At 35.8% G+C, this 72,089-nt stretch overlaps 2 protein-coding genes across 3 annotated transcripts; one reads left to right on the top strand and one right to left on the bottom strand.

Moving 5' to 3' along the window:
- The first annotated feature begins 44,342 nt into the window (after positions 1-44,342).
- On the top strand, positions 44,343-47,227 carry LOC131151909 (cytochrome P450 82A3-like). The gene is made up of 2 exons (XM_058103396.1): positions 44,343-45,564; positions 46,536-47,227. The coding sequence occupies exons 1-2, from the start codon at positions 44,503-44,505 to the stop codon at positions 47,157-47,159; spliced, it is 1,686 nt and encodes a 561-aa protein (XP_057959379.1). The 5' UTR covers positions 44,343-44,502; the 3' UTR covers positions 47,160-47,227.
- Positions 47,180-63,240, bottom strand: LOC131151900 (extra-large guanine nucleotide-binding protein 1). Of its 2 annotated transcripts, XM_058103376.1 has the most exons (9): positions 62,896-63,199; positions 61,365-62,752; positions 61,133-61,270; positions 60,937-61,041; positions 60,648-60,833; positions 59,451-59,619; positions 58,301-58,542; positions 50,885-51,048; positions 47,180-48,140 (listed from the first exon to the last, which is right to left on the bottom strand). In XM_058103376.1, the coding sequence occupies exons 2-9, from the start codon at positions 62,685-62,687 to the stop codon at positions 47,549-47,551; spliced, it is 2,919 nt and encodes a 972-aa protein (XP_057959359.1). In that variant the 5' UTR covers positions 62,688-62,752; positions 62,896-63,199; the 3' UTR covers positions 47,180-47,548. The 2 variants fall into 2 exon arrangements, with proteins under 2 accessions (XP_057959359.1, XP_057959368.1); XM_058103385.1 differs by having other exon boundaries at positions 61,365-63,240.
- Between the last annotated feature and the right edge of the window lie 8,849 nt (positions 63,241-72,089).

Genomic DNA, 72,089 nt, shown 5'->3' with positions numbered 1-72,089 from the left:
TACGTAGAACAACCCCTCGGTTTTGAGAATCATAAATATCCCGATCATGTTTACCGGTTGTCTAAAGCCTTGTATGGATTGAAACAAGCTCCTAGACCTTGGTATGAGAGGCTTAGTGGTTTTCTACTAGAAAATGGGTTTACCCGTGGCAAGATTGACACTACACTCTCCATCAAATCCAAACATGATGATATGCTCCTTGTTCAAATTTATGTGGATGATATCATTTTTGGAGCAACTAATGATGAGTTATGTAATGAGTTTGCCAAATGCATGCAAAGTGAGTTTGAAATGAGCATGATGGGTGAACTTTGTTTCTTCTCAGGTCTACAAATTAAGCAAGCTAATCATGGAACTTTCATATGCCAATCTAAATATATTAGGGACTTGCTAAAGAAATTTAATATGGAAGACTGTAAAATTCTTGGCACACCTATGAACTCTTCCATAAAGCTTGATAAAGATGAGCAAGGAATCCCTGTTGATGTAAAACTATATCGTGGCATGATTGGAAGTCTCCTATATCTCACTGCTAGTAAGCCCAATATTATGTTTAGTGTATGAATGTGTGCTAGGTTTCAGGCTGCTCCTAAGGAATCTCATCTAAAAGCTGTTAAACGAATCCTTAGGTATCTAGTTGGGACTATTGAATTAGGATTGTGGTATCCTAAGCATACTACCTTTGAGATTGTTAGTTACACTGATGCTGACTTTTCCGGTAGTAAGGTTGATAGGAAAAGCACTAACGGCACTTGTCATTACTTAGGACAATCTCTTGTCTCTTGATTCTCCAAGAAACAAAATTCAATTGCCTTATCCATAGCCGAAGCTGAATATATTGCGGCTGAAAGTTGTTGTGCCCAAACTCTTTACATGAAACAACAACTTGTGGATTTTGAATTGCACTATGAAACAATATCGATTAAATGTGATAATACTAGTGCAATCAACATCTCTAAAAATCCTATCTCACATTCATAAACTAAACACATTGAGATTAGACATCATTTCCTTCGTGATTATGTGCAAAAAGGAGATGTGGCACTTGAGTTTATATGCACAAATGAACAGTGGGCCGATATATTCACTAAGCCACTACCTGAAGATAGATTCATACAAATTTGACGTAAGTTAGGCTTAATGCATAGTAGAGAAGCTTCCTAAACTTAAATGTCTCATACCTTGCATAATTTTAGGGGGAGCTCTCTCATGGGAACTTTTCAAGTCTTAACAACCAATTTTGTTGCTGACTTATCTTCTTGCTTGAGACTTTGTGAAAAGTTAGTTGTTGATTGTGTGCATATGTTATACATATCTCTATTGCATGATTATATTGAATACATATATGTTGCACAACTTGTCCAATTCATGATCACGTTGATAATTTATTTGTTGTATTCGACCATACTAAACTGTTTGAGTAGTTGTGGATAAACTGCTAGGAATTTTAAACTCAAACAGGTTTACTTTTGGAAAGTCCGATTTACAAACGGCACTCCGCCAAAATTTTTCAAAAATTCTTTCCAAAATTATTCTTGTATAAATGTACTAAACACCCATTGCCTAGGATTTTAATTTAAATAACCCTTTTTGCTGTTGCCAAACGGGGGAGATGGAAAGAGGCAAAATAATGGGTAAAAGAACTTATGTTTTAAACACACACATTGGATGCATACTCTGAGGGGGAGCCTTCTTTGGCTTAAGGCTTAACCATATATCTTTTGCCTGTTGTATTTGTCATCATCAAAAAGGGGGAGAATGTTGACCCTATGGGTCATGCCTAGTTTTGATTATGACAAATACTCATTATATATCGAATGGGTGTTTGAGAATATGTGCAGGAATCAAAACTGCCAAAATCATAATACACATGCACATGGACAAAATGAAGAACTGCAGACAAATCTTTTATTAAGTGTTGTAATATATATATTCCTCTTGCACATTTGGTCTATAATAGTAAATTAGGTTATTTGGTTTGTAATAAGCACACACAACACATACATGGTTTAATCTATAAGCTCAAACCAAATAGTGACCTAGAAATGACCTTAGGGCTTTCCCTTCGGTCGACCGACACCAGACTTTTTCGGTGTCTCTATTTTGGACCCAAGTGACCCTAGGACACACACATGTACACATATGATTGTTAGGCACTTAAATAGGGCTTGATTGTGTCAAGACGGTACCGAAATGCACACTTGGTGCACTTTCGGTCGACCAGCCAAATCAGTTCATTTTTGGCCTAGTCGACTGAACCAGACCCAGGTCAACTGTTGACCAAGGTCCCGGTCGACCGAACCAACTCTGTTCAAATAGCCCCAGTCGACCAAAACCCTCCCTAGTCAACATTTTGACCATCTGGTCGACCGAGAACTTTTGTTCTCCAACTACCTGGTCGATCGGAGGGTCCTCAAGAGAAATCCCAGCGGTCTGGTCGACCGAACCAGGCAGTTCAAAATGGCCCGATCGATCGAAGCTCGAAAATTTGGGAAATCGCCCTCTCCTGGTCGACCGAGCCCTCAATTCAAAAACCCCCTAGTCTACCGAACCTTATAAGTCCTGGTCGACCGAAACATTTATGGTCAACCAGACCTCTCGGGTTGCCCTGATTTTTACCACAGTTAAATCATTTTTAAATAGGGTTAAATTGATTTAAATTTCATTAAACTTTTCCAATAATCCCTAATAGGTCCCCAACGGTCAAAATTTTTGGTATCTCTATGTATACTCCTTCATTTTGGAGAATTAAGTGTGGATTAGCAAAAACCAAAATCAAAATTTCTCTCTCAAGCTAAATATTTCCCATAGCCTATACTCTTTCAAAATCCACTCAAACTTACCTACTTCATCTCAGTATCATTTGTAAGTGTATTTGAAAGATATTGGTTTGAGGTTTTGCTCTCTCATTCTTTGATTGCTTGAATCGATTTTCTTGAGAGCATTACCTAAGTATTCTTAGGAGGCTTTTCTCATAAGCCTATCCTAAGAACACTTTGCTGAACTTCCGAGTGTTGCATTCTCATTGCAATTACTTAGGAAGGTTGTATTTGTTTTGGCTTGCAAAAATATTTTCAAACGTACTCAAATATCTTGTGGTATTCATATTGATATATTTTTTGAAAAGATATTTGTGTGTGTTATATTAATCTTTGTGGCAATATCCATTCAAGTCTATATCATTTGCTGAAATACAAAGATTACATATATCTTGCAATTCAAGCATATACATATTCATGTGATTGAGACATTCTATTGATTGATATTCTTAAGGCTTGTTTGATATTCTATGTGAACACGTTTGATTGAATATTTTGAAGTACACAGATTATTATTGATACTCTCACGTACTCACTACACTGATAGAAAACATTTTTGAGAGTTAAACTACTTAGACCACACAGAGCTTACATTATTAAATCATCTGTGGTGTATGTGATATTGTGCATTTGTGGTACAAATTTTCTTTACGTGAAAGCACCCATACATTGTACCTTTTGGTGGTATATCTGAGAGATTCCAAGCGTGGCCTGAGGGGGCGGTAATCCAACCCGGTAAGGAATGGTGTAAAGGTTGAGGTCAGCCCTGTGATAATTTGACCTGGTTTGTATAGGTGCCGCTCCACCCGTTTAAGTGGGCAAGATATTGTGATAATCCTTGTGCTGGTTAGCCAAGGCAGGGACATAGGCAATTGGCCGAACCTCGATAACATATCTGCGTGTCATCCTCTCTTTACTGCTTTCTGGTGCTTGTGTGATTGTTTAAACTGCTTTATTTAATTTCTAGTATATTTACATTATTTGCACTAGATTGACCATAGGCTTGTGAACATACTGCTGTTAGGAGCAATACCTAGGAGATAAATTTTAAAAATACCAATTCACCCCCCCTCTTGGGATCACAGTAAAGCTAACATGGAAGATGTTCTTCCACCTCTTGAAGATGTTGGAAATGATGAAATTCCTAATGATGTTGAATATGAAAATGAGGGGGAGCAACAAGTTCAAGAGCAAGATCAATTGAGAAGGTCTTCAAGAGAGTCAAGACCTTCATCTAAATATCCATCAAGTGACTATGTTACTCTAACGGATCAAGGGGAACCCGAAAGCTATCAAGAAGCCATGAACCATAAAAATAAAGTTGAATGGATGGAGGCTATGCAAGAGGAAATGAATTCCATAGTTGACAATCACACTTATGATTTGGTTAAACTTCCTCCTGGAAAGAAAGCTTTGAAAAATAAATGAGTGTTTAGGCTGAAAAATGATGGAAAGAATTTTCGGTACAAGGCTAGGCTTGTGGTAAAAGGCTTTGGTCATAAAAAGGGAGTTGACTTTGATGAAATATTCTCACCAGTTGTAAAGATGTCATCTATTCGGGTTGTTCTTGGCATGGCAGCATACTTGAATTTTGAAGTTGAGCAACTAGATGTGAAAACTGCTTTCTTACATGGTGACTTGGAAAATGAAATTTACATGGAACAACCAGAAGGCTTCGAACAAAAAGGAAAAGACAATTTAATGTGCAAATTAAAGAAAAGTTTGTATGGGTTGAAGCAAGCACCACGGAGATGGTACAAGAAATTTGATTCTTTTATGATTGATCATGGTTCCTCAAAAACCTCTTCGGATGATTGTGTGTTTGTGAAAAAATTTTTGGATGGTACTTATATTATTCTCTTACTTTATGTTGATGATATGCTCATTGTAAGGTAGGACTTCTCCAAGATTGACAAATTGAAGTTGGAGTTGAGCAAGTCTTTTGCTATGAAAGACTTGGGACCAGCAAAACAAATTCTTGGCATGAGAATTGTTCGTGATCGTGAAAAATGGCAAATTTGGTTGTTTCAAGAAAGTTACATTGAAAAAGTGCTTGAGAAGTTCAATATGGATAAAGCAAAACCCGTTGGTTGCCTACTTGCTAGTCACTTCAAGCTTAGTTCAAAACAAAGTCCTACAAGTGAGAAAGATAAGGAAGAGATGAAGAAAATTCCTTATGCTTCGGCTGTTGGTTCCTTAATGTATGCAAAGGTTTGCACAAGACCGGATTTAGCTTATGATGTTGGAGTTGTTAGTCGGTTTCTCTCTAATCCAAGAAAGGAGCATTGGTTAGCGGTAAAATGGATTCTCTAATACCTTAGAGGCACTTCAAAGGCATGCTTGTGCTTTGGAAATGGTAAATCTACACTCCATGGATTCACGGATGCCGACATGGCCGGTGATGTTGATTCTAGAAAATCCACTTTGGGTTATTTGATGACTTTTGTAGGGGGAGCTGTGGCATGGCAATCTAAATTATAGAAATGTGTTGCTCTATCTACTACGGAATTCGAGTTTATTGCCATTACGGAAGCTTGCAAAGAATTACTTTGGTTGAAGAGATTCTTAAAAGAGTTGGGCATGAAACAAGAAAGGTATGTTCTTTATTGTGATAGCCAAAGTGCAATTCATTTGAGTAAGAATTCTATCTTCCACTCAAAGTCAAAACATATTGATGTTAGATATCATTGGATTTGGGATGTGTTGGATAAGAAATTATTGCAGCTTGGCAAAATTCACATTGATGATAATGGTTCGGATATGATGACAAAAGCATTGTCTAGGGACAAACATGTGAAGTGTAGAGTTTTGGCTAGATTGGTGGAGTCGTCCCCATAAGTCGGGAGGGGGAAATTTGTTGGGTTTCCCTCCTTGTGGGGCCCAACAAATTGGAAAATTGGTTTATTTAATGTTGTTGGCCTCCCAGAAAGGAAAATAGTGCAGCATGCTTTTTTGTTTTGGGCTCCAAGGCCTCACGCGTAGTTACATCAGCCCCTTCATCTCCTTTTTACTTTTTGGCTCCATTTTTCCAGCAAGCTACCGGCTCTCCCATTTTTTATTCATTCTGTTTCACTCACTTAAAAAAAAAACCTTACCCAACTCCCAGCGCTTGCAGCTACCAGCGCCTGCAGCCAGCACCTGCAGCACGCCCACGCACCAGCGCTAGTCATCTTCTTCATTGCAGCAAGCTATTGCTGCTTCTTCTTCATGTGTCTCCAGATGCATATTATTTACAGCATATTGGGATTTCTTTTATTGTGGCCTTTTGGTTGGTTCTTTGGAGCTTTGTTCAGAATATTTGGTGAGGCCTTTCCATCTTGCTACATTTGTTTATACACTCTTGTGTATTTGTAAGGCATATGCCTTTTGTATCCACTTTGTACAACATATTTGGTGATAGTGGATTTGGACCGCCGTGTCCCGTGGATGTACCTCAACATTTGAGGGAACTACGTTAAATTTCTTGTGTCTCAATTTTTTTATTGTTTGCATTAGTCCATTGATTTACTTGTGGGAATTAGTTCATATATAATATTTTCCCAACAGTTAGAGACATATAAAGCTTCTTGAACTTGACTGCAATATAGTGGAATGCAAGCAGTCCCAGTGAAGGGCTGTGATTAATGTTGCTGTTGTTGCTGCTGGAGCGATGATGAATAATTACCGGATGGAAGTCATCAAACCATTCACACAGACTGAGAAGAACCTGTTCTATATTTTCCTTAAAATTATCAAATTTGTTCAGGATGAGAAGGAAATCCATCTGATAAAAAGTAGGATGATTAACGATGCTTTCAAAGAACTTCCTGCTTAGCAGTATCTTGTTAACCAAAGTGTCATTCCCATCAACAAAGAACTGATCATAGTCACTCAAGGCAACACAAAAAATGACGATTCTAACATCTTCAAACATCTCCAACCACTTGCAGTTTTCCTGTTAAAATACATTTTGTTATTAGTTGTTGTTAGTTACTGAAGTAGTTCTTCACATGCTGCAATTAACCATTTCTTGTTTGTATTTAGTTATTCAGTTGTTTAGTTTTCTTTTCTATTTTTCAATTATTCTGTTTCGTGTATATATATACCCTTCTGGGAACAATGAGAATAATAAGAAAGAAGAAGAAGAATTCTCGTAGCTCTCTATATGTTTTAACAGTTTCAGCAGTCTCTTCTTCATTTCCAGCTTTCACTGCAATACTTTGCCTTTTGTAAAATGGTATCAGAGCAAACTTGATTGCAAATTATTGTATTCTTTTCCCTAAAGAAAGACACATTCAGCATTCCATTTTTTCCTTGTTTTTCATCATGACTTTTCCTATTTCATCCTCTGAAATTGATCCATCTAATTCATATTTCATGCATCATGGTGAAAGTCCTGGTTCACTTCTAGTATCTCAGCAATTGACTGGACCTAATGATTATCCCAGTTGGAGGGGTGTGATAATTTTAGCTTTATCGGCCAAAAACAAATCTGGTTTCATAAATGGCACAATAGCTAAACCAAAGGATGAAGATCCTCTATTTGTAGCTTGGTCAAAATGCAATACAATGATCCTTTCTTGGCTCTTGAATGCTGTTTCTAGAGACATAGCATCAAGTGTATTGTATCATGAATTTGCAAAAGATTTTTGGGACGATCTTGCTGTCCGATTTCAACAATCAAATGGACTACGTCTCTATCAGTTAAAGAAGGATATCTTCAACCTGATGCAAGAAAACTTAACTGTAATAGCATATTTTACTAGGCTCAAAGGTTTGTCGGATGAATTGTCCAATTACATAGCCACTGAGAAATGTGTTTGTGGTCAAGGATGTGCATGTGGAAAGTCATCTCATGAGGATTATGTGCTGCAATTTCTTATGAGGTTGAATGACACATATTCACAAATTCATGGACAAATATTGTTGAGTGATCCTCTGCCTTCAATCAACAAAGTGTATGCACTGATTGTTCAGGAAGAACGCCAAAGAGATGCTACAGGGCATGTGCCTTCTATTGAATCTGTAGCAATGATTAGTAAGAATTACTCCTCAAATGCACACCAGTAAAGACATTACAAAAATAACAAGCAAAAGGGGTCATATTCTCATTGTGGTTATGAGAATCACACAGCAGATAATGTTATAAACTACATGGTTATCCTCCTGGGTACAAATTTACCAAAAATAAGTCAGCATCAAGATACACCACTTCTGCTAATCAAGTCGTTGTAGGTAAAGATTCAGTAAATGTAGCAAGTTCTTGCCCTTTTACTCCAGAACAATGTGAGCAGCTTTTGAGCCTCCTCAAGACTTCTAATTCAACATCTTTGTCATCGCACAACACTTTCCATGTCAAATAGATCTTTTCCTAGTATTTTTTCTATGTTTCAATCTAATAAAATCGACCCTTGGATCTTTGATACGGGGGCTACTGATCATATCATACATTCGGCATCAGTATTTCATTCCTATTCTCGTATTACATCTAAAGTTCAATTGCCAAATGGACAAAAAGTTGAATCCACCCTTATTGGTACAGTTAAGCTTTCGAATGATTTATGCTTAACTGATGTGTTGTGTGTCCCTGCATTTAATTTCAATCTTCTTTTAGTTAGCAAGTTAACTTCCAACTCACACTTACAGTTGTATTTTACTTCTTCACATTGTTATATACAGGACCTTGTGAGCAAGAAGATAATTGGAGTGGGTAAAGAAACTAAAGGACTTTATTACTTGCTATTATCTGGATTTGAGGATCTTCCAGAATCAGTTGCTGCCGTAACTGCTTCTTTACCACCATATTCAGTTCATTGTATGAATTTTAATTTGTCTAAAAAAGATCTTTGGCATTGTCGTTTGGGACACCCTTCTAGTTCAAAACTATCTTTTTACATACTAATATTCCAAGAATAAATAAAAGGAGTCTTCATATCTATCACATATGCCCATTGGCAAAACAACACAAGTTGCCACTCAAAGCAAGTTCAATCCATACAACAAAACCTTTTGAAATGATACACTGTGATATTTGGGGTCCTTTCTCCACATGTGCAATGGATGGTTCTGGATATTTTTTGACTATTGTAGATGATTACAGTCGAAGTACATGGACATTCCTTATGGCACAAAAATCTCAGACTCGATCCATTTTTCTGAACTTCGTTCATTTAATTTCCACTCAGTTTGAAACCACAATCAAAATATTAAGATCAGATAATGGTCCTGAGTCTAATATGAAAGAATTTTTCAATCAAAAGGAATTATTCATCATTTAAGTTGTGTGGAAACACCTTAGCAAAATGTTGTTGTTGAACGAAAACACCAGCACTTATTAAATGTAGCTCGAGCCTTAATGTTTCAAGCATCTTTACCTTTAAAATTTTGGGGGGATTGTATACTTACAGCCACATATTTGATTAATAGAACACCATCTTCAGTTTTGAAAGACATGTAACACCCCACCCCGAGGGGCTGGGATATTAACTTTTTACTACTAATTTACAGCGGAAGCAAAATAAACTCAATTTTTATTACACCAAAGCGCTAATTATCCATATTACAATCATTTATTTCAAAAGAAGAAAAATTACACAAGCATAAATATCTGACAACATACTAATATTTCTAAACAAATCTTTATTTTTCTATCCCCACCCGTGTGCTTGTTAAGCCTGATTTCCAACATACTCTTCAGAGTTATCTGAAATAAAAATATGATTGGAGTGAGACGACACTCAGTAAGTAAATAAGATTATTATTAGTGTGTGGCCAAAATGAGTTTTTTAAAAATTTCGTAAAACAATATTTAATACTATAACTTCAAATTTTCTTTTAGAATAAATATAAATTTAAAAATTTCTGCATAAAACTTTTGTCACCAATTACAACAGTAAAATTTTATAATTATATACTATAACTGTTGAATTAAACTTTTAACTTTAAAATTGTAAAAATATTTAATGATAAATATACATATACTTTTCCTTATACGTTTTCCTTATATCATCATTTAAGCATCAAAATGATCATTTTCACGTAAACTTACATTTTTCCTTCAAATCATCAGTAACTTTGTACACGTAATTAAATATGTATAAATATATATTATAAAAACCACCCTTAGGTCTGTTTGTCATAAGTCATGTTTACCCCCATGACTGGGTTGTGCGGTCCGAAGACTGGACTTAGCTGGCTGGCCGACCAAACTAAATCAACGTACATAAACTTTAAGTGAGATTTTCCTTATTAAGTCCTGATCCGGAACCAGGTGTGCACTCACGAGAAATCCACTAACATAAATAACCACTCTGTAAACAGTGTGGGTGCACTCTGATCCGTATAAACTTTAAGCTGCGGTACCGAGCATCCGTAACTATGAACTTTCGTTGCCATAAGGGGTTTTAAAATCATCTTATTATAATTTACACAATTTAAAATAATATCGTGAAAATCTCATCTTTACTCATATTTTCATAAAAAATGTAACGTAAAAATAAACTCATGCCACACAATTTTTGTGTTAAAAATATATATAATTTTATTTTTGAATAGAAATAAATGCTGAAAATTTACCCGAGAGGATTAGAACATTTCTTAACCCAAAAATATATGCAAATATATTAAAGATAGAACTGGTATAATTAAATACACGTAAAAATAAACTCATGGAAATTTTGTGGAACTAATTAACATAATTGAAATTTACTTATAAAATAAACTCGAGTATGAATTTTAAATTAAAAAAAAAAACTAACATAATCAAAATTTACTTACCTTTTTCTTTACGAACACTGTAACTATCTCTAAGAAATGAGATCGGAAAGAGTGGGTGATTGAGAACTTACTCAAAAATTCTCTCTCCACCACAATTTCTTTCACTCACTAATTCTTCTCTTCCTTGGAAAATTGTTGTGAAAAATGAAGGTTGAGAGCTCCCTATTTATAGGAAAATTTTGGGGAAGAAATAAAATTTACAAAAGTGTGGGGAGATAGGTGAAATTATAATTTTTAAAAATTAAAGAATGGGCAAGGGATGGGTAAGGTATGGGTTGAGTATGGGATGGGGATGGAGGCCATGTGGGAGTGCTTGCCACCATTCCCATTAAATAAATTTTTAATTAATCACTTACCTAATTAATTAATCAATTAGTTAATTAATTATTTTATTATTTTATTATTTTTCTTAATCATTATTATCATTATTATTAATTTTGAACCATTTTTAGTATTTATTTATTTTATTATTTATTTTTGAATAAGAATTATATTTGAATTTTAAAAACTCATGTGAGCCCCACATGGTCTTGTGGGCCCCATACCACTTCGAGACCCAAACGGATCCTACGTAACTCAAATAACTCTCATATGATTTTATGCATCCTACATAACTTTGAGACTCGTGTAAACCTCCATATGGCTTCGGGACTCATGTGGGCCCCACACAGTCTTGTGGGCCCCATATATGATACCTATATTATTATCATCTTATTATGTATTTCTACAAATTATGTCTGTCAAAACACTATTTTATGCATATATACTTATTTACGTGTACAAACAGTATCTATCCTGTTTATCTTATGAAATTCCATTTTGACTAGGCCAACCTCTAGGGAGCGACTGAGCCGCAATGGTCTCTGAGCACTCGCTTAGACAAGGTCTTTCTTAGACATCAAACATGGAATCAAGGATCCTACAGAAAAAAAATACTTCTGTATTGATATTAATTTAATGACCATTTTTATTATTTTATTATTATTGTGTTTTAATCGTATATATATTTTTGGGTCATCACAAGACAAGTCATCATATGAGATGTTATTTGGAAAGCCACCCTTATATGATCACCTACGCATTCTTGGATGCCTTTGTTATGCATCAACACTCTATAACAACAGATCAAAATTTGATCCTCGAGCCAAACCATGCATGTTTCTTGGATATCCTCATGGCATTAAGGGTTACAAGTTATATGATTTGCATTCAAAGACAATATTTGTATCTCGTAATGTGATTTTTCACGAAAACATTTTTCCCTTTGCATCAAATAAACAACAACTTCACACAGATACATCTCCTAATCCAATAATCCCAAATCCTATACCTGATTTTGAATGTCATGATAATATTTTTAATAGTCGAAATTCATAGAATCATCCACATGCACATTCCAGTCCTCTTCCTATTGATGCTCCATCTTCAATATTTCCTATCTCAGATACACTTCCAGTTTCAGTTTCCACAGAACCTGATACACATCAAATTGAGTCATCTGCTGTAGACAATTTTTTTCAATTCTACAGGCTATTCATCCCCACCTGTTAATATTCCTTCCATTCCACAAAGGTCTACCAGAAACAGAACACAAGCAAGTTATTTAAAAGACTTCCACTGTTATGCTGCAGACCACTCCAAGAATAACTCTAGTTCATCAGGTACATTGTATCCCTTGTCATCAGTAATATATTATCATTGTTTGTCTTCATCTCACAAATGTTTCACACTAGCATTATCCATACACCATGATCCTCGTAGTTTTCAAGAAGTTTCAAAGTTTGCACATTGGTGTGATGCTATGGATGTTGAAATTAAGGCTCTTGAGGAAAATAAGACATGGACTCTCACTAATCTACCAGCAGCAAGAAACCCATTGGATATAAGTGGGTCTATAAAGTGAAACATAGAGCTGATGGTAGCATTGAGCGTTATAAAGCTCGTTTGGTCGCAAAGGGTTATACGCAATGTGAAGGAATTGACTATCAAGAAACTCTTTCACCTGTTGTCAAGATGAGCATTGTAAGGTCAATTTTGGCTCTTGTAGCCATTAATAATTGGTATTTGCATCATCTAGATGTAAATAATGCTTTTTTACATAGGGACCTTGAAGAAGAAGTATACATGACTCTTCCTCCAGGCTATCACACTTCCTTAAAGCCACAAGTTTTTCGTTTAAACAAATCTCTTTATGGTTTAAAACAGGCATCGAGGCAATGGTTCTCCAAACTTTCTAATACTTTGATATCCGATGGTTTTATTCAATCTGAAGCAGACCAATCTCTGTTCATCAAGAAAACCAGCTCTTTTTTCATTGCTCTATTAGTTTATGTGGATGATATTATGCTGGTTTCTAATGCTGCATAACCTACTTCAGAATTTACATCATTCTTAAATGCTCAATTCAGATTGAAGGATTTAGGTTCTCTAAAATATTTTCTTGGCCTAGAAATTTCTTGAGAAAAACAAGGTATTTTAGTGTGTCAACGAAATATGCATTAGATTTGCTAAATGATGTTGGCAGCTAAGCCAGCAAACTTCCTAATGGATCCTCATTTAAAACTCTCTCGATATAAAGGTGATTTATTGACTGATATTACCCATTATAGAAGATTAATTGGTAGATTACTTTACCTCACAGTTACAAGACCTGATATTTCTTATTTAGTACAAGTTCTCAGTCAATTCTTGAATAAACCAAGAAAACCTCATCTTGATGCTGCCTTACGGTTTTTAAGGTATATTAAAGGTGCACCATCACAAAGGTTGTTCTACTCTAGCTTTTCTTTAACACATCTGCAAGTTTTTTCAGATTCTGATTGGGCTGGTTGTGTTGACACTAGACGACCAGTAACAGGGATATGTGTTTTAGTAGGCGACTCCCTTGTGACTTGGAAATCTAAGAAACAGACCGTAGTCTCTCGTTCTTCTGCAGAGTCAGAATATAAAGCTATGGGTACTGCATGTTCTGAAATTGTTTGGATGCTGCAACTCTTTCGTGAACTTGACAGTCCTCATTCACAAGTTGTTTCCTTGTTTTGTGACAACAAAGCAGCCATCCACATCGATGCTAACCCAGTATATCATGAGAGAACAAAACACATCGAAGTGGATTGCCACTTTATTCGACAACTCATTCAGCGAGGTGTTATAAAAACCAACCATGTCAAAACAACTTGCCAATTGGCTGATATTTTTACAAAAGCACTAGGCTCTCAACCTTTCAGCAACATTTTATCCAAGATGGGTATTCATAATATCCATACTCCATCTTGAGGGGGCATGTTAATATACATTCTGTTATTAGTTGTTGTTAGTTGCTAAAGTAGTTCTTCACGTGCTGCAATTAACCATTTCTTGTTTGTATTTAGTTATTCAGTTGTTTAGTTTTCTTTTCTATTTTTCAATTATTATGTTTCGTGTATATATATACCCTTCTGGGTACAATGAGAATAATAAGAAAGAAGAAGAAGAATTTTCGCAGCTCTCTGTATGTTTCAACAGTTTCAGCAGTCTCTTCTTCATTTCCAACCTTCACTGCAATACTCTGCCTTTTGTAAAATTCCCCAAGGCCTCTCATATGGACTCTAAATCAGTAGGTATCTGAAGATAAACACACAGCCCCCAACCCCCCAACAAAAAATAAAAATATCAACATTTTACCAACACACCCATCAAAAAGTGAGGGAATAAGCATTCACTGCAGAATGACTATGCGTGATGAGAATTGAAGAATATGCAGTTTGCAGTGTACTAGTAAATCCACACTGGAAATTAGGAGCAAGCCAACAAAAAACAAAAAAATGGAATTTATGCTTGCCATTACCATAGTGTAGTGGCCCTCTAAATTTGCTAGCATAAGTAACAAACCCAGGCAGCATTGCTAGGCAATTGGAACTCCCAAAAAGTTCTATCCAACAAAAACATGCTTCCAATTTTATTCTTTATCCCAAATGCAAGCAAACATTTTTCAAATAAAGAGAGAAAGTAATCAAATATAAAAATGATGCATCTCAAAAGGAAACCATTAAATAATCTATCATGCCAACTGAGCGTGTCCATTTTAGTGAATAAATCTGGAGAGAACATGCATTCACTTATTTATAATTTTATACGTCTTTTTAACCATTTGGAAACAGAAGAAACAACCCAAAATAGTTAAATGGGGTTAAACTGAAGAATTGAGTGTTGTTTTTTGTCCCACATTGGTAGAATACTTCCACATTAGTATAAAAGATTGTTTTGAATTTTTTATATTATTTGTCCCATATTGGAGAGAAGTGTTTTTTAGTCTTGAGGTTGAAGTTATATAAAGAGCTCAACTCTTCATTTGTAAAACACAACTCAAAGTTGTACTTTGTCAAGAAGTAGTGGATTGATCATCGGCGCCCGAGGACGTAGGTAATTCTATACCGAACCTCGTAAATTTCTTGTCTTGTTTCTTTTTATTGTTTTATTATTAGTTTCTGCATTGCTTTAATTTTCTTTTATATTCAATAGCAATAGTTGTAGTATTGGTGTTTGACACAAGTGGGGTGTCCGGCACAACAATTGGTATCAGAGCTAGGTTGAATAGTGTTGATACAGAGGTGTTCCTCTGTTAGGATCCTTGATTCCACGTTTGATGCCTAAGAAAGACCTTGTTTAAGCGAGTGCTCAGAGACCATTGCGGCTCAGTCGCTCCCTGGAGGTCGGTCTGGTCAAAGTGGAATTTCATAAGATAAAACAGAGTAGACACAGTTGGTATGTACTATTCATCCTATGCCTTTTGCTTTGTTGGTTGCTATTGAATATATAGAAGATAGCAGAAACTAGTGCAGTAGTAGAAGAAATTATGTCCACACGAACTCCAACCCCTTTGGCTTCGACATCATCATCGAAGACGATAGCTAATGCTCGGTTTGAGGTGGAGAAATTTTATGGTACCAATAATTTTGGTATATGGCAATGTGAGGTGATGGACATCTTGTATCAACAAGAACTAGATATTGCTTTGGATGATAAACTAGTAGATATGGGTGACAAAGATTGGGAAAAGATCAATCTCCAGGCATGTGGTACAATTCGTCTATGTCTTGCCAAAAATCAGAAATATTGTGTTATGAGGGAGACATCTGCAAAGAAATTGTAGAAGACATTGGAAGATACATTTATGACCAAGAGTCTGAAAAATCAGCTCTATTTGAAAAAGAAATTGTTTCACTTCCAATATTAATCAAGTATTTCAATTAATGACTACATAATGCTTTCAATAAAATTTTGGCCGATTAGTTAAATTTGGATGAAAAGGTGAAAGATGAGGATAAAGCCATATTGTTACTGAATTCTCTCCCTGATGAGTATGAACATTTGACCACCACTTTATTGTATGGGAAAGATAAAGTTACTTATGATGCTGTTTGTACTACATTGATTAGTACTGAATGCAGAAAGAAGGATCAGAGGGTCCATAAGGAAACAACAGAAGCACTAACAATAAGGGGACGTTCTTAGAGTCGTATGCCTGGAAGGAAGACTAAATCTCATGGGAGGAGTAAATCTCGTGGGAGACCTACTAAAGATGAATGCGCCTTTTGTCGTGAGAGAGGGCATTGGAAGAAAGACTGCCCTAAATTACAGCAGAAGAATAAGGGCAAAGCACATTCTAATGCCAATATAACCAATGATGATGGAAGTGGGTCAGATTTTTCTCTTATTGGAACATCTTCATCACATTATTTTGGTGAGTGGATTTTGGATTCTAGTTGTTCCTATCACATGTGTCCCAATAGGGAATGGTTTTCTAATTTTGAAGAATTAGATGGTGGGGTTGTTTTTATGGGAAATGATAATACTTGTAAAACAATTGGAATAAGATCAATACAGTTGAAATGTCAAGATGGAACTATTAAGACCTTGACTGATGTTAGGTATGTTCCAAGCCTAAAGAAGAATCTGATTTCATTGGGTGCCTTAGAATCTAAAGGGTTCACTATCACTTTGAAAGATGGAACCTTAAAGATTAAATCAGGTGCGCTGGTGGTGATGAGACACATTTGAGGCAGGTTTTACAGATGCTCAGGGAAAAGAAGTTGTATGCCAAGTTCAGTAAATGTGATTTCTGGCTCGAGAAAGTTGTGTTTTTGGGGCATGTCATCTCATGAGACGGAATTTCTGTAGATCCCAGTAAGATTGAGGCGGTGGTGAACTGGGCTAGATTGAGGAACGTTCAGGAGATCAAGAGTTTCTTGGGGTTAGCCGGTTACTATCGTCATTTTGTCAAGGGGTTCTCAGCCCTATCAAGGCCTCTGACACGACTTACCAGGAAGAATTCCAGATTTGAGTGGGACGACAGCTGTGAATAGAGCTTTCAGGAGCTGAAGCAGAAATTAGTCACAGCGCCAGTATTGATCATCCCATCTGGGGGTAAGGATTATACCATATACAGTGATGCGTCCTTAAAGGGACTTGGCTGTGTGTTGATGCAGCATGGAAGGGTAGTAGTGTATGCGTCTAGACAGTTGAAATAGTACGAAAAGAACTACCTTACCCACGATCTTGAGTTGGTTGCAGTAGTACACGCACTGAAAATTTGGAGGCATTACCTGTATGGCGAGCGGTGCGAGATTTTCTCTGACCATAAAAGTTTGAAGTATTTCTTCACCCAGAAGGAATTGAATATGAGACAGAGAAGGTGGTTAGAGTTGATTAAGGATTTTGACTGTGCGATCAGTTACCACCCAGGGAAAGCAAATGTGGTAGCTGATGCATTAAGCCAGAAGACTGCGAGTCTAGTGTTAGCCGCTATGGAGATCCAGCATCCGATTATGATGGATCTAGAGAGACTCGGCATGGAGTTGATGGAGAGTAATACCCCAGTATGTATCGCCAGCTTAGTGGTACAGCCTTCTGCAGGAAAGAATTAAAGCTACTCAGAAGGAGGATCCAGAATTAGCAGAGGTGATGGATAGAGTACAGAAGGGTTAGGGGGAAGAGTTCAGTATTGCAGATGACGGAGCTTTGCGATTCCGTTCTAGATATTACTTTCCTGCAGATATCGAGATCAGGAAGACCATTCTAGAGGAGCCTCACAGATCCTTGTATACAGTTCATCTTGATAGTACGAAGATGTACAGGGATCTGCAAGAATCGTACTGGTGGAGTGGCATGAAGAGAGAGATCGTCGAGTATGTAGCTCAGTGTTTGACGTGCCAACAGGTAAAGGTTGAGCACCAGAGGCCGGCAGGGCAGTTGCAGCCGTTATTTATCCTGGAGTGGAAGTGGGATCATATATCCATGGACTTCGTGTTAGGGCTGCCGTCGGCATTACATGGCCAGAATGCCATCTGGGTGATTGTTGATCGTTTGACCAAGTCCGCCCATTTTCTCCCTATTAAGATCAACTATTCCCTTAGCCGATTAGCGGAGATTTACATTCAGGAGATAGTTCGTTCTCATGGGGTGCCAGTATCCATTGTGTCAGATCGAAACCCACGATTCACGTCACGATTTTGGAGGAGTTTGTAGGAGGCTATGGGGTCTCAGTTATCGTTTAGTACGGCATTCCATCCTCAGTTAGATGGGCAGACTGAGAGGACAATACAGATACTAGAGGATATGCTCCGCGCATGCGTTTTAGACTTTGGGGGTAGTTGGACTCAGTTCATGCCACTGGTAAAGTTTGCGTACAATAACAGCTACCAGTCTAGTATTGGCATGGCACCATTTGAGACACTATACGGTAGGAGATGTTGATCTCCTTTATATTGGGATGAAGTGGGTGAGCAGCGAGTTGTGGGGCCAGAGCTAGTACAACAGGCATATGATAAGGTTCGGCTTATCAGGGACAGGATTGGTGCAGCGCAGAGCCGACAGAAAAGTTATGCTGACCATCGCCGCAGGAATTTAGAGTTCGATGTGGGGGACCACGTATTTTTGAAGATAGCTCCGATGAAAGGAGTTATGAGATTTGGTAGGAAGGGTAAACTTAGCCCTAGGTTCATTGGTCCGTTTGAGATTTTAGAGAAAGTGGGACCGGTAACCTACAGGCTAGTTTTACCACATTCATTATCCAGAATTCACGACGTATTCCATGTTTCAATGTTAAGGAAATACGTCACAGATCCTTCTCATATCATAAGTTATGATGAGTTGGAGCTTAATGATTTACTGGGATATGAGGAGGTACCAGTTCAGATTCTGGATAGGAAAGTGCAAGAGCTACGCAACAAGAAGATTCCTCAAGTAAAAGTTTTGTGGAGGAATCATGCAGTAGAAGAACCTTCTTGGGAGTCCGAGGAGCAGATGAAAGAGAAATATCCACAATTATTTCAAGAAGTTTAAATGTAATTAGAAAATGTGAGTAAGTATGTAGTTTTCTTGACAGGTACATGTACGGTTTTAGTAGTATAGTATTTTAGTTTTGGGAGGAGTTTTCTTTTGATATGTGTAATCTCTCAAGACATAAGTTGTAACCACGGTATTCCTCTGCCATAAGTAAGGGTGAGTAATAAAATGAGTAGACCATTTTGCCTAATAAGGGATGATGAATTATGTAAATAGCAAATTTCAAGAACGAAATTTTTATAAGGAGGGGAGAATGTAACGACCCGAATTTTAAATGAAATTTAAATAATAAAGAAAGGAAAATTTAAAAAAGGGAAAAGAAAGGAAGCTGCCAAGCTTCGTTGACGAACACAGGGTTTCGTCGACGAAGGCTTAAAAGATTTCGTCGACGAACACAGGGCTTCGTCGACGAGAAAATACCGAGAAGGGTTCTGAGGCAGCCTGAATTTCATCGACGAATACAGGGTCTCGTCAATGAAATTTGTGAAGAACTCGTGGATGAAGATCGGGCTCGTCGACGAACTACTGTCTATATAAATATGAAAAATCCAATTTTATTTCATATAAGCTTCCTTCTCTCTCTCTCTCCTCTCTCTCCTCTTTGGCTCTCTCACTCTCTCTCTTCGATTTTGGGCTGGTTTTACATCGGATCAAAGATCTGAGGCTACCACGACGCTCCTAGTGAAGTTTCCTACAAGTTTGCCGGAGCGGATCGTTGGGGAAACGAAGTTGGAAATCATCCCAGAGTTGAGGTAAGGCTTTTTAAGCCAAATTAGATTTCATGGTAGTTATAAAAATTAATGTACGCATGAAAATACTGATGTTTAGTACTAGGGATTTTGAGTTTCAGGATATTGAGTAGGAAATCCTACGGGAGTCAGGCTAAGATTTTAGAGGGCTTTCTCAGTAGCCAGGTAAGAGAGTAAACTAAAGCAGTTCTTTTCCATTCAAACTATTATTGATTATGAGTAGTTTTATTTTTAGAAAAACATGTGATATATTCGTTTATTATGAATGAAATGTACGATTGGGAAAATACTGCTATGATGCTTAAAAAGTATATGTATGTATGAGATGTCAGAAAATCATGATTTTAAAATATGAAGTATGACTTTTAATAGAGCATGTATGGCATGAATATTATTTTACGTGAAATGAGATAAGATATGAATGCTTTTACAAGTAAAACACATTTTCAAGTATTTTGGAAAGATGGGTTATGTTATATTAAGTTGACAAATATATGATAAATGAGTTATTTTCAAATGTAAATACCTGAAATGTATTTGGCGCGAGGCCATATTTATGTTATCGGCACGAGGCCGTATTTATATGTTTTTGGCACGAGGCCATATATTTATGCTATCGGCACGAGGTCGTATTTATGTTATTAGCGCGAGGCCACATTTACTATGATTTTGGCACAAAGTCATATGTATGATTTCGGTGCGAGGCTATGTTTTCGGCACGAGGCCATGATGATGTTATGTATGTGCATGTATTATATGTTATTACAACCAGGATGTTAGTTTAGTTCAGACTAGGAACTCGGTACCGTAGCTATGGGTAGATCAGATTTGGCACGAGGTCGTATTAGTGCTAACTATTCCACGAGGGGATGGGAGATAGATAGTCGATGTGGCTTTCAGTAGAGTGTGGACGTCCACCTAGCAGTCCAAATCAGGGTGTGGTGGGCCCATCGTACTTACAGACATATTTGATTTGGTAGTGGTCGGCCAGCCATTGTCGGGTCCCGCCTTCGGGCTGCACAACCCGTCATGGGGGGTAATACATGACATTAGCTAGCTATTCATCCTGAGTATATTTTCAGTATTACGAATTATAACAGATGTTTATGTATGTTATGATTTATTAACGAATATGAAAATACATGATTATCTAGCATGATATTATGTTTATTTCCAAAGTTATGAAATGTACTGTATATGTATAAGCACTTTAAACATGCATGTTGTCACACAACTGTATTTAGTTTACTTTCCCTTACTGAGAAGTGTCTCACCCCCAACATTAATATATTTTTCAGGAAACCCAGAGAGACTGGCGGGTCAGGGCCGCCGTTGAGTGATTGGTGCTTCCCTACTAGAAGGGTAAGCCCTGAGCTAAGACTAGGAGATTGTTGTTGCATAGTCCTTGTGTTATTTTGAATTTTTGGAGATTGTACATATGAACAGTATATTGATGTTATAAAAGCTCTGGTATTATGTTTTATGGATGGATGTATTGATTTTTATGTTTACTGCTGCTAGATTTTCCGTTGTGTATGACAGGTGTCCCCATTACCCACGGTTCGGGTTGACCATTGATGTATTTTGTTGTATTTTATTGAGGGACGTTACATAAGTGTAGGAGTCAAAGGATACCGTCTTTGGTGTCTAGAGACAAAAAAAATGATTTTAAGTAGAGATGTAACTTTTGATAAACTTACGATGATGAAGAAAACAATATGCAAAGAGTCACGAGTTGAAGAGAAGACCAGTGGTACTCAACAACAGGTGGAGGTTGAGACAATTTTGGGAAACCTAGTGAGAAATGAGACTACACAAGGTAACTCTCCAATTACGGTGGGGAATAGTGTACAAGAAGAGAAGATTTCAATTCGAGAATCTTCACAAAAACAAGAATCAATTGTTTCTCAAAGGCCAAGACGAGAAATTCGAAAACCTGCTCGGTACACTGATATGGTGGCCTATGTACTTCCAGTTGTAAATTATAATGTTCCTTACACTTTCAAAGAAGCAATGAGGAACTCTGAATCAGACAAGTGGAAAAAAGCAATGGATGAAGAAATGCAGTCTCTTCATCAGAATCAGACTTGGGAGCTAGCCCAGCTGCCCAAGGGTAAGAAAGCAATTGGTTATAAATGGGTTTATGTAAAGAAAGAAGGATTTCCAGATGCAAATAATGTTCGATTCAAAGCTAGATTGGTAGCTAAGGGCTACGCACAGAAGGAAAGCATTGATTATAATGAGGTATTTTCTCCAGTTGTTAAACATTCTTCCATTCGAATTTTGTTGGCTTTGGTAGCACAATTTGATCTTGAACTAGTTCAACTCGATGTAAAAACTGCATTTTTACATGGTGATTTGGAAGAGGAAATCTATATGACTCAGCCAGATGGATTTCAGGTTGCTGGAAAAGAAAATTGGGTATGTAAACTGGGTAAATCGTTGTATGGTTTAAAACAGTCTCCAAGACAATGGTACAAACGATTTCATCAGTTTATGATGGGTCAGAAGTACATCAGAAATAAACATGATCATTGTGTTTATTTTCGCAGACTATAAAATGAATCTTTTATATATTTACTCTTGTATGTTGATGATATGTTGATAGCTTCAAAGAATAGAGAAGAAATCAACAAATTGAAAAGTCAGTTAAATCAAGAGTTTGAGATGAAAGATCTTGGTGAAGTAAAGAAGATACTTGGCATGGAGATTCGCAGAGACGGAATGAGAGGAAGAGTTAGTTTGTCTCAAAAACGGTATTTGAAGAAGGTAGTACAAAGTTTTGGCATGTCTGAGCAGTCAAAACCAGTTAGCACTCCTCTTGCTCCTCATTTCAAACTTAGTGTGGTTTTATCTCCTAAATCAGATGAGGAACGTAAGTATATGTCACAGGTTCCTTATGCAAGTGTTGTTGGTAGTCTGATGTATGAAATGGTTTGTACTAGACTTGATATTTCACAAGCTGTTAGTATGGTGAGCAGGTATATGCATGATCCGGGTAAAGGACATTGGCAAGCTGTGAAATGGATTTTGAGATATATTATGAATACGATTGATATTGGTATAGTATTTGAGAAAAATAATACTATTGATCAACGTGTTGTTGGATATGTGGATTCGGATTTTGCAGGTGATTTGGATAAACGTCGATCGACTACTAGATATATTTTTACATTTGCTAAAAGTCCAGTGAGTTGGAGGTCTACCTTACAGTCTACCATTGCCTTGTCTACAACAGAAGTAGAGTACATGGCAGCTTCAGAGGCTGTTAAGGAAGCTATTTGGTTGCAGGGTTTACTTGAAAATTTGGGAGTTGTCCAGAAGCACATTGTTGTGTTCTATGATAGCCAAAGTGCTATTCATTTGGTAAAGAACCAAATCTACCATGCACGAATGAAGCATATCGACGTTCGGTTTCATTTTATGCGGGATATTATTGATGGAGGCAAGATACTTCTTCAGAAGATTACTACAACTGAAAATCCCATAGATATGTTGACCAAGATTGTGATAACAATCAAGTTCAAACATTATTTGGACTTGATCAATATCCTGCAAATCTGAATATTTTTGTAAGGCGCCGATGATGTGGAACCCCAGAAAATGTTGGTGACTGAAAATTTTGATGAATTTATCGTCAAGGTGGAGATTTGTTATTTTTTGTCCCACATTGGTAGAATACTTCCACATTAGTATAAAAGGTTGTTTTGAATTTTTTATATTATTTGTCCCACATTGGAGAGAAGTGTTTTTTAGACTTGAGATTGAAGCTATATAAAGAGCTCAACTCTTCATTTGTAAAACACACCTCAAAGTTGTACTTTGTCAAGAAGTAGTAGATTGATCATCGGCGCCCGAGAACATAGGTAATTCTATACCGAACCTCGTAAATTTCTTGTCTTGTTTCTTTTTATTGTTTTATTATTAGTTTTTGCATTACTTTAATTTTCTTTTATATTCAATAGCAATAGTTGTATTATTGGTGTTTTGCATAAGTGGCGTGCCCGGCACAACATTGAGTAGGTGAGAAACTACAATAATCAAGTTTGTATTAAGTCTCTGCTACATTGAATTTACTTAAATTGATGTGGTGCATTGCTGCCAGAATCTTATGATTCACATTTTGAATTGTATGATTTGTGTCTCTTCCACACCAGATCAACTCATATCTTACTAGAGAATAAAAAAAAACAACCAAAAACTTACTGAATCTATGAACTCACACCCTGGATCTAACTTGTCAATCTGAATCCATTGATTCACAAAGTTCTGAAATAAGATTCACACCCAACTAGTTCAAACTTAAACCCCAAAAACATCCTCTTGTTTTTAGTGCATTTTTTTATATGGCTGCCTTCCATCCCTTCACTATGCTGGTTCTTGCTGAGAAAGAGGAGACAGAACTTTATCTTGTGTTTCCTTCATAGAACTGTTCTTCATTCTTGGAGCAGTACAGCATTCTGCCATTGAGAAAAGGGCAAAATGCTGGTCGGTTAAGTTGGTACTCATATTTCTCTTTGCCGTTAAGATTCAAAAGTTTTTTTTTTTTTCTTTTTTTTTGTAGTTTGTTCAATTATTTATTAGTTTTATTCAAGTTACTTTTCTTTAGATTTTTTTAATTAGAAAAAGCATATGCGTGAATATGATTTTTTTAACTATTGACAAATATCAAAAGTTCAGTTTTTAATTATTTTTCTTGAATCCTTCGCTTACTTTTATTGTTTAGAGAAAGCATACACATGTAACATAATTTTTTTTATTGTTAAAATGTAAATGTATTTGACTATTTTATTAGTTATGCATGTACCAGTGTATGCATGCCATTAGGAATAGATTTTAGAAATTTGCAATTTGATTCGATTCTTGATTCCTGAAATTGGTATTTCAATTCAAGATTTGACAACCACAATATAGCAATATAACACCCCAAAGTAAGGACCATTTTATTGAAGGTCCACAACACCCCGTGCAGCATATCTAACTTGAGAGATTTATGGTCCATGTAATCAAAGAGCATCTCCAGATGACACTTCAGGCACCTTTTGAATTTTTGTTCGAGCACAAACAAGAACGATGTAGCTAAAATGCTGCCTGGTGCATAACCACATTGAATATTGCAGGAGAGCTAGGTAAGAGGTGACAGAATAACACCTTAGGGAGATGAATATCGATCGGGTTGGGATTCATTATATGAATTTGTAATATCTCAAGGATGTAATCTGTGACATCAAAAAAATTGATGTTTGCAAAGTTAGAGCTAGAAAAGCATAAAACGATCTTTAGGGGGTGCTACAAGTCATCCTACCACTAGTCACTGATATGGGTAATTTTGTGTCCACATGCTTGTAGGTTGTTCCCTCGCCTACTAACCCTCCCCATTCAAATGAATACTCGGTCCGATCTTTGCCTCTCATTCGACACTTCAAGCATTTGCCACTTATACCTCTACTAATCATAATTGCAAAAATAGGAAAAACACTAGGAACACACAAATAGACTAATATCATCAAAACACATTAAATATGATATTGTAGCCAACAAGGCTAACATTCTCTCCCTTTTTGGTGATGTTTAACCCATTATTAATTTACTTAATCTTTGCATTTGAGTTTGACTTACCATAACTTATTATACAAAGATAAGCTAACTTAGAACCACTAGTGAGTTGTTATCATCAAAACAATCACATAACCTCTAAGGCTAACATTCTCCCCCTTTTTGAAGATAACAAACCATTGGTATTCTCCTAAAGGGTAAAATTTAAAACTCTCCCTTAATTTATGCATATTCTAGAATGGTACTAAAATACGCTCCACCTTACTTTATGCATATAAGGTTTAACTATATTTTTTCATATCTATGGGGCTTTTGACCTAGAGTGCACAAGATAGAAAGTTCATTCAAAATAAAATAGGTAAGCAAATTGAACTTTCATACAACCATATGCATTCTTGCCCATATGCATTTTCCATGCATTTACTTCTCCTCCTCACATAACACCACACAACATTTTCCTAACAAAGAGGACACCAAAAATCTTCTCCCCCTTTGATCATCATCAAAAAGAGAGGTACAATTCATTTTACCAAAAAAAAATTTCTCCCCCTTAATATAAGATTCCCTAGTGGTGAGGTAAGTGTGTGTTAAACACAGATACCAAAAATATTTGCTAAACCATAACATTGGAAAGCCTAGAAGGGCTTTTTTGCAAATACATAGAATGCTGATTTTTAAGAAAATGTCAAATAATGTAGATCAATCAATCAATGCAAATTTTTAAAATGAGCACAAAATATTCATGCTTGTAATTTAAGCATGTTAAATGTATCCAAACAACTTGGTAAAGAGCATGTATATAATTTGGAGCATTCTAGGAAAATTCAAAGGACTATTAAAAATTTTGCATGGTTTTCAATATAGCATATAGTATTTAGGATTCAACATGCACCACTACCTATTCAATTATTCAACATGTATTATAAAAATATTCATAAAGTTCAACCCGCATGCAATGGATTTCAAGTCATGATCATTCAACATGCAAAGACTTATAATTACCAATGAATTGCCATGCAAATGATTTTTTTATCATGTATCATTTATAAATATTCATTAATGACAATGTGCATGAATCAGTCTAAGTGACCACTTAAGGTTAAAACACTAAGTTCAACTTGGTCACCATATTGATACTACATAAGACTTTCAAATGTATTTAGAATTTTAAAATAAGTCTTATGAATTCTTAATTTCAGTCAACTAGCTAGCATGTACGTCTAAAATTGATCAATGAATTCAACATGCAAAACCCTAGTCAACTACCAGCATGCAATGCACAAATGTGCATCGGCCAAGCAGATGACGTTCAAATCAGGCATGCAGTTCAATATATCCAATCAAAATAAATTATTCATCAAATAATATAACATTTAGAAAGTAATAGATAGTAAGCGCTCAGTTCACACAAAGCATCCAATATAAAAAAATAAGATATTTCTAAAACAAACACAATACACTGAAGTATTTATTAGATGAACTTTAGATTTGCTGCTTCCCCTCAATTATATAGCCCAAGCACAAAAATTTTATGATCTTCAGAATATATTAATTATTTAAGCTTTAAGATGAGTTTAGGGCTATATGTCTAAAGTCTATAATTACTTCCCTAAAGCTCAATTTTGTATGATGGACAAAATATGCTATATTTTAAGATATTCATACAAAACCATATGTATATAACATTTAAAAAATTATTTAACTAGTTAAGATCATTTGTTCATTTAGGGGGTTTACTTAATTATGCAATAGCCAATACTATCATATAATAACCAAGCATAATGATATATATATGTTGAGCGAAATAGATTGGATGTTTCACTAAAGTTCTCATATTGGCTTGATTTTCTGAAGGTTCTTAGTATAATAATAATGTATATAAAAATTTAAAATTTTAAGTACAAAACACTATTTAAGCATTTAAAGCATTATTACCCCTTATAACCTAACAAGAATCTTATGAGTAAATTTTTATTTTTTTTTAAGATATCTCATAAGATAACATGCAAATATAACCCATGATTCAATAATGAATTTAACATAAGATATAAATCATGAATGAGATAAAGTATAAGGAGGAAGATATACTGTTTCAATTAACTTGCCTTTATTTGAACATGCTCTTAGAAAATAAGAGACATGTTCTTCTAATTTGCCACTAATGGGAAGGTATTCCTCAAACATATGATATCACAAATAAATGCTTCATTTTAGAATGTCACTTGTTGTGATGATTATTTTTACTAAAATTCAATTCTTGAATGCTATGTCACTACAAAAAATCAAGATATTAGTGAAGGATCAAATCCGTCACTAATACTTTTAAATTCATTACTTATAATATTAGTGATAAATTTATAAGTATGAGTGACAATTTTAAATTAGTTGTTATATCTACTGTTACTATTAATTATTAATGACGAATTTTGAAACCGTCACTAATAATATAGTATTAGTGATGGATTATAACCGTCACTAAAACCCTAATACTGTCACTATAAATTCTACATCAGTTCGGCTTAAAATCGTCACTAATAATATAGTATTAGTGAAAAATTCAAAATCGTCATTAATAGTAGAGTATTAGTGAAGGATTCAAAATCATCACTAATAGTAGGGCATTAGTGAAGAATTTCAAAACTATCACTAATACTCTAATATTAGTGACTGTTTTGAATCTTTCACTAATATTATACTATTAGTGACGATTTTGAAATTTGTCACTAATGTCCTACTATTAGTAACGGCTTTGAATCTTTCACTAATACTTAAAATATAGACAATTATTAGTAACGGTTTTAAAATTATCACTAATAATTTTAAAATTAATCTTTTTTTTAATCATTAATTTCTGTAAAAATCAGTAATTACATTTTCGCATACAGAACATTAAATCATAATTACTACAAAATTCATAAATTATTTAAAATTCTAATTTAAATACAAATACAAATACATTATTCAAATTCAATTAAAATACAGAAATTTCATCTGTTCAGATAACCAAAAAAATACAAAAAAAAAAAAAATTCAAATTCAAATACAAATACATTATACAAATTCAAATTAAAATACATAAATTCTATTTGTTCAAATGACAAAAAAAATTACAAAAAAAATAATCAATAGCTGCATCCGACTATAGTGCATGACATCGTACTGATATTATGACAGTTGCAAACCCTACAAATTAAGAACTATGAAAAAAAAAATTAGTATACATTTTTTGAACAAATATGTATACGTACTATAAGTATCAATGATTTGATAGTAAAATAATCGAATATTCAAACATAGTTAAAAAAAATGATACAATTTTAAATAGTTAAGTTTTATCAATTTAGAAAAAATTTGACAACATTTCATCCATAAATAGAACATTTTCCATAGGGATATGCTCCAAACTTGGGGTGTTTACAATAAACAGTTCACAATAATCCAACTAGTATTGAATTTTATCAGTGCACAAGAGCTTTATATAATAAGCATTAAATAATGTAATGTGTTCATGCATCCCACAAATAATCTATATCAGAATATAGTTTTATTAAAAAATAGAATGTGATGTTCATGATTTATATGAATTCCTTAGGACTAAAAAACAATTATAATAATCATATAATGCAAATGAATTCATGATTGATAAAATTTTTACTTAGCAAATGTAAAAGTAAATTTAGAGATGAAGTTCAAAATTCATTTAAACTTCACTCATCCTTTTAAAAATGTTTTAACATTCAACACACTATAATCATTCTCACAAATATGATATATGACTTTAATTATTTTAGAAAAAAATTCAATAAATTATCGCCAACATGTCATCAGTAAATAGAACATTTTCAAAACCTGTAAGTCACAAAAGCATGCAATTCACAATATTTTTGCATCATACATATGTCATTTAGATTAAGACTTGCAACAACTTAAAAGTATATCTACCAGCAGGCAATACACATCACTGCATCAGCCATGCAGATGACGTTCAAATCAAGCATTCAGTCCTAATATTCACTATCAGCATGCAGTTCACAAGATATATCAATCCAAGATGAAGATCAATCTTCTTTTATCATTCACTCATCCTTTCAAAAAAAAAATTTAACATGCATTATATCATAATCATTTTAGCGCATGTTTCATTGACTTTGATAATTTTGGGAAAAATATAACGAAATTTCAGCAACATGCGGTCTATAAATAGAACACTTTCTCATCCTACATATCACAAAAACATACACCAGATATCGTAAGAGTTTCTACAGCATGCAATTCACATGACACTACATCAGTCATGCAGGTGGCATTTAGATAAAATAACATGCACCCCTAGATCCACTACCAGCATACAATACACAATATTGCATTAGCCATGCAGTTGGCATTCCATACAAACAACATGCAATCCAATAGCTCAAAAGCATTTAAACAGAAATGACTATCCATCAGATAATATAAGCATTAAGCAAAAATAGGATAGTAAGAGTTGAGTGCAGTGATCAAAAGCTAACTATCCATCAGATAAATTTAATCAATCAGTAATATATGGATAGTATGCTACAGTGTTGTTCTTATGAAGACATATAGGCATAAAATAACATGCACCCCTAGATCCACTACTAGCATTAAAACCCTATTTCTCCATAAAAAGTGGAAGAAGCCTCATCATCACCAACACCCCCCAACACCACTTTTTTGAGTTTTGTGGGCTACATTCATTCATACAGGACCCACTCCCACACCTTTATATATATATATATGCATCACATTATGTCCCCCTTAATCATTCTTCCGAAATTATACCCGAAGACTAAGTGATGACATTATTTTTCTATATATATATTATATGCATATATATAATCATATAAAATTGATTATGTAGTAATAATGTCACTTGTTTAACTAATAAATATATATTTGACATGTCATTGAAGCCCTCAAAATGTCCCACTCTTGGGGTTTTTTCCCTGAAATGCCGCACTCTCCCTCAGCCTTGTTATCAATACCATAGAATTTTTTTACCTAAGTTTCATCCAGTCTTCAGTCAAATAGATCCTAATTCAACGTTTTGAAAAAAAGAAATTAAATCTAAATAAAATCTTAAGCAATCAAAAAGAAAATATAGAAGATTGAAACCTTAAGAGCATTTTGGATAATCTGAACACCAATCTCCTCCAATCTGCAAAGGAAAATTTCTATACTATTTTTGCACTTTTACTAGTGGTCCATCATATTAAAGTAACACTAAAGGAAAGGCATAAAAGTATCTCCAAACCCTAATGTGAGTTAATTATTTTCTTCTACTCCTATCCACAGGAGAATTGAATTAATTTATTGCCTTTAGTGATACTGACCTTCAAAACAGCAATACCACTAGAAAACAATATATGGGCATGGATGCGTAGTAGATGACACAGTTGTATGTTCAGCAAACACAGCATGTTGTCCAAGTAGATCATGATCTGCATTAAAGCAAAACTACATCAGGATACTTATACATAGTTGCTACCTTTTGCTGAAACAGAAGCATAAACTACTACAGAAGTAACAAAGAGAAAAATCTTACATGCAGTTGATGAAAATTCTCCTTCACTGCAAAATAAAAATGTATGACATCAGAGAAAGATTCTTGTATCTGGAAACAGCAAAAGAAAACAAGCAAACAAAACTGAACTCCACAGTTAGCATATGGTCTAAAAAAATCATTTTAAATTACTTCAGGGAAGCAAACTTCTTGACTAAGATGTTGCAGTTAAATAATTGTAGCTATTCACACCACTGCCCGGTAAACATGGCAGTACTTCTGCAGAAGCCTAAATTACTATTTGTAAAATACAACCCAATTTGTTCAGTATCATTCAAATAAGAATTCAATAAACCACAAGCCAGCACTTACATAATAGGAAATACTCTTAAGAAATGTTAATGGCACAAAACCTTCAATAAATCCATAATCACACAACCATTAAATTAAAAAGAAAAAATGCATCCTCCAACCAATAGTAACTTCAATAAACAGATAAAAAAAAATTATATATAACATAAGAAGATGACAAAACCTTTATTCCAGCATGAATCTTGTTCAGAATAAGAGTTTCCAGAGCATCACTTTCCACGTCTTCAGCAACAATCAGTAAAGGCCTTTTACTTTGAGGAATATCAATTAAATTGCATAAACAATAATATCATATAACATGTGAACTTGTAATAGGCGATGAAAATAACAACTCACCTTCAAGGCCAACTCCAATACTTTCACCACTGCATTTAGGCTGGATATTTTTTTCTCATGGATTAAAATTAAGGGATCTTCCAGTTCCTGGAGAAATAGAAAATATCCTCCATTAAAACTGCCCATGAAATGGAGAGAAGAAAATACAAAACAAAAATGTAAAAATAAAATGCATGTATACAGAGTATATGTTGGGGCGCCATATCTGAACGGAGGATACGATGAACAAGCTTCCTCTGAAAGAGAGAGAGAGAGAGAGAGAGAGAGAGAGAGAGAGAGAGAGAGAGAGAGAGATGGATTGCTTCTTGAGAGACTGCAATTACTAATAAGTCAGGAAAACACCTGAGCAGTTATATCACGTCAAAACAATTTCATATGCAATTAACATTCAAGAAAATAGACAAAATTAACTCAACAATAAAAATATTTCGCACTTATTAATTTCCGGTTGAGCACAATCAACTGCAATTTAATTTATCGAGATGACAACGGCTTCTGAATCGGGAGAAGAACAGGGAAATATAGTCAGCATTTAACTTTAAAAAACAGAGTAGATTTCAACCAAAAAACATGAAGTATAACTAGCGTCATCTATATATGTATCATGGCCATCTGAGTCTCTAGGTTTCAACCAAAGTAAAGCAATTTGTGCGAGGCCGCATTCGCCGAACGCTAGTGCCTGCACTTCAGCAACACGGCCCAACGCCCGCTTTTTGATGGATCCATACCAAGTCAAAGCAGACGGCTACTGCTCCTTCAACATCTTCAGCGCCGGCTACTCCTCCATCACCCTTTGCTGCTCCACCTACTCTACCGGACGTGTTGACATTTAGCCACCGCCTGTTGAATTTTTGCTCCCCCTTGTGTATATATATATATATATATATATATATATATATATATATATGTGTGTGTGTGTGTGTGTGTGTGTGTGTGTGTGGAGTTGTGAATGGTGTGGTGTGTTGCAGCGTGCATAAGAGTGCAGAGTGTGAGAGAGTGTGTTGCAGTGTAAGCTGCGTGAAGTAGAGAGATTGTGTAGAGAGAGAGCTGTAAGAGTTGAGTGAGAGTTGAGTGATTGTATCCTCCTCCTCCTCTGTTTTTTCCTAGTACATAGTAATCTCTTACTCTCGTGGACGTAGGCCAGAATTTGGCCAAACCACGTAACTCTGGTGTCAATATTTGTGTGTGTGTGCTTTGTTTATTTTTCTCCATTAATTACTTGATCTGTAAAACCCCAACAAAGTGGTATCAGAGCGTATTGTTGGAGTAGAATTTCAGATCGGAGAAAATTCCCAGATTTTGAGCCTCTATCCAGTAGCTCAAAATTTAATTTTGAGGCTACCATCAAACTCCACTCGTCGAGACGAAGCAAACGGTGTCAACCAGAGCTCCAAATGATTTCGAAAGATGCTGCACGCACCTACACGCGCCGCCAACGTCCAAGGGACATTTCCACGGGCCAGACGCACCTACACGCGCCGGCAAAGGGTCGGCTGGTCACCCGACGCGCTCCCACGCGCCGATGAAAGCCTGGCAAACAAAAAAAGGAGGAGATGACGGCCACGTCAGCGCCACGTCGCCCGGGACCCGCGCAGCGTCAGAGTCCAGTCAGCGCCACGTCACCCGTCCACGTCAGGGCACGTCAGCCGGGACCCGCGACCAGTCAGCGCCACGTGGCGCCTAGTCAGCCACCCAGGCAGTGCCACGTAAGCGTAGTTGACCAAGAGTTGACCAGTTTGACCAAAGTTTGACAAGGCTTTTCAAAGCCATTCCAGGTCCGTGTTTCGAACAACTTAAGCCATTTCTAGGGTTTTCGACCGTTCCGAACGCAACCGTACATTCAGTTTCTCAAGATTCTGCCCCAATTTTTCTGTACGAGCAAGTTAGTGCTTAAAAATCAATTAAGGAGTTAGACTCGGGTATGATCAAGCTCACGGCCTCCAATTACACTCTGTGGAGGTCTCGGATGGAGGATCTCCTTAATTGTAAGGATCTGGCAGATCCTTTGGATTATAAAGGTATGAAACCAGATTCCATCAAAGATGATGATTGGAGAAGAATGAATAGGAAGACCATTGGTCAAATCAGACAATGGATTGACCATAAGGTATATCATCACGTCGCACAAGAGACTGATGCTTATAGTCTTTGGGAGAAGCTGGAAAACATGTACCAGGCCAAAACTGCTCGCAACAAAGCCATGTTAATGAGACGGCTTGTTAATCTAAAGTTAAAAAGCGGACCTCTATAGCTGAACATACTAGTGAGTTCCAAAACCTAGTAAATCAGCTTTGATCTGTGAAGATGGATCTTGGCGATGAAGCAGAAGCATTGCTGCTTCTTAGCTCCTTACTGGATTGCTGGGAGATATTGGTTATCACTCTCAGCAATTCAGCTTCTGACGGCAAACTTACCATGGCGATGGTAAAAGATGCCTTATTCAACGAAGACGTCAGGAGAAAAGAGACAGGTGCAAATTAGTCACAAGTCTTTGTTATTGAAACCAGAGGCCGACCTCAAAGTACCAGTACCAGAAGTCGAGGTAGAGGCAGAGGTAGAAGCAAATCTAGAGGAAGGTCCCAGGATCACGGCAGATTTAGTGATGGTAGAAATTGGCAGAGAGGAAAAATATCTTGTTACTATTGTGGCATTGAAGGTTACATGAAGAAAGATTGTCGAAAATTTCGGCGGGATCATGGTCAAAGTAGCCAGCAACAAAAGAAGGAGGAAGGTGAGAACTCGGTCACCTTAACCCAAGATATATCAGTCTTTTCTATTGATGAAGATGCATGCTGTCATATTGGGAACCAAGACACTGAATGGGTGGTAGACACAGTAGCCTCCTACCATGCCACTCCCCACAAAGAATTCTTCACGATGTATAAATCTGGAGATTTTGGTACAATAAAGATGGGGAACACTAGTTCTTCCCAGATCGTGGGGATTGGAGACATACAGATTGTGACCAATATTGGTTGCACCATAACACTAAAGGATGTTCGACATGTCCTAGACCTTCGACTCAACCTTATTTCTGGGGCAGCCCTTGATAAATAGGGCTATGAAAGCTACTTTGGGAAAGGTGCTTGGAAATTATCAAAAGGTAATTTGATAATAGCACGAGGACGCATTTGCTGCACATTGTACAAGATGCAAGTGAAGATTTGTACTAATGCCATCAATGCAGTGGAAGATGAAGCATCACCAAACTTATGGCACAAGAGACTCGGACATGTGGGTGAAAAAGGGCTCCTTACACTGGCGAAGAAGGCATTTATCAAAATCACAAAAGGTATTGCCTTAAACCCATGTGATCATTGCTTATTTAGGAAATAGCATAGAGTTTCATTTAGTTCCTCGATGAAGAGAAGGTCAAAGCCATTAAGTTTGGTACATTTTGATGTATGCGGACCCATTGAAGTAGAATCAATCGGCAACAACAAGTATTTTGTTACCTTTATTGACGACGCTTCAAGAAAGGTGTGGGTATATTTTCTGAAAACAAAGGACCACGTATTTAAATATTTCAAGGAATTTCATACTATGGTGGAGAGGCAAACAGGGAAGAAATTGAAGTGCCTCTGAACAGACAATGGAGGCGAGTATACTTCCAACGAGTTCAGAGCATACTGTGCTGAACGTGGTATTAGGCATGAAAAGAAGGTCCCATGTACCCCACAACATAATGGTGTAGCTGAAAGAATGAATCGAACCATTATGGAGAGAGTTAGAAGTATGCTCAGTAGGGTTAAATTACCTAAGCCATTCTGGGGGAAGCTATTCGTGCCGCATATTAACTTATCAACAGATCACCGTCAGCACCACTTAATTTTGGAATTCCAAAGAAAGAATGAACCAGAAGAAAAGTTTCTTACACTCATCTAAGAGTGTTTGGGTGCAAAGCTTTTGCATATATATCAAATGAGCAGAGGCAAAAGCTCAACGTGAAGTCCATTCCATGTATCTTTATTAGCTATGGAGATGATGAATTTGGCTACAGATTATGGGATCTAGAGAGGAAGTAGGTCATCAGATCGAGAGATGTGGTTTTCCATGAAAACCAGGTGTTTGAGGACTTTGAATCACAAACAAAGTCTAACCAGCCTAGTTCCAGTGCTCCAGTCATTGTAACAGATCCTACACCATCATATTCTCCCACAAACCATGGAGAATTGCAGGATGATCCTTTGGAAACATATGTAGACGGTGTTGAGTAAGGGGAGCAACAACCCCCTTCACCAGAAATTGCAGAATTATCACATCAGTCAGATGATGAAGTATATCCTCCTCCAGAAGAAGTTGAGCCTAGAAGATCTGAAAGAGGTCGTGTTCTGATTCCGTCGAGAAGATATCCAGAATCAGAATATCTTTTACTCACTGATGAGGGGGAGCCAGAAAGTTTCCAAGAGGTCCAGTCTCATACTAACAAAACCAAATGGATGGAAGCTATGAAAGCAGAGGTGGATTCTTTACATAAGAATCAAACGTATGAACTGGTAAGACTTCCCAAAGGGAAAAGAGCACTAAGGAACAAATGGGTGTTCAAGCTTAAGAAAGATGGTAGTGGACAAATTGTGATGCATAAAGTCAAATTGGTCATCAAAGGTTTCGAACAGAAGAAAGGCGTTGACTTTGACGAGATATTTTCTCCAGTAGTGAAAATGACAACAATTCGAGTCATACTTGGATTAGTAGCCAAGTTAAATCTAGAGCTTGAACAAATGGATGTGAAAACAGCCTTCTTACATCGAGACTTGGAAGAAGACATCTACATGGAGCAACCAGAAGGATTTGAAGTTCCAGGGAAAGAACATCTAGTCTGTAGGTTGAAGAAAAGTCTCTACGGTCTTAAGCAAGCACCGAGACAATGGTATAAAAAATTTGACTCTTTCATGGTGAGTCACGGATACAAGAGGACTGCAGTAGATCAGTGTGCATATGTTCAGATATTTCCTGATGGTAATCTTGTCATACTACTACTCTATGTTGATGACATGTTGATCATTGGTCAGGATGTAAGCAAGATCAACAAGTTAAAGATGGAGTTGTCTAAGTCTTTTGAAATGAAGGACTTAGGCCCAGCTCAGCAAATCCTAGGCATCAGGATCAGTCGCGACAGGAAAGCCAGAAAATTATGGTTATCACAAGAGAAGTATATTGAACGGATAATCAAAAAGTTCAACATGGAAAGTGCCAAGCTAGTAAGTACTCCACTGGCTAATCACTTCAAGTTAAACAAAAAGTTGTCACACTCATCAAGGGACGAAATGTCAATAGTCCCATACTCATCAGCAGTTGGAAGCTTGATGTACGCAATGGTGTGTACGAGACCAGACATTGCCCACACTGTAGGCGTTGTGAGCAGGTTTCTTTCCAATCCAGGGAAAGACCATTGGAAAGCTGTGAAATGGATTCTCAAGTACTTGAAAGGTACATCGGGATTAGGCTTATGTTTCGGGGAAGCTGAACCAATCTTGGAGGGTTACACTAATGCAGACATGGCTGGTGATCTTGATGAAAGAAAGTCCACATCAGGTTTTTTGTTCACCTTTGCAGGGGGAGATGTATCATGGCAGTCAAAATTGCAAAAATGTGTTGCCCTATCCACAACAGAAGCAGAATATATTGTCGCAGCGGAAGCTGGGAAGGAGATGTTGTGGTTAAAGCGGTTTCTTCAAGAGTTAGGAGTCAAACAAGAAGAATACAAGGTACATTGTGATAGTCAGAGTGCACTGGACTTGAGCAAGAATTCAATGTACCATTCCCGAACAAAACATATTGACATTCGCTATCATTGGATACGCGAAGTGATGGAACAACAACTGTTGAAGCTAGTCAAAATTCATACTAAAGAGAATCAGGCAGACATGTTAACAAAAGGGGTAACTTATGAGAAGCTCCAGCTATTTAGGGATATAGCTGGGATGGACGTCAATTGAAGATTAACATATTATTCTCCTCCTATGGGTATGGAGGGGGAGAATTGATGGATCCATACCCAGTCAAAGCAGACGGCTACTACTCCTTCAACATCTTCAGTGCCGGTTGCTCCTTCGTCACCCTTTACTGCTCCACCTACTCTTCCGGACGTGTTGACATTTAGCCACCGCCCGTTGAATTTTTGCTCCCCCTTATGTATATATATACGTGTGTGTGGAGTTATGAATGGTGTGGTGTGTTGCAGCGTGCATAAGAGTGCAGAGTGTGAGAGAGTGTGTTGCAGTGTAAGCTGCATGAAGTAGAGAGATTGTGTAAAGAGAGAGTTGTAAGAGTTGAGTGAGAGTTGAGTGATTGTATCCTCCTCCTCCTCTGTTTTTTCCCAGTACATAGTAATCTCTCGCTCCCATGGACGTAGGCTAGAATTTGGCCGAACCACGTAACTCTGGTGTAAATATTTGTGTGTGTGTGTGTGTGCTTTGTTTATTTTTCTCCATTAATTACTTGATCTGTAAAACCCCAACACTTTTAACATTCACTCATCTATTTGGCAAATACGTGTGAGAGAGAGAGGGGTCGTGAAAAGAACGTCTAGAGACACCAAAGAGAAAAAAAGAAAAAAGACAGATGAGGCATACCTCTTCGCAGATGGGGCACGCCTCTCCACCGACGTCAGCAGTCAGCGCTGCTTCCAAGCGAAAGAGAGAGAAATGAGGCTGAAATTGTGGCTTATTCCATGGCACCGCCGCGCGCTGCGAAGCCCACCAATCTCACGAGCTCGGCGTCAGATTTCGGCCACTTATAGAGGTTCACGTAGGTGGTTCTAAAGAGGACCCTGGCATCGTTGACGTAGCTCAATATGCAGTTGGAACTCATTCTCAATCTGAAATGATTGATTTCTGGTTCAATCGAAGCAAGATTCTAAGAGAGTCGAAGGCTCTTTGACTTTGGGGCTATTTTGATGTTTGTGGAGTGTAGGGGGCGAAAGGGAAAGAAAGGAGGGATCCAGAGGAGGGAAAGGAGGGAGGATTGGAGGGAAAGGATTTCAGGAAATCTGCGAGTGTTTAAGGTAGACTATTAGTGACGAAACTTGAACCGTCGCTAATACCTCATTATTAGTGGCGAATTTGTCAAATTCATCATTAATATTATTAACTAAATTATTTTTATATTTTTTAAATAAAAGAAGTACTAGTGACGGTTCCCAAATCCGTCACTAATAAGGGACTAATAGTGACGAATCTTCAAATTCGTCACTAATACTTTAAAATTATTTTTTTTATTTTTTTTAAATAAAATAAGTATTAGTGACGGTTCCCAAATTCGTCCCTAATAAGGGGTTAATAGTGACGAATCTTCAAGTTCATCACTAACATTCTAAAATAATTTTTTTTAAATAAAAGAAGTATTAGTAACGGTTCCCAAATTTGTCACTAATAAGGGACTAATAGTGACGAATCTTCAAATTCGTCACTAATTCTCTTAAATAATTTTTTAAAAAAATTATTTTAAATAAAAGAAGTATTAGTGATGGTTCCCAAATCCGTCACTAATAAGGGGCTAATAGTGACGAATCTTCAAATTCGTCACTAATAAGTGTCTTTTAGTGACGGATTTAATTCATCACTAATACCACAGAAATCGTCGCTAATATTTTTCCGAAATAATTTCTAGGCAAAAAATGTTTTCTCGCAATATTTTTCGAGTTTTAGTGACGAAACTATTAGTGATGGATTTGAAACCGTCACTAATAGTGTCGTATTAGTGACGGTTGCTAAAATCGTCACTAATACCCACTTTTAGTGACAAAATTGAATCCGTCACTAATAATTTCGTCACTAAAAATCAATTTTTTTGTAGTGTGTTTAGATATTCTACTATGTATTCAAACAAGAGCATATATCATCAAAACAAATTATGTGACTAAGAAATACATCTCTTTTCCATAAGAGATGGATTTACCAATCATAGCATGTCTTTGAACTTAAATTCAAAACCTTAGTAACTTATATGAGAAAAACAAGGTATTTCCATTTAATAAGCTTGAAGCACATGCTATTTATCCCATAAACAATAGCCAACATTTTCAAAAAGAAACCAATTGATAATGACATATACAATTAAAGCATCACACTGGTTTTATAATTTGAACTCATCAATATTGACATGATTTTCAAAAGTTCCCAACAAAGTAATTTAAACAATTCAAAATTTGGGATTTTTCACTTTGAGCTCATCAAACACTTTTACCTAGGTAGGGTTTAAATATACCTAAACCTAATTCCTAATCCTAGGCCCTTACGAAACAATGCAAAGAGCTCATGTGTTTTCTTTTTGTACCCATTCCACCATAGGTCCCAAAAGGTTGGTTTTCTTTACAACTCATTCCATTTTTCTTTCTTTGTATCTAACTCCTCTAAATGGGTAAAAATATCTCATATGACGATTTCTTTCACAATATAAACAAATCTTATTTTCATGTGAGAGTTTTGACTTAATTGCATTATTTTTACTTGTCAAGGCATGACCGTGTGATTTACAAGAGGATTTCAAATTCTTTTTCGAAAAGTTATTTCTTTTAACTCCCAAGAATTTATTTGTGTTTTCTTTTCCTCTTATTATTTTACTATGATTTTCAACTTTGTTTTTCAAGAGACTATTTTCTTTCAAAACATTTTTAATTTTATTTTTCAAAATTCCTACTTCCTTTGAAGAATTTCATGGTCTTTTTGAGCTTTTTCCATAAGCTCCTCATTTTCCCTTTTTAAAGAGCAATTTTCTTCTTTCAAGATAGAACAAAGATAAGGTTCCTTGCCTTTGGATTTTGACAATTTTCCTTCCAAATTTTTTATCTTTTCTTTCTAAGTTTCATGCTCTTTTTGAGAATTTAAAACAAATTCTTCATTTTTCCTTTTAAGGGATTCATTTTCTTCTTTCATAGAAAATTCCATTTGTTTTGACAAAGTAAGCTTTTTCTCAGCATTTTTATTCTTCCTTTTTACTAAAAGTAATTCATCAAACAATTTAACACAACTATTCACAATTTCATCATATGAAGGTGCATAATTCTCCTCATCTGAACTTACTTCATCTTCTTGTTCGTTAGCCATGAAGCGAGGATGTGCTTCTTTCTCATTTTCATCATCGGTGGCTAATCCATCGATTTGATCTCAAGTAGCACCATTTATGATATTATGATCCCCATTTAGAAAATTTTCTTCATTTTGATTTAGGGGGCAATTTATCATGTCATGCCTAGAGTTAGTACAATCACAACATTCGATACATGACTCTTCTTTTTCTTTTTGTTGCATTATTTTACTTAAAAGTTTCTAAAGTTCTCTTGTGAAGAATGCAATATCATTATCTTCAATTATTTCTTGTTGATTAGCACAAGATGATTCTAAGACAAGACCATTTTCTATCTTAAGTTTTTCTAGATTTTTTGCTTCTTCAATGGTCATAGATGACTTAGGTAAAGATTGGAGAATTTTTTGAATATAATCTTCTAATGAATAAATTCTACCAAATGTTTTCAAGTTATTTATGAGGTGTGTGAACCGAGTGAGCATGGAAGAAATTTCTTCACCATCATTTAATTTAAACAACTCAAATTCTTTAACTAGCATGCATATTTTTGTTTGTTCATTTTGAGATGAGTTTCTATAGATGTTTTCAAGTACATCCCAAATTTCTTTTGCGATTTCACATTCACAAATAAGACTATGTACATCATCATTTAAACCACAAAGAATAATATGTTTTGCTTTAAAATTTAGTTCAACTAACATTTTTTCGCTTGGTGATTGCTCCAATAAAGTCTTTGGAATATCCTCATTTTTCTTTGTGATGAAGAAGTCTCCTTTGGAGATGATCTCCCACAAATCCAAGTTGTATGCTTGAATGAACACGGACATTTGATTTTTCCTCGCGTGGTAGTTTGAACCATTGAACATCGGTGGTTGATAAATGGATCATCCATATGAAGAGGTACTCACCAAATACTCCATTTGATCTTTTACGCTCTGGATTTTACTCTGATCATACAAGTGCCTCGCTTGATACCACTTGTTAGTCATCCCAACCCCGAGAGTATATAGTCTAGAGAGGGGGTGAATAGACTCTTTTCGCGGAATGCATATTTCTCTACAAAATAAAGACTCTTGGCAAAATACAAGAAATTATATCACAATATAAGTAAATTTAAATCATGCACAAGACAAACAAAATAAAGAGAAGAAAAGGGTAGAGAAAATTAACACCAGTATCTTTACGTGATTCAGCACCAAGCCTACGTCCACGCCTTGGGACCAACCCAAAGATTCCACAATCTACTAAGGAACTCCTTCACCAACGGAGAAGCCTTACAACTCGAGAACAAATCCCTACCACACTCACAAAGAGCCTTCACTCAAGAACAAATCTCTACCCACTCACGAAGAGCCTCTTCGGTTCATAAAGAACCTTCACCAAACGATTCACAAAAAACCTTTACAAGAAGATGATGGAAATACAATATGATGCTCATCAAATGAGCAAATATTAAATACAAAACAAACCTCACACTATATCTTAAGTAATGAATCAAACACAATTAAAGAGTAAGAGAGAATGAACACTTGTGAATGAAGAACAACAATGCAAAGTGCTAGGTGCTTAATTTTTGGTATAAGAAGATGTTTTTCACTAAGAATGATCAAGAGCCTTCAAAACCATGTTAATACAAGTCTAATAGCTTGTATTTATAGTCCAAGAGTCAAAGGAGCCGTTAAATAGTCGTTGGGGGGAAGAAAAGATATTTTATTTGATAAACTCGTCGTTTTCCACCTGTTAGCATCATTCTGCTTGTAAGACTCGTTAACTAGTCCCCTGCACTCGTCAACTAATCACACACTGCCACTCGTCGATGAATCCCTTGTGTTCGTCAATGAGTGCCCTGAATTAGAAAAAGTCATCAACATAAAAGTTGTGGCATTTTGTCTTAACTTTCTAGTGACACCAAGATCATCCTTTTTGGACCTTTCCAACAAAAGTTATGCCCCAAAAACCAAAAGGTGTTCAAAACTCAATGTTGCACTGCGGTAGTGACGATTGCTTTGTTTTTCCTTATCAAAAAGTGTTTTAATGACTCAAAACATTTTTGGACAAAAGCATATGAGATATATTAAGTCTAATGATGATTAAAACTTGTCCAAGTGAGTTTTCCCATGAATATAAGATATCTTGTTTTATGAAAACATATTTGAAAACTCGTTTTGATATCTTATATGCTTAGTATGTCCTTTATTGAAAATTTACTTTACTTTCTTTGCATCCTTAAGACATAAGACTCGTTTTGACACATTTGAGACCAAGTATGAAAATGTTTGTAAAATCAAGATGTTAAAAACTTGTCCCTTTGAAAACCATGTTTGAGTTTAGGATTCATTTAACAAACTCTTTAAGTTTAACTTTGAAAACCATGAAAGGTGAGTTTGTCTTTATGACTTTAGTGCAATCCTATAAACTCAAGTGTCCTAATATGCATGTGCATTGCTCAACTCTTACTCAGAAATCATGCAAAATCAAAACGCAAGAGTTATAAACTGAACATACCACTCACACAACCCTTATTACAAATAATTCAACAATTATAAAACATCCGGTTGTGCTTGGGTCCTTCCGAGTATGTGTCCATTTGATCTTTCCTTCTTGACACCTATTAAGTCCGATATTTGCCTCTTACTCAGTACTTCAAGCATTTGCCACTTGTACCTCTACCAACCATAACTGCAAAGATAGGAAAAACACTAGGAACACACAAATATGTTAATATCATCAAAACACATTAAATATGATATTGTAGCCAACAAGGCTAACTGACCCAACTCAAAGTTTTCAGGTCAGCTGATTAGGACCCAGGTCAAGTTGACCCGAATTTGGGTTAGATTTGGGGCATTCGAATCCGGGTTATTATGTTCGAATATGAGTATGGGTATGGGTATTCAGGTCAAATATTCAGTTTTTATTTAGGAATATTTTAGGAAAATTTTAGGATTTGTTAATTCCTATTTAATTCAAACTCAAACTTAAATTACAGAGTTTTAAGTTCAATATTCAACCTGCTAGGAATTTAAACAAGGCAAATATAGAATTTAAAAATACCAATCTCTATTCCTGAATTCTCCAATCTGCAACCTTTTCTTCGTCCGAGCCTTCTTAAACTCTTTCACTACTACTCCTTTACTGATCCCACAATTCAAGCCTCTGAATCCTTTATCTTTCTTCTCCTTCTCAATTTCAAATCATCATACCTCTCTTCTAAATCCTCAAAATTCTCAATGAACAATTTCTTCTCTTTACTTTCTCTGTATCTGAATATGTGTATCCCTTACCCTTATGAAGTTCTCTATTTATAGGCCTGAAGGAAGCAACTGGATTAAATTTGATTGATCAATTAATTTTAAATTAATCAATCAAACTTAAAACTAATTGGTTAATCTGATTGATTAATTAATTTTAAATTATTCAATCACATTTAAATATCAAATTAGCTTTTATTCCAATTTCCTAACTAACATTCTTTTATGTGTGTGCAGGTGCAAGCATCTGACCCACTTTTTTATTTTATTTTTTATTTTTTATTTTTTTATTTTCAATGTAGAAATTTCATTTTTCCTTAATTTTTATTTTTATTTTTCTTGTATTTTTCTCATTTGTTGTATTAATGAATTTTGCCCAATTTATGTTATATCAGCCCTCGACAAAATGAGTGTCTACATAGAGGTATAGGTTAAGTGGTGGATATAGAGGAGTGATTAGAGGACTTGATACATATAATTTGGTGGGAAGAATTGTGTGCGTGAATCAGTATTTTGGAGCCAGTCCCGATTGGCTAGTCACTGCATTTAGGTTACTAAACCTTTTATCCCATTTACATGGGGCATATTTCAAAAAACGTCTTTCAAAAAGCAAACCTCGTATCTGTTTGAAAGTTTAGTGCTAGGTAAAAAAACAACTACAATGACTGAAGCAGTGGTCATAAGAAGTCAGCTTCAGTGTTAAAAGAGTTATGTCTTGAACTCTTATGCCTCGGATAAGGTCTCAAGGATAAGGTTTCAAAAGTCCACAGATTTTATCTTGAAATAAAATGACAACCATTAGTGATATTATCAAAAGGCCGTGGATTTCCAAACGGCTTAGACACAAACACAAGCAACCTGTCTTGCTACTGCCTGTGCCAACTCTGATGAATCCTATTCTTCAACTCCAATCTCCCCTCACTCTGATTTCCAGCTTCCTCGCACTGTTTATTTGTATCTACTTCATCAAATCAAAGTCCCGTACAGCCTGCGAGACAAGGAAGAGATGTGCACCACAAGCGGCCGGTGCTTGGCCAGTAATGGGCCACCTTCATCTCTTGGGTGGTCGGCAGCTGATCCACGAGACACTGGGTGCCATGGCTGACAAATACGGACCCATCTTCACCTTAAGGCTTGGCTCCCATGAGGGTCTGGTTTTGAGCAGCTGGGAAATGGCCAAGGAGTGTTTCATCAACCATGACAAGGTTTTCTCCACCCGACCAAGCATCGCTGCCTCCGAGCTACTATGCTACAATAATGCCATGTTCGGCTTCGCTCCCTATGGTTCTTACTGGCGCGAGATGCGCAAGATTGCAATGATTGAGCTTCTCTCAAACCGCAGGATTGACATGCTCAAGCATACTCGAGCTTTGGAGCTTACTACTTCACTCAGAGAACTACATGATCAGGCGTGTGTCGGGGACAAAATTTTGGCGGATATGAAGCTATGGTTTCGGAATTTGAGTCATAATTTGGCATTGAGAATGGTGGTAGGGAAGAGGTATTTTGGAGCCAGCAGTACTGCTGTTCGCGAGGGAGAAGGAGAGGCACTCAGGTTCCAAGAAGTGATAAGGAATTTCTCCTATCTGTTTGGAGTTTTCGTGGTGTCGGATTCGATACCGTATCTTGGGTGGATGGACTTCAAGGGGTACAAGAAGGCCATGAAGAGAACAGCAAAAGAACTGGATGGTCTGGTTGAAGGTTGGCTGGAGGAGCATAAACGGAAGAGACTCTTAGGTGGAGATCAAAGCAAGGGAGAACAGGATTTTATGGATGTGATGCTCGACATTCTAGAGGATGCAAATATTTCAGATTTTGATGCGGACACCGTCATCAAAGCCACTTGCCTGGTAAGTATGCTCCTCAATTTTTATGAAATTTGTGGGCTCTTTTTGTGGTCTTTCACCGTCCACTCCTCGAAATTGAAATAAAGTTGATATTGGATTTCACTAAATTTCTTTCAATTTCCATGAATCATCCAACATTTATCCAAATCTCAAAATTTTCAATTATAGAATGGAATTTTCTTGAAATTCAAATTTGAGATTCAAAATCCAAATTGAATTTTTTCTCTTTTTTTTAAAAAAAAATTAAAATTAAACATTTTATTATAGGAAGATGAGTTATATTCCTACACCAGACTTTTGTAATTATATGAAAATTTTAACTTACACAAAGCTATGACATTTTATTTTGCTATATATTTATGCCATAAATTATCTGTATTCTATCTCAAGTAATATTTGAATAACTTAAGAATTTTTTTATACTGAATTAATATATTTTACGTTATTATTATATTGTAGTTATTGCATCTTTTTTATTTATTGTATTTTAGTTCTAAAACTTTTATTGAGATCCCATTAATATTTTTGAAATTTTCATTAAAGAATTCATACTTTACTAATATGTATTCTTTTTAATCAAAATCAAAATTTTAGACCTTGCTTGTAACTAGTAAGCACTTGCCTCAATTAATTGGAACATGTGCCTGTAAGCACACACTTGTTGCGTTGTGGTCCTTGCGACTCGTATATAAATTTGAGCACTCCCAAGTTCTCCGGTGCTCGACGTGCGGTGGTTGGGTGTGAAGACACGTAGTTCAGATTAGTCATACAGTTGGAAGTTTATGAAGCGGCAAGTCTTATCACAATTTTTTGGCGGCATCTCCTGATTAATGAAAATGGCAAGCGAACACTGTTGCCTCACATGTTGTGCCAAAAACATGGAGACCCATTCTAATTTCTGGCACATCCTTATTCTAATGGGCTAGCCGTGTCTCTTTTTTTATTCAATTATATATTTATAAATTTTTGGGCAGAATCTTATCTTCGCAGGAAGCGATTCCACCACGGTCACTCTCACATGGGCCCTATCTCTACTCCTCAACAATCCCCAAGTCCTGAAAAGGGCCCAACATGAGCTGGACGTCCACGTTGGAAACGACCGCCATGTGGATGAATCAGACATCGGAAACCTTCTCTACCTCCAAGCCCTCGTCAAGGAAACCCTACGCCTTTATCCACCAGTTCCGGTCATCGCCCTTCGGGAGGCCATGGAGGACTGCACTCTTGCCGGGTTCGGTATCTCCTCCGGCACCCGCTTGATCATCAGTGCCTGGAAAATCCACCGTGATGAGAGGTCCTGGCCCGAACCATTGGAGTTCAGGCCCGAGCGGTTTCTTACAAGCCACAGGGACACAGATGTGAGGGGGCAGGATTTCGAGCTCATCCCATTTGGATCGGGAAGGCGATCATGCCCCGGCACATCACTAGCGCTGCAGGTGGTCCACCTGACATTAGCTAGGTTGCTGCACTGTTACAATATAACAACACCATCTGCTGGGTCCGTGGACATGACGGAGAGTGAGGGTCTCACAAATTTGAAGGCAACCCCGCTTGATGTTCTCCTCACTCCTCGTCTTAATTCCGAGCTTTACATGTAGTTCACAAGTACAAAGATATATGAGCAAAGATGCGTTTCATCATTATATTACAAATGAATATTATCAAATCAAATTTGCAGATTGCAGTTACAGGTTATTAAGCACAACATTAAAATACAAAATGGATTAAACAAGAATACATGAACATCTCAGTATTTCGTGATAAACTTGGGCGGGAATGCTGCTCCCACAACCACTGCATGACAGTTGAACGACTACTCGTCTGGTCTTTTGAAAACTTGGGCTGCTATTTGTATTTACTCGAGGAAGAAACATCTGCAGCAGCTCAGCCAACCTCTGCCGTGCTGTTCTTTACATGCCCTCATATGTACAGTGGCAATGATTAAAAAAGGAATAAACCTCCATTTAAAAGCTTTTTCCAATATGCATCAAGGAGAGAAGGAACTTGCCTCTGTGCTATAAATTGAATATTCACTCAAACTGAAGTTCATTCTCTCTTCATCCCACTTCAGAATTTCCCTTGCATATTTGAGAGCCCCATCAACACTACTGGGCTCCAAACCCTTTACCAGAGAAACATACAACTTGCGCCCTGTTAGAGATGTGTAAAACTTCTTGAACTTGACTGCAATATAGTGGAATGCAAGCAGTCCCAGTGAAGGGCTGTGATTAATGCTGCTGCTGTTGCTGCTGGAGCGATGATGACTAATTACCGGATGGAAGTCATCAAACCATTCGCACTGAGTGAGCGGAACCTGTTCTATCTTTTCCTCAAACAGATCAAATTTGTTCAGGATGAGAAGGAAATCCATCTGATAAAAAGTGGGATGATTAACAATGCTTTCAAAGAACTTCCTGCTTAGCAGCATCTTGTTAACCAGAGCACCAGTCCCATCAACAGAGAACTGATCGTAGTCACTCAAGGCAACACAAAAAATGACAATTCTAACATCTTCAAACATCTCCAACCACTTGCAGTTTTCCCCAAGGCCTCTCGGATGGACTCTAATCAGTTGATATCTGAAGACAAACACACAGCCCCCCCAACCCCCCAAAAAAAAATAAAAATATCAACATTTAACCAACACACCCATCAAAAAGTGAGGGAATAAACATTCACTGCAGAATGACTGTGAGTGATGAGAATTGAAGAATATGCAGTTCTGCAGTGTACTAGTAAATCCACACTGGAAATTAGGAGCAAGCCAACAAAAAACAAAAAAATGGAATTTATGCTTGCCATTACCATAGTGTAGTGGCCCTCTAAATTTTCTAGCATAAGTAACAAACCCAGGCAGCATTGCCAGGCAATTGGAACTCCCAAAAAGTGCTATCCAACAAAAACATGCTTCCAATTTTATTCTATATCCCAATGCAGGCAAACATTTTTCAGATAAAGAGAGAAAATAATCAAATATAAAAATGATGCATCTCACAAGGAAACCATTAAATAATCTATCATGCAAACTGAGCGTGTCCATTTTAGTGAATAAATCTTGAGAGAACATGCATTCACTTATTTATAATTTTATACATCTGTTTAACCATTTGGAAACAGAAGACACAACCCAAAATAGTTGAATGGATCAAACTGAAGAATTGAGTAGGTGAGAAACTACAATAATCAAGTTTGTATTAAGTCTCTGCTACATTGAATTTACTTGAATTGATGTGGTGCATTGCTGTCAGAATCTCATGATTCACATTTTGAATTGTATGATTTGTGTTTGTTCCACACCAGATCAACTCATACCTGACTAGAGAATCAAAAAACAACCAAAAACTTACTGAATCTATGAACTCACACCCTGGATCTAACTTGTCAATCTGAATCCATTGATTCACAAAGTTCTGAAATAAGATTCAAATTTCAAACCCAACTAGTTCAACCTTAAACCCCAAAAACATCCTCTTGTTTTTAGTGCTTTTTTTTATATGGCTGCCTTCCATCCCTTCTCTATGCTGGTTCTTGCTGAGAAAGAGGAGACAGAACTTTATCTTGTGTTTCCTTCACAGGACTGTTCTTCATTCTTGGAGCAGTACAGCATTCTGCCATTGAGAAAAGGGCAAAATGCTGGTCGGTTAAGTCGGTACTCATATTTCTCTTTGCCATAAAGATTCAAAAGTTTTTTTTTTTTTTTTTTTTGTTGTTTGTTCAATTATTTATTAGTTTTATTCAAGTTACTTTTCTTTAGATTTTTTTATTAGAATTATCCGTGAATATGATTTTTTTTAACTATTGACAAATATCAAAAGTTCAGTTTTTAATTATTTTCCTTGAATCCTTCGCTTACTTTTATTGTTTAGAGAAAGCATACACATGAAACATAATTTTTTTTATTGTTAAAATGTAAATGTATTTAACTATTTTATTAGTTATGCATATACCAGTATATGCATGCCATTAGGAATAGATTTTAGAAATTTGCAATTTGATTCGATTCTTGATTCCTGAAATTGGGATTTCAATTCAGGATTTGACAACCACAATATAGCAATATAACACACGCACACACACACACATACACACACACACACACACACACATATATATATATATATATATAATTGTGTGATATTTGGCCTTCACAATACCCCAAAGTAAGGACCATTTTATTGAAGGTCCACAACACCCCATGCATATCTAACTTGAGAGATTTATGGTCCATGTAATCAAAGAGCATCTCCAGATGACACCTCAGGCACCTTTTGAATTTTTGTCCGAGCACAAACAAGAACAACGTAGCTAAAATGCTGCCTGGTGCATAACCACATTGAATATTGCGGGAGAGCTAGGTAAGAGGTGACAGGATAACACCTTAGGGAGATGAATATTGATCGGGTTGGGATTCATTATATAAATTTGTAATATCTCTCAAGGATGTAATCTGTGACGTCAAAAAAATAGATGTTTTGCAGAGTTAGAGCTAGAAAAGCATAAAACGATCTTTAGGGGGTGCAACAAGTCATCCTACTACTAGTCACTGATATGGGTAATTCTGTGTCCACATGCTTGTAGGTTGTTCCCTCACCTACTAACTCTCCCCATTCAAACGAATTATTGCTTGGATCTATTAGTGATACAACTAGACCCATTTCACTCATGCGTATCGTGGCAACAGTTATTGCTTGTTTACTTGCATTATGGATGCCTATTATGTGCATGATTCTTGTGTCCATTGCATAAGGCATTTGCCTTAACTACATTGAATTTCAGCATGTGCCAACTAGATGAGATCAGCCATCATGCTCATTCACAAAACCTCTCATATGATTGAAACTTATAATTTATCTGATTGAAAATTTTAATTTATCTAACTCCTGCAAAACATTCTTCCTTTCATTCACCTCCCTTGCATTTCTCAGTCCAATGCCCCTACTAATGGGGAAAATTAACTTCAATTTCAAACCCATCTTATCAAATAGTTTTTGAGAATTTTTAACTACTGCAAAATTTCTCAAAGAAGTTAGCTCATTTGGCAGGGTAGACATAGTCCATCCCCTTCAGAAATATTCTGCTCCCTCAACCTCCTAAAGGCTAGTGTTATCATGACAAGTCTGAGTACTTACCTTTCTCTTGCCAAGCATCCCTATTCCCAACATCTTAAAAATATTGAACCTCTTCTAATAAATCAACTCTGAGAGCAACTGATACATGTAAAACCACATCATTCCTTTGTATTTCATCAAAAAAATGATCCCATAGATAGTCATGCAATTTTTTATCACGAGTCATTGATATTGCATCAAATATCAGTACATACCTAAGCAAAAGATCATGCTGCTCAGCACTGTCAATGTTATCATCAGGTCCTAACTGGGGAAATGAAAAGTCCACACAAGCAAGCCCATTGGATGAAGTAACACCCTCAGCATATAGGATGTCCATATCTGAGGGCTCGTAATCCATTCGCAAGATGTCACCAGCCTGAAGAGGGAAAAAAATGAAGTACAAAATCATTGATTATCAACTTCCAATTTTTCATAATCATTCCCACATACATGAGAAAAGAACAAAACATGAATTGACAACAATGAAAGTATAATGCACAGTACAAATCAATCATGCTGGAGGAGACTGCCTAACTTGTTAGCACAGAAACTAATAGATCAACAAAATAGCAGACATAGCTCAAAAATTGATCATGCACTGATGATGTCACTTGGTACAATTAAGCTTGTGAAACACATTAACAATCTGTTTTGCATCTGTTCTACTAATAAACTACATACATGATGTCTATAAATAAGCTATCTACTTATTTCCCTCCTATTAGAACACCTTTTCAAGTGCTCGCAAATCTATTTCTAACCCAAAAACAAACCTCTTGATTCAACTGCAGACTAAGTCGCATAGCATACAAATAAACCACTTTTCACCAATGACATTCTCTATGCAAAGAATGTCAAAAAGCAAGGTTGTTGAAATCATAAACAATCCAAATTATAGAATCGCAAGACTGCAGGATCATAGTAGGATCAATGGAATTAGTAGGGCTGTGATAGGATCGTAATAGGATTATAAAGCTCCTAAAAAATTTAGTGCGTCTCTTTTTGTGCATTGATTGAAACACACATTTGGTGTTTGTCCTACATAACTTGTACAAGGAATAGACCACCTATGAAGTGATTTTTCTATGTTAATAATAGTGTAATCCCTTTATGGATAAAAGTATCTTTGTCTTTTGAAAGAAAGGCTAAAAGCCCCTAAGAAGTAATTGTAAATCAATCTGTTGCCAAAGGTATCCTTATTTTTAAAAGTAAATTTTATAAAACTTAACATTCCTAGAAAAAAGTAAATTTCTATAGAATATATAGAAGTATGAATAGTTTAAATCATCTTATTGACAAAAATATTCTTATCTTTTGAGAGTAATAAGTATTCTTAAAAGAAGTAAATATATATATACTATACATAGAAAGTAAATTCAACCAAAATTAGATAAAACTAGATTTAGAATGTCAAAAAATTAACCTTTGAACTTAACAAAAAATCTACATTTGGTTTTAAAAAAATAAAATAAAAACATTATACACACACACATGTATATCAATATTATAATAAATTAATGAAGGTAAAATAATGTAAAAAATTTTATGGCCAAAATATACCTATATTCTACTAGTAATACAAAACATTCTCAAAAGAAATAAATTCAAAAAAATTAGATGACATTACATTTATAAAATCTATATTTAGATATGTTAAAGTTTGAAACCAAAATAAACTCTATTTAGCAAAAAAAGAAAAAATGTGCAGTATATATATATCATATATCATATATAAAAGCACTAATAGCGTAAATAATTTTGTAAACATAAATAATTATTAGCTTTTAGAAGTAAGACAGTATTTCAAAATTTTAGATTAGATAAATCTACATTCAAAACTTTTATTTTAAGGTGGTCAAGATTTGAAATTAAAAATTCATTTCGTTCAAAAAATAAAATAAATGCAATGTATTATAAATGTCAAATAAAATGTACAACCTGAAATAAAATAAATTCTCCCAATGTATTATGAAATTATTGTAAGTATATAACATCATTTAGATAAATAATAATATAATTTCTAAAGATAAATTTTAGAAATGAAATTCTAGACCTATGATAAAACCCTGGGGTTTTATCGTGGAGAAATTGGGGGAATTAAAGAATGGAAAATACTAAGAGAAATAAGGTTTGATCACTTCAAGGGGATCTGCATCCAAATTAGCCAAAGACTATGAATTATGTTCTTACTTCATTGCTTGAATGCCAAACAGCCTCATAGGGGTCATATAGATATGTATGGTAGAGAAACTTACTCCTATTAGGACTAAAATATCCCCTTGAATCCTAATTGATTTGGGAATCGTATTAATTAGAAATCCCAATTGATTTGGGAATCCTAACAAACATTAAATAATCCTAACATTAAATAGAATCCCAATTGATTTGGGAATCATAACACATTAATTAGAAATCCTAATTGATTTGAGAATCCTAACATTCCCGCCTCCTTCAATTCAGCCTTGTCCTCAAGGCTGAGCAGCAAAAAACTCTGAGAATCTCTCCACTTTGTAGCTGCATGCACAATGGCTAGCATCTCTTTATTAGTCATGTCGATGTGGGATGGAGAAAGAACCTTACTGGCAAAAGCAATGGGGCATCTGTCTTGCACTAAAACTGCACCAATGCTAACTCCTGATGCATCAAACTCAATGATGAACACCTTGTTGAAATTTGGCAAAGCAAGAATTGGTGCAGTGGACATTGCATGCTTAAACTTGACAAAGGCTTGTTCAGCTTCCTTAGTCCATTTGAATGCATCCTTTTTTAGAAGAGCGGTCAGTGGAGCACTACTCGTTCCATAATCCTTGACAAACTTGTGAAAAATTCTCGCAACATTTTTATTGTTTGTAGAATAGGCCAGTCTATCATCACTTGTATTTTAAAAGTGTCAATTGAAACACCTTCTCGGGAAACAATATGCCCAAGGTACTCCACGTGCAGTCAAGCAAAACTGAATTTAGATTTCTTGAAAAACAAATGATGCTCACAAAGAGTGGTGAGTACAATTCGCAAATGACCTAAATGATCTAGCAATAGAGGAATGCAGTGATCATGTGTTCGTTGAGGTGACAATTCCTGTGGCTTCGCAAATAGGTTAGAAAATTTCAAAAAATAAGAGAGTCTAGCCCTTTATCCTGGCCAAATTGATGTTGTAGCTCCTATGGTGGTTGAAGTTGTACCAAGCAACCAAGTCACTCCTTTTTAAGGAGCTTCTCCATATGATGGCTTGAAATTATATACCACAACGTTTGCCTTTAAGAGTCACTCTCTGGACATTCATGGCAAAATTCATAACCAGTTTAGCAAAATTTCGAGCTATATCACCTAAAGTCCTTAACCATTTAATACCCAAAACCACTTCATGTCTTCTAGCGGCAGCAAAAAGAAATCAACATACAACCCATGATTTTGCATAGTAAGTTTAAACTTCGAACACTTGCTTTAACATGTCAAGATTCTTCCATCTCCAACCTTCACATCAAACTTTTCACATTGCTCCACAAGATAGCCTAGTTTTTTAGCAATTTTGGTGTCCATGAAATTATTAGTGCTGCCCAAATCAATTAAGATAGTAACAAGTTGGCATTTTAGGAAGCCACTAATTTTCATGGTTTGAGGATTAGCATAACCAACTAAAACATGAACTAAAGGAGGGATAGATTCAATCAATATCATCAGATTTCATACCTTCCTAATCTGAAAGGAAGGTCATCCTCAACCTCTTCTGGCTCCTCCACTGGTTCAATCATCAAGAATCGTCCTTTTTTGCAACATTTCCCCTTATGCCACCTTTCATCACAATGCCAGCACAAACCTTTTGTCATTTGCTCTTTATGTTCCTCACTGAGTCAATTGTTTCGCAAAAGGATTGCGAGGAGCAGGTGGTGAGATAGTGTTGTTGACATTCTGCTTGCTAATGGTCTTGTTAGTGCGACGGCATTCTTCTCTCAACTTCTCCTCTTTTTACCATGCAAAGGAAATTGCAGCAATCATAGTTCATGGCCGACGCACTTTGACCTCTTGCCGAATTTCAAGTAGGAGACCGTCAATAAAAGTACTGACAAGTTGGTTTCATTCCAATTTTTAGTACTGTTTGATAGCCACTTAAGTCATGTCTGATACTCCAAGACAGTGCTAGTTTGGAATAGCAAGCTCTCCATCGATATTCTCATACCCAATGGGCCCAAGTCGGACAAGTAATCCAAAAACAAATTATGCCCATGAAAGCATTCCATAATAAGCTTCAAACAAATCATACCATTGAAAAGCATTGCCATCCAGACTAATAGAAGAAATCTCAACTTTAGATATTTCTAGAGTGCACTGAGAGCGAAAGTATTTTTCAGCCCTAGAAACCCAATCGGTAGGGTCATCACTATCCCACCGAGGAAATTTCACCTTCACATGAGAAGGACCATGATCACTCTCTTCTTGGTAAACCTCCTTCACGCATGTACAGCAGCTCCCTATGATTAGCTGATGTAGAGACATCATCTTCTCTTTATGGGGAGATGTACTGAGTAGTTTAGAAAGTGACGCATGGATCTCTTCAAATTGAGAGTTAAAACATATTGTTAAGTTCAACCTTTAGCCTAACTTCTGTCTGAGACTGTTAATTTTCTAAGGCCATTGAGTATGAGTGGAGATCAAGAACTTCACGATCTTGCTTTTGTTGATGGGTTATTGGCATCCACAAGAATGTCAGCTCTAATACCAAATGATAGACAAAGGCTATCAATTATGTTATTACTTCATTGCTTGAATGCCAAAAGCCTTGTAGCGGTCACATAGATATATATGGGAGAGAAACTTACTCCTATTAGGATTGTAAATTATCCCCTCGGATCCTAATTGATTTGGGAATCATACTAATTAGAAATCCCAATTGATTTGGGAATCATAGTAATTAGAAATCCCAATTCACTTGGGAATCCTAACAAACATTAAATAATCCTAACATTAAATAAAATCCCAATTGATTTGGAAATGATAACACATTAATTAGAAATCCCAATTGATTTGGAAATCCTAACAACCTTGAAGTCACTTCCAAATAATAATTTTAAAAATTTATTAAAAATTTAAATGACTAATTAATTAATGTTGATCATTTGGAACCACTTCAAGAAAAGTACTTTTAGGGGAAAAGTATTATCTGAAAAAGTAGTTTGGAAAAGCAGTTTTAAAAGCAAGTACTCAATTAAATGAAAACCAAACACTACTTACCGATACAAATACTTAGTTTAAGTACTTTTCATAATAAATACTATTTTTTAAGACATTTCAAACGAGCAGTAAGATTAATTATTATAAATACTTTTTCAGTTAAGTACTTGTTTCATAAAAATACTTTTTCAAAAAAGTTCATTTTTTCTTTAAAAAAATAGTTTGAAAAAATATTTTTTTCCAAATAAGTACTCATTTAATTGAAAACAAAACACTACTTGTTGATCTTAATTTAAGTACTTTTCATAATAAGTACTTATTTTTTTAAGATGTTCCAAACAGGGGCAAAGAGGTTCAGGCAGAAAATTACAATTTATAAATTGTAATTAAGTTATTAATATTTTCAAGAGAATAAGTCATGTATTGAGATTTTTATGAAATAAAAAATAAAGAAAAATTTACTACTTAATTTTTATACCTATAACATTACGTAAGTATTAAAATACAATATTTCTCGTCATTTTAACTAGAATATTTGTCTCATATCATATCTCTTTTTTTTTTTTTTTTTTTTAAATATTTTCATGTATCTATATTTATATGGTGTTATAACATTATCTCATGTCTATGTTTGCATTTTCCAATTTCTTTTTTAAAAAAGTGTTGATTTTTATAAATAATTTTGAATATTCATATTTTAATATTTATAAACTAAATAATGACAATATATTATAATTTTATTATAAAATTATAAAAAAATAAAAAATAAAAACACGTAAACTATTATTTGCATACAACCACATGTAATGCATGTGACATCTTATATTTTTTAAAATGTTTTTCATGTCTCCATATTTTCATGATGTCACAATAATATCTCATGTCAATGTTTGTATTTTACAATTTTAAACGAAGTATTGATTTTTATAAATAATTTTGAATATTCACACTTTAATATTTGTAAACTAAATTATGACAATATATTATTATTTTATTTTTAAAATATATCTAAAATTTATTAAAAATATACACTATACACTATTATTCACATACAATCACGCGCAACACACATGACATATTTACTAGTATTAACAAAATTACGAATTCATAAATTATTTAAGTGCATTGTCGTTCAATAGGTGTTCCAAACATTAATGCTAAGGTTGAGATAGAAATTTATGCAGTAAAACAATTGATGATATTAATGATGATGGGGCATCATGATGACATTGACGACCTGAACAATATAAATGGAGCAAATTATGGCTTAAATGATGACATTGCAGCAATTAAGCCATCTTGATACTTTGTCTTTTGTTATTTATTTGCTAAAACATATTTTTCTTCTTAGTCTTAGGTGCTGCTGTAACTGTTTTTTGACAGATCTGGGTTAAAATTTATGCTATTCTTAATTTTTTTCACACATTTACTTCATTATAATTACTTTAATGGAGTTAGAAAAGCAACAATTTAAACCTTGACCTCTTCAATTATACGTGAACTCTGCCATTTGAGCTACTTTAGTTATGATTTTCTTAGTTTTGAACACTTGCTAGCCAGGTTTCTAGGTTTATGCCATTGAAAATTATGAAAAGTGAAAACATAAAATGTAGCTGCATTTCAATACCAGTTTTCTATGGTTTGTAGAATCTTAAAATCCTCGTTCTGAATCTTCTGATCCTACTACCCTCTATGATCCACTGTAGGATGACAATTTTAAGAACCCTACCTAAAAGCTGGCGCCAGTGACAGATAAACATGCAGCTAAATCCTCATGGTTTCTCCATCCCTTAAATTTACAACCCTATGCTGTTTAAATGCTAATCCAAATTAATTGAAAATTTTCTCTAGAGTTTCCCAATTCCAATTCTAGTTCTTCCTTGCTCAGCATCATGAATCAGCCCCAGTCGAGGGCGGGTCAATATTAACAATTTTCCTTTTTGTTTATGAGCCCAATATTTCCAAGCAGAGCTCAATCAGTATATGTACATCCTACAGCAATAATATCACCCGAAGCCATATTATGTTAAACTCTCCATAATTCCAGCAACTATTTTTTTTTAATGCAGCAGCAGAACTAATATGTATAGCATATAATGGGACAATCACTAAGAAAGGTCAAGTATGATACAACGTGACAAGAAAGCAAAAAATGAATGTTGAGTATGTTGTCATGTCAATAACGTTGAGTATGTTGTCAACAACTTTGCAGTTGCCATTGCACATACAGTTGCAGGAATAACCTTCAAGTAAATTAAATATGAAAGAGTAACTAATGAGAAGCATGAATAAAAACAGAAACCATAAAAAATTAGAACAAGTTTCAAAAAAAAAGTAAGGGATGTACTTATGACCTTACATACTCTAAAAACTAAAGCAATACTAGGTAGGATTAGAACAGAAACTGTAATAATTTTGAGACGTCAAAATTAGTGGGGGAACATATAGCTTAATCTTACCCGTTCCAAGAAATAACTGGCAACACTAGGCAGCATTTCCAACTCACTTCTCCTGTTGTATGTGGACTGAATGGCTGCATCATTCCACAACTCCTCGACTAGAGGAGCATATTCTCGAGTTGCAGCTGGAAAAATGGCCTCCAGATTACCAGACACCATAGTTTTGAGAAGCCAATCCGAGAATGCTTTCGGCTTTGGACCAAGAGAATAGATAGTTCTGTCATCATCTCCTCTGTTCTTTCCTGCCATTCACAAAAAAAATTCCTCAGGCATGGATTTTACATTTGTTGCATCGAGGCCAATATGGTCACATTCATCATTGATCAGGTTAAATAAGAAAGAGCATATTATGCAAAAACCAAGCGCATGATTATTTTAAGGCTTCACTAAATGTAGAGTGCTTTGCCTAACAATGATTATTCCAAATTTTAAAAAGATTCAAACAGAAAGGGCAAGTTTGAAATTTTACTCTTTATCCAGCAGATTCTAGTTCCTCCCGATAACAAACTAACAAAAGTACATGACTCATTTTTCAAATGTCACAGTCAAGAAAATTCAATTGTATCCTGTTTTAATCAAGAGGAACTAAGATAACTCAGATCCAGCACATGAAGCTAAACAGACTTCATTCAGTGGAGTATCAATATGCCTATTTAATTATTGACAGCACCACTTAGATCATCCAGTTCAGAGTAAATGACACTTCTATAACAATGCCTAGCAAAACCAATTAAAAATTACTCCAAATAGAGTTCAGTAACCATCCAATTTACATGAGCTGGAAGTGTGGAAGTATACATATAAAGAAAGGCTTCCAAATCAGCAAGCAATTCTATAATTGATAACAGATACTGGATTCACATAAGTATTACAGCTTGACTAGAATTCACGGGAGTTCTATAAAATGAAAAAGTACAAAAATAGCTTTTAAAGTCCCTGACTACAAATTTCATGACATTTTCATGACATCAAAAGAAGGAAAAAAAAAAAAGGAAAGAAAAACAGATAGCAAATAGCTAATTTCATAATTAAGGTTTAAAAACTTTTTCCATGCAAGTTAGTGGGTCAGTTCATAACTTCATAGGTAAATAGATGCATGTTCTTACATGTCACACATGCATATGTATAGTCAAGCAAAATATATTCATACCTCTGATAACATAATCACTAGAAGTTTGGTTTTTCAAACTCTCTTCTTCAAAACGCTCACGGCCCTCAAGGAGTATGCCCAGATAGCGATACACGTTGCCTTGAATCATCAGCTTAATATTTTCACGCTCATCCTCTGTAAAGGGGATTTCTTTATAAAGAATTTTTGCCTGAAGCACAAAACTACACTAATTACAACAAAAACTAGCACGCCATGAAATCCATAAAGATGTCACTTAAAGCACAACCAACCATACCCAGCATAGCTCAACTCAAACAAACTATAGAAAATGGATCAGAATTTTGTGCACACTAAATATGTAGAGAAAAGAAAGCTTTATTTTCCGGTACTTTATTTAAATTCAAAGATTGTGATGAACTGATGTAATCATGCACGCAGAAACATGAATCTTATTCTTACCCCATAATCAATATGACTGAAAAATTGCCTTCTGTTCAAAACATTGCATGTTTAAGCACCAAGGATATAAAAAATCACTATTTGTGCATGCAAGCAAAATGTACCACAATGGAGATTAGAAACCAGCCATAAGTGATTTGGTAAATGCAAAAAATAAACCAGCAGAGTGGAAGGGCGATGGAAAGGAAAGGGCGAAAAAAAGAAAGAAGAGAAGTCCTTGAGATCTTCACTCCAAAATGCCATATGGTATCTGTCTTGATGCACACATCATATTCTTGTGCTTTCATATGTGTATATGCATGAAACATAACATAGGTGGGTTAAAATTTTGTATGCCACTTCGCTGACATCAACTCTTCTTCATTTCTATCATTAAAAGCACATGTTTTTACTAACTAAATGAATGATTAAATATCTATTATTCATAATTATTAGACATATTGTAAAGAAAAAAATTGCAAAATTGTTATCAATCGTTTAAAAAAAAAAAACTCCAAAATAGTTCCTGTAGGAGCAGGATAAGGAGAAATTTGTCACATCATGGCAAGATCACCAAGTCGCACATTCTTAATCAAAGTAATGGCACAAAAGATCACAACTCACACATGGTCAAAGCAAACACAATAAGATGACTAGAGCATGATGTGGAGGATGAGAACAAAAAGCGTTAACATATAGTGTTAGTGTCTAGCATAATCAAATAATTCTCATAAATATATGAGCATGGACACGGGACTGTGATGTTTTTAAATAACCAGTTGCCCAACAAAATATTACCTGCTTAAATATGGTGCTTGTTCCACATCCATTATATCCAACTAAAAGAAGCTTCTGAAGTGTTCTCTGCTCAACATAGTCAGGGACAGGTCTGCTAACCAGATTGTTAACTTGATCTCCACACATACTTGCAGATTTAGAAGGAACAGGCAGTGACAAGAATGCACAAACGAGCTTTGTTCCGGCCTGCAAAGAAGCTTAATTAAATATCTGAAAACAGCTTCCCAGGGTGGGGGCGGTTAAGGCAGGAAACAAAGAACCTTATGCACGTCTATATACAAAATCACACCTTGCCCCAAATATACCCTTTTGTATTCTTCTGTCCCTCTTCTTGGTACGAACCGTCTTCATTCACCCAAAAATGAGGGTTACCAGCACACTGTACTCCTGCCAACTGCAAGGCATAACCACTTTGTCTTAATATTGCATTCTTACTAGTAAAATTGATTAGCATAAAGGGGGTGTAGCATGGCTAGAACTGTAACCTGCAACATTCGCAGCTCTACTTTTGTTATCTCTCGACCATTCATAAAAATTTGTGTGTTTCCATTGCTAGCATTTGCCTCAATGGGACCCCCAACATTCAAATGGGGAGTAATTATCTGGCTGGGTTTTTGCCCTTCCTGTTAAATTTAGCAGAGATATCAAGTTCCAAAATGATATAACAAACTGAGACCAGAAATTAACAAAAGAATTCTTAATGTCACCAATATTCACCTTTCCCCAAAGACCAGATACTTTGTCATACCAGTAGCTCCCTGGTTTTAACTTCTTCGGCGGGTTTGGGCAGCTCTGCAATAAAGCAAGCTCCTCTTGACAAAGAGGCTTTCCATTCACACATACATACTCTGGCGGTAGCTGATTTACTTCACAAAACTTCTCAGCCTTCATAATTTGTCGAACCTCTAAGTCATTAAGCAATCGCTTGAGAATTCGGGAGCATTTTCCCAAGCTCCCTCGTTTTGACTCATCAATAGGAAATCCAATGCAAGTAACACACTTCCTTCCCTCTGGCATAGACCCCATAACTCTGAGCACACAATTGCCACAATATTTTGCATCACAAACAATGCAAACCTCCTTTTCTGTGAACCTGTTTCCTTTAAAGCATCGATAACATGATCCTTTCCGGGGTTTTACATCAGGTTCTTTCTTTGCTTGGACAGTTTTGGCTTCCTCACAGCCATATTCCTCATCCGCATTATCACTTAAATTGATATCACAAAAAGTTACAACCGGTGGCCGTCTAACATCAAAACTGGGTCCACTCTTGCAATCCCCGGCCTTGAAAGAAGAAACTCTTGAAGATGGATAATCTAAACTCAATACAGACTCTGTGGAGGCCCAATCTGGCGGATTCAAATCATTAAAATCCAAGCTCTCCCTGCAACCATTTGAAACCCCTAAAGCACCAGAGCTTGATCTGTCCCGTGATTTTACAAAACTGTCGGAGAATTCTAATGTCCCCGAGCTTCCACCTTCACCTAATAACTCGTGTGAATGTTCGTGATTAATGGAGGACGAGCCCAAATCAGTCCTATCAATCGAATCTGTTAGTTCACTAGACTCAGTACGTCCATTGGAGGACTCTAAAACTCCAGAGCTACTAAATTCACCTGACAATACACAATCATGACCGTGCGTGTCTCTCCCCTCGAAACCAATTACAGAAGTCGGAGAAACAGTAACTTCAGAACCTGACCCCAGCTCTTTCGAAACACAATCTCCATGCACTTCAGTTCGCCTCTCGAAGGCAATCACAGAAGTCGGAGAAACAGCAACAACAGAACCTCTACTCTTCAGCTCTTTGGAGAATGCCTTATTTGGAGGGTCTGGTGCTGATATCGGTTGAACCACCGGCAAAGCCAATTTATTGGATAGAGGAACCTGAGCAACGACCGACGCAACAGGGATTCTCTCGACGTTGATAGGAATGGCCCGCGGGAGATCGTAGGCCACCGGCGGACCATGGTACTCCACAGCAAACGAGTACTGGACCCCGTCGTCGCCGGCGGGAACAGACGCCTCCACCGGCGGCATCTTCCTTCAAACTAGTCCCTCTTAATTCCTAGTCCCACCTCCTTTTCTACCGACAAACACAAACCCTAATTTCAAAACACAACGAGACTTAGCAAATCATCCAAGAAACAAACCCAAGCTTCACTAGCCCAACCTTGAAAGCGAAGCAAGAGCTACTCACATATCTCACCAAGCCACACTCAAAAAAAGAAAAGAAAAAAACCCTAACCTTTAGTTCTTGTCATTTTACAAGAGCAGCCATGCGTGGAAGGGGCTCGCAACTATAGCGAACTGAGAAAACGGATGACAGAATGGAATCAGATTTCGCAGGGGAATTGGAGAAATGAAGATCGCGAGAAAATGAAAGAAAATTGAGAGAGCGAAAGGGGCGGAGAATGAGATCGTCGGAGAAGACAAATGTAGAGAAATCCAAAGTGGGGTTGGGCGTTCGGAATGAATAACGATGTGTTTTGAGAAAGGCTGAGTGGGAAGAGGAAAGTGACAAACCGAGGAAAAACCAGCGGCAGCCGCGAAGCGTGTGTAATTTCAAGTGGAATCTTGCATTTCCTTTTTTGCCTTTTTTGTCTTGCTTCTTTTTTTTTATTGTTGAGTGGGCTTGGACGATGCTGTATGGCACGTAGGTTCGTGTGCTCTTGACATCGGGTCGGGTCATTGGCCTCGGACCAGTCCGCCAACCCGTTGCTGCATTTGGACCCGCCGGGGCTGTGGGCTTTGCTTTGCTCTCCCGGACTCGGATATGCGATATTCAATCCTCTCAAAGGAGGGGTGTTATCCAAAAAAAAAAAAAGAGAGGTGTAACAGTTTTTCTAATGAGATATCATTCGTCTTTAATTTACTATAGTCTCATAAATTTATCTTATAAAATATGCCTCATAAAATTACGGTCAAATCAATCTTATAAGTCTAAGATTGACATTTTCTTCCATCCAATACTTAACATTTTCGTTAGTATCTTATTGTAGGGTCCACATGTTAGTACTCTCACGGTGAATTTGATATCAAATGAACTGATTTTGAGCATAATTCTAATGAAATATTATCAGCTTTGACTCATTGACGTTATAAATTTATCTTATAAAAAGCATCTAACATAGCTAAAGTACAAACCCACCTTATAAGTCTAAAATTTTCTTATTACATATGTAATGTGGTGGCTTCAACGCACTTTTTTCTCTAACCTTCTTAATATGGCTTTGAAAAAATGTCATACTAATATAATTAAAGTTTATAAAAAAAATCAAAATAATCATCCAATGAAGTAATTTTTTTTAAGAAGATACTCATAAAGTTAAGATAATTAAAGCATGGCAACAAAGGCTGCATAGTCGAATAGGGAACATCCTAACTAAAATTTAGAGTTTTCAAACTATAAGTTTTAGCTTTGATCCTGAAAATGACAAGAAGTGATTTCATGTATAAGGTGGGTTATTCTCTTTGTATAGATCAAGAAAAATGGGCATTTACCTCCTGCGTTGGCTGTGGGGCCAGACAACGCAGGCGAGAGATTAGTCTGAGTATCTCATGACGCCACCAATGATCATATATCATGTAACTGGATGAGCTGAGGGCGTCAAAACACCCAGCGTAACCAAAAAAGAAAAAAGAAAAATGGGCATCCCAATTAACCAATAAAAAAAAAAATAATGTTAACTTGTTGTCATAACCAAAATATGTAGAATTAAATTAACACAAACCTAGATAGTTAAAATTTAGCTTATAGTTCTATAAATTTGTTTACTCAAATTAGAATACCTTGCATTTATGTTACTTCTATTGTATTTGAAAAGAAAAAATATGCATATCCATGACTTATATACATAAAGCAATTCATTTGCAATAAAGCAAGACAATTAATTAAGATGGGTTATAGGCTATCATTAAGTTCTAGGATTATAATAGGAGTTAGTAGAGAGTTCTTGCTACCCAGCTCATTACCAGCCATGCCATTTTCTTTTTCCAGTTTGTCCATTTTCTTTTCATTGTCATTGGTGTGGAATTCCATTCTAAGTGCGAAATTTACATAAAAGAATAGAAATATATATATACATATACACACTCATAGATATTTAAAACCATGTAAAGGTATAAGACTTTGTGTGTGTGTGTGAGAGAGAGAGAGAGAGAGAGAGAGAGAAGGGGGGAGAGTAATACTAAAGAAAACGTGTAATCTTGAAAATATGAGCAAACAAAAAACTTATTTTATCTTTTATTATTCATAAACTATTTTAAAGAAATTAAACAGTATTCTATTAACATCTTTTGCTCTTGCTTTTAAAAAATATCATGTACGTTATGCTTAGTGTTAATTTCGAAATTCTGAATTAAATTTTCTTTATTTTTTTTATTTCTTCAATTATATGTTTATTTTTTTATTGGTTAATTTTTTTAACAATGATTTTGCAAATGCACAGTGCTCTAGACAGATTATGTTTTGTTTTCAACAAATATTATGTAGGTTATGCTTAGTGTTAATTTCGAAATGCAAGATTAAATTTTCTTAGTTTTTTATTTCTTTAATTATGTGTTTATTTTTTTATTGGTTATTTTTTTTAACAAAAATTTTGCAATATATTGTGCACGGGTCTTACATTCCAGTATCTCCATCCCAAAATAGTGTAAGCTCAATTTTATATTTATTTATATGGTTCACTACTTTTTATTTATATTGACTTGGATGCCTCCAAATGCCAAATTTAATCTTCTTATTTTTTTTATTTCTTTAATTATGCATTTATTTATTTTTTATTGTTTATTTTTTTAACCATGATTTTGCAGTGCATAGTGGGTGAAACTTAGATTCAAGTGTCTCCATCTCAAAATATTGCAAGCTCAATCATATTGATTTATATGGCTCCTTATTTTTTTTGTTTAGATATATAGCATTAAATTGGTTTTTTAAACTTGTTGATGCCCATTTTGTTTAGACGAGTTTTTTCACTAGGAAGATGGGATAGTCAAGGGTTGTTTTTTGCTTTTTAGCTTTGTTTTTGTCATTTTTGACTATCTTGAGTTATCTGAAATAGTCTAAAATAATAAACTGGGTACGACAGTGATTTTGACATCGTGCATGCAAACAGAGGTAAAATTCCTATCGTTCCGAGCTTTTGTACCTTTTTTTGTCAAATCTTATTACACTAGGTGATTTGGAGTAACCGAAAAGTGTAAGAAGGGGTATGATAGTAATTTCAACTTTGGACACACAAATTGAGGCAAAATCTCTATCGTTTGCAGTTTTTCTAACCTTCTTTTGCCAAATACAACTATATTGGGTGATTTGGAGCAATATGAAATAGTAAAAAGGGGTATGCCAATAATTTTGGCTTTGGGCACACCAATAGAGGTAAAACTCTGTCATTTTTTGCTTTTCTAGTCGTTTGCTGCCAAATCTAACTACATTAAGTGAACCAAAGCAATCCAAAATACTGAAGTAGTGTCCCTTAGTAAATTTAGCCTCTACTTGAAAATCAAGACAAAAGCCCCTTTATTTTTGACTTTTCAACTCTCTTTTGACCAAGTCTGACTGCATCAGGTGATCAGAAGTAATCCATTTCGACAAGGAGGCATAATACTATAATTTTGACTTTTGCACAAAAATTGAGACAAAATTTTGATTTTTCTGTAATTTCCTAACATTTTTGGACATTGCTAGATTTTTTGTAGACCCCACATAACTTTTTTTATTTATTTTACGGGACAAGTCTCTCTCTTTCGAACACATATCGGGAATACAACAAATAATCAAATAATTTTTTGCTTACAAACAAATGTGTTTCTATACAAGCAGATATGTACCACAATATGGTCTAGATAAATATGCACTCATAGATTACAGTAATTATGCTCTGTGCAAATGAAGTGTGCTAACACTCAATCTGATGTAAATCAATCAAGTCCTAGAGTGTATTTTCAAGTAATCTTTGAAATAAAGTATCAATATTAGTCAATCACAACAGGTTTCAAAGAGTTCTAACAAGAGTAATAAAAATATCTCAAAGATGATTTTCTCAAAATAATAGCTCAAGAGATATTTGAAAAATATGCTTGAAAAAGATTTTGCACAACCAAAAACTACAAGCTTAATGAGTCTTGCAATAATGAGGCAAAGACTCACTAGCTACGAAAGTTTTCCCACACAAAGATTATTAGTTACACCGGGCGAAAAACCATAGTTAAAACTCTAAAACAAAAATGATAAATTAACAAGAACAGCGAGAGTTTAAGCAAGTGCAAACAATGTAGATTAACTCAAATGCACTCTCACCAATTTTGGTTTAGGAAAGGAACATGAAAGGGTGAGTATTTGGCTTTGTTATAGGAAGAATGAGCTCTTAAAACTTCAGAGAAATTTTCTCTTAATGATTATGCTAATCTCCCATTAATTGTGTAAATGAACCCATATATTTAGAGAATGTCAAAATTATAACCGTTGGGGACACATACGAAATTATTAAAATTGTTTAAAATGTATTTAAGAAATTAACTCTTTTTAACCCCAATTAACCGTGATAAAAATTTGGCCAGCCCGAGAGTTTCGGTCGACCAAGCCATAGGTTCAGTCATCCAGTCAGACACATCAGGAAAAGGTAATTTTGAAGTTCGGGTGCTTGATCAAGGGTTCAGTTTGCTGGCCAAGGCGATTTTCCAATCTGTTCGAGGTTCGATCGCTTTGTCTTAAGTTCAGTCTACCGAACTTGCACATTCAGTCGCCCGGGGGTAATTTGAAAGTGAAGTTCAGGTGCCCAAGTTGTTGGAAAAAGTTAGGGTATGAGTTCGGTCGCCCGTGGATACTTAAGTCATTTGAGTTCGGTCGCCCAAAGACAGGTCAACTATTTGACCAGTCCACGGTTCGGTCGACCAAGGCAATTTGACTTACCTGGTTCGGTCGCCCGAAGCCCTTATGATTTTAGCCTAAGATCCATTATTTGATTTTAATTTTACCCTTGATGACATGTGAACTATAGTGGGGTCTTGTGCACTAAGTGTAGAAACCTAATATCTATCTAAAGACTTTTTACTTTGTCCCAAAAATCTGGTGTTGGTCGACCGAGGGTGATCCCTAAGGTCAAACTATGGTCTTTGAGCATTTAGTCCTATCATGCATGTGGTGCAGTTATTACAGACCATATTATATTATAGACCAAAAAATGAATGCAAATACAATAGCAAATAGGTCTTCATTCTTTTGATTCTTCAATTGCCATAAATGAAGCTTGATCTTCATAGTCCGTATGGCCTCCTTGAGTTCTTACCATCAGTACATGCTAAGGATGAACCTGTTCAAGAAGCTCAGTGCACAGGTGAGAAACATTGGTTTTTTCATTATCAAAATGGGATCTGACTCATAGAGTCAACAATGTCCATCTGATCTTTCATACTTGATGTCTACTCGGTCCGATCTTTGTCTTTTAACCAATGCCTTCAGTATTTGTCACTTGAACTTATACTTAACATGATCTGCACTAGGAACCATAAATAGGTTAATATCATCAAAACATATTAATTATGATTATGTAGCCACCAAGGCTAACACAACACAAGAATCCTCTCAATAATACTCTCAACCACACTTTAATTACTTACTATATATAACATATACTATGTATATATAAGCCTCTTTGGAGGTTTTCCTCTGAAACCCAACTGTATTAACGTCCATTCATTCAAAATTTGAAATCTTCGCTAGTTGTCCCGAGCCAAACCGTCGATGGTTTCAGGCAGAATGTAAACACTGCCCCAAACCCATGCTACACTCTTGCACCCTAATTTCCTTTTATGCTTTCCCTTAGAATGTGACCCACAATTCACGAAAAATAGTTTCATGACACTTTGTGGGTAGGACACCCGAGATGGTGATGAATTCAGGCACTGTTAAAATTAGTGTATTCCCAAGAGGGGGGTGAATTGGGTATTTAAAAATTTCTTCCTAGGTTCAACTATCCAGATCAGCAACAGTATTACACAAACCTAGGGTCTTTCTAGATAATCATAAACCCAATAATTCACAATAGTAAAACATTAACATTCAAGTGCTGGAATTTAAAATGCGGAAATTAAAAGTAGGCATAAGAAATGTTATCGGGGTTTAGTCAACTGCCTACGTCCCTGCCCCAAGCTAACAAGTAAGAAGATTCCACTATGGTTGCTCACTTGTGGGTAGAGCAACACCATTTACAACACCTTACTAGGATGGTGCACCTAGTTCTCTTAACTAGGTCTGAACCAATCCGGTGCTCTCCTAACTGGGTCTGAGCAAGTCCGGGACTATTCTCAGGGCTAGTCTCCCTCTTCCGATCATACGTCAGGAATACAACCAATATTCAAATTAAATATTTTGTTCAACCAAATTGCTTCTAATACAAGCAGATATGTACGACTATGCACAATCAACTAATGCACTCACATATGATATGAAGTAAGCTCAAGTGAGATTTTCACAAAAAATAATTTTCTTAATCATTGAGTGAGATGTATATGATAAGTAGGGGTGAGCAAACGGTCGGTTCGGTTAAATTCGGGTAATTAACCGAATTAACCGAAAAATTCGGTTAAATAAAACCATTAACCGAACCGACCGAATTGATGATGGAAACCAAACCGACCCCGACCGAACTGCCCATTCGGGTGATTCGATTAACCGATTTTAACCGAAATCATTTAAAATTAATTGTTAGAAATATAATACAATTATAAATTTTTTTCAAAACCAAATCTAACTTAATTAAATACCTTATTTATTAATTTTATTAATGAAAATAATATTTTACCGTAAAACAAAGAATCGAAATATGTTAATTAAACTCCTTCATGCACTTGCATAAGCAAAATTTATATTCATAAATTATATTTAAAATCTAATTAATTAGTAATTCGGTTAATTCGGTTAACCGAAATTTTTTTACCCTTAACCGAACCGAAACCGATTAACTGAAATTTTGTGGAATTATAACCGAACCGACCGAACCGGGATTTTTACCCGAACCGAACCGACCAATTTCGGCCAGTTAATTCGGTTTTCACCGAATTTTGCTCACCCCTAATGATAAGTACCTCAAAGGTTTAAACCCTTAATAGCTATTTCTCCAAAAATATTTTTCAAATAAAATACAAGAGAACTTAGGGTTTATGCTTTTCAAATGTCTTGCACAAACAAAAATATGAGAGTTTAAAATCTATGTGCAAAAAGGTTTCCAAATCAAAAAGTGTTTCTCCAAAGATTATTTACCAAGGAAATATGTGGAGAAACTTATAAGCTCATTTTCAAAATGGTTTTCAACAAATAAACACAAGTTAGAGTATAATGCTTTACAAAATCGAATGCCCAAAAATAAATGTTCCTATTCAACAACCTTCAAATGCAAAGAACTTGCAAGTGAAAGAACTCTCTCTTCAAAATGATTTTCAAATAAAAGAATATAAGAGAGTATGTACAATAAAGCTTTTGAAGATAAAAAATTTTGGGAGAAGTTTTCTCACTAATCTAATTGTTAAAAATGAGTAATGGAGGGGGTATATATAGACTCCTTAGAAAATCTGACCGTTAGGGACATATTATTGATTTTTAGAAATATTTAGTCAAAAATTACCCTAATTACCGCGATTAAAATAAGGCAACCCGAGAGATTCGGTCACCTGGACCTTAGGTTCGGTCGCCCGAATAAACACATGAAGAATAGTGCATTTTTTATGTTCGGGTGCCTGGACAAAGCTTTAGGTGGTTGAGTCAAAGGCGATTTCAAACCTGCTTGAGGTTCGGTCGCCTGGGCCAAAGTTTGGTTTGCCGAACTTCAACTTTCGGTCGCTTGAGGTCAAAATGACCATGAATTTCGAGCGCCCAGGTTGTTGGAAAAGTCAGGATTAAATGTTCAGTCGACTGAGAACATTCAGTTCATTTCGATTCAGTCGCCCAACCTTCAGTCAACGTTTTGACTTTTCATAAATTCGGTTGACCAATGCATTTTCAATGCACAAGTTCGATCGCCCGAAGCCCTTTAAATTTTAACATTTAAGTATTGCTTTTACCCCTAATTGCATAGATGATAAAGGGATTTTTTCTAAGTGTCAATGTAAGGACCTAGAGTCTATCTAAGGTCTTTAAGCTTTATAATTAGTCCCAAAAATCTAGCGTCAGTCGACTGAAGGTCGATCGAAGGGTGATCCCTAAATTCCAGTGGTTCCCTATAGTCAAACTATGGTCATTTGAGCTTATTCATATCATGCATGCATATGCAAATATTATAGACCATAATATTACAGACCCAAATATAATAAATGCATTTACAAATGAAGCACAAACAAGTCTTCTTCTTTTGATCTTCATTTTCCTATCTTTAAGTTCCTTAGGCTTCCATAAATCCACTCTCATGTGTGTGTGTGTTGTATTGTAAATTTGCTCACAAACTAGACGCACACGGCACACATAAGATCCTTGTATTTCATCAGCATCAAAACCAGAGATTGGACTCAAAAAGTCAACAGACACTAATCACACAGGGGTACTACTGGCTGCATATGGAAGATGATGTAATAAGGTATACAAAAAACATGTTTGACTTGTATGTAAGACAAGATGGAAAGAAAGAAGACCTTGGGATCACTAAAGCCTTTGCTAGTACCAACAAGACTATAGGAAAGTGTCTCTTTATATTTCATTTTCTCCTTACCAAAAGTGGAGGACCATGACACAATCTTGGTGGTGATTGACCGATTTTCTAAGTATGTGACCTTTGTGCTTGTTTCAAAGCCATGTTCCTAAAAAAAAATACAACTAAATTATTCTTCAAGCATGTAGTGGTGAAGTATTGAGGAGTTCTAGAAAGTTTATGGTGATAGAGATGTGAGATTCACTAGTGGACTTTGGGGAGAACTCTTTTGCTTAATGGGATCAAGACTCAATCCTTCCACGAGCTACCACCCTCAATCAGATGGCCAAATAAAATGCTTTAATGGGATGTTGGAAGAATACTCAACACACTTTATGAACTATAACTAGAAAAATTGGGTTTCACTATTAGATACAAAGGAATTTTGCTTCGATTCTATGAAATCTTCTGCAACTAATAAAAGTCCTTTTAAGATTGTGATAGGTCAACAATCAACTCTTCCATAAATTATTGACGGCCCATACAGTGGAAACTATCAGAAAGCATACCAATTTACAAATGATTTGTTGCAGAACATAAAGTCGCTCGAGCTTAGCTTGAAAAAGCTTCAAAGTGCATGAAGAAATGAGTGGAAAAAGGGCGATGCCCGTAACAATTTGAAGTTGGAGACCTGGTGCTTGTAAAAATACCACCAAAAAAATTTTAATTTCTTCGTGGCAAGAATAAAAGACTCTTACGATGATATGAAGGTCTAATTAAAGTGATAAAGAAAGTTAGACGTCTCACTTACTTGAACAACTAG

This window comes from Malania oleifera, chromosome 1 (genome assembly GCF_029873635.1).
Source record: "Malania oleifera isolate guangnan ecotype guangnan chromosome 1, ASM2987363v1, whole genome shotgun sequence".
Classification (NCBI taxonomy): Eukaryota; Viridiplantae; Streptophyta; class Magnoliopsida; order Santalales; family Ximeniaceae; genus Malania; species Malania oleifera.
The sequence above is the reverse complement of the archived record's forward strand: the minus strand, read 5'-3'. Positions and strand labels throughout refer to the sequence as shown.

Excerpts from the sequence above, each read along its gene's own strand:
- LOC131151900 (XM_058103385.1), bottom strand. The coding sequence starts at position 62,687 with ATGCCGCCGGTGGAGGCGTCTGTTCCCGCCGGCGACGACGGGGTCCAG. Across the intron at positions 61,042-61,132 it reads TAGAGCTGCGAATGTTGCAG|TTGGCAGGAGTACAGTGTGC; the intron begins GTTACAGTTCTA and ends TATGCCTTGCAG. Across the intron at positions 59,620-60,647 it reads CAAGCACCATATTTAAGCAG|GCAAAAATTCTTTATAAAGA; the intron begins GTAATATTTTGT and ends TTTGTGCTTCAG.
- LOC131151909 (XM_058103396.1), top strand. The coding sequence starts at position 44,503 with ATGACAACCATTAGTGATATTATCAAAAGGCCGTGGATTTCCAAACGG. Across the intron at positions 45,565-46,535 it reads TCATCAAAGCCACTTGCCTG|AATCTTATCTTCGCAGGAAG; the intron begins GTAAGTATGCTC and ends ATTTTTGGGCAG.